General features: G+C 40.1%; 2 protein-coding genes across 6 annotated transcripts; both read right to left on the bottom strand.

Moving 5' to 3' along the window:
- Positions 1-2,143: 2,143 nt before the first annotated feature.
- On the bottom strand, positions 2,144-8,643 carry LOC103105104 (glutathione S-transferase kappa 1-like). Of its 5 annotated transcripts, none has more exons than XM_056799822.1 (8): positions 7,826-8,636; positions 7,461-7,601; positions 7,034-7,172; positions 6,181-6,281; positions 5,896-5,931; positions 3,333-3,449; positions 2,843-2,936; positions 2,144-2,439 (listed from the first exon to the last, which is right to left on the bottom strand). In XM_056799822.1, the coding sequence occupies exons 2-8, from the start codon at positions 7,527-7,529 to the stop codon at positions 2,390-2,392; spliced, it is 606 nt and encodes a 201-aa protein (XP_056655800.1). In that variant the 5' UTR covers positions 7,530-7,601; positions 7,826-8,636; the 3' UTR covers positions 2,144-2,389. The 5 variants fall into 5 exon arrangements, with proteins under 5 accessions (XP_056655800.1, XP_007504548.1, XP_007504546.1 ...); XM_007504486.3 differs by having other exon boundaries at positions 8,183-8,636; XM_007504484.3 differs by having other exon boundaries at positions 8,242-8,635.
- A 37,184-nt stretch (positions 8,644-45,827) lies between these two features.
- Positions 45,828-52,215, bottom strand: GSTK1 (glutathione S-transferase kappa 1). The gene is made up of 8 exons (XM_001365733.3): positions 52,046-52,215; positions 51,276-51,357; positions 50,818-50,946; positions 49,768-49,868; positions 48,684-48,719; positions 46,935-47,051; positions 46,519-46,612; positions 45,828-46,117 (listed from the first exon to the last, which is right to left on the bottom strand). Exons 1-8 carry the CDS (start codon positions 52,115-52,117, stop codon positions 46,068-46,070), a joined length of 681 nt encoding a protein of 226 aa, XP_001365770.2. The 5' UTR covers positions 52,118-52,215; the 3' UTR covers positions 45,828-46,067.
- Between the last annotated feature and the right edge of the window lie 10,386 nt (positions 52,216-62,601).

The raw sequence follows: 62,601 nt of genomic DNA, 5'->3' as shown, positions 1-62,601 counted from the left end.
GGAGGTGACATGGGAGAAAAACCCCTATATAAGAAAAAGCAGAATCTTTTGAGGAGATATATATCCTTTTGGAGAAATCCTTTTGGAGGATCTCTGATGACGATTGCTTGGGAAGAATCTCTTGAGAGAGGCCCTTTGGAACAGTCTCTGGCTGGAAGGCTCTCTGGTGAAGTCAGCTGAGATGGAGCTGGCCTGGTGTCACTAGAACCCTTGCTTAGGCAGACCTTGTGAGTGTTAAAAGACTGACTGACTGATCTCTCTCTCTTAAGACTCAGGTCTAGGCCATGTTGGCTTAAGGGCCTTCATACTTATTTCCTTTTTCTCTCTTTCTCTCTTTTCTTTAATTCCACATTTGTATTAATTAAAATCTCTATAAAAACCCAGTTGACTTGGGTATTTGAATAATTGGGAATATTTCCCTGGCGACCACCTTATATTTGATTTAAAAACCAAGACACTGTAGTGAAACATATTTTCTGTGGTCAAATTTACTCACCCTCTCTTATATCTATCACAATTTATATCTTCCACCATTTTAACTCACTACAGTTTATGGGTTTCACTATTTTAAATCTCACAGACTCCATCTTGTTGCCAGTTTTTAAGAAGACATGACAGGGAGGCTTGTGAGCTCCCCAAAGTAGCATTTCCAGATTGAGGTCCCTCATATCTCTCCTTATAGAGAAGACTTCCCCACTTCCCTTGAGGGCCTGCATGGCCACCAAGGGGCAAGCCTTCACCAAGGGGAGATCTCCATTTTTGTCTCCTTCAAGTAATTTGGGGACTCTGGGAGGGGTAGTGAGGGAAGCCATTTCATCAACTCTTTCCTCACTGCCTTCAACCCTTGTTTCTCCATCTAAGGAGTGGGAGTCCCCCAAATTACAAAGGGAGAGTCATTGCACTGCTTAGGGAAAATGTCCTAATATTGGAAAATAATCACTCTTCAAGGAGGATGATAAGGGAAGGCTGGATCAAAAAAGTAAATAGCACAATACAGCAACTGGATTCAAGGATACCCAAATATGCAGACCCAGTCAAAGAATAGTTTTATATGCCTTAGGGTCCCTAGATTATAGATATGATTGAGAAATTTTTAGGAAAGAAATTGCCAAGTTGGAGTATGTACAGAGAAGATGGTTAAAATGTTAAGGGGCCTATAGAGCATACCATATGGAGATAAAAAGGATATAGTGATGGTTAGCCTATACACAGGGAGCTTTAGTGGAAACATGTCAGCTGTCATCAAGTATTCTAACATGTGTTCTACAGAAAGGGAACTTGAACTTTTTTTTTTTTTAGTGCTGGATGGCAGAGCTAGAAGCAATGAGTGGATATTAGAGAGATAAAGACTTGAGGTAAAGAAAATGATCTTATGAATTACTGATATTAAAAAGCAAAATGGGAAGCTTTGGGAGGCAGTGGGTTTCCCACTGCCAAGTCTTCAGACCTGGCTGACAACTTATAATGTATGTTGTAGAGGAAGTTTCTGTTTAGGTATGAGTTGAAATAGTTGGTCTCTGAGGCTCCTCCTAGTCCTGTGATACTACAATTTTCCAACCCATTATTCATATTTCAGTCAGGAGTATAATTCAGTCCCTTTGGCTAAAGGCAAATCAATTTCCAGCTCATTATTTCTGAGTCCTGGTCACCCCAGAGTCTCCAGCTCATGGCAATGGTTCCCTAAGTACAATCAAATCTCAGGCATGGCCCAACTCTTGTCTGTACAGTTTTTACATTTTAGAGTTGTCCCAATCTCAGACCTTCTGGCTAACCTTAAGAAGTACCAAATGAGTTAGCCTTATGACTGATCAAAGCTAGGATTCTTTGGAAAATTTTTATTTTATAATTTTAATATTTAAACCCTTACCTTCCACCTTGGAATCAATACTGTGTGTTGTTTCCAAGGCAGAAGAGTGGTAAGGTCTAGGCAATGGGGGTTAAGTGACTTGCACAGAATCACATAGCTGGGAAGTGTCTGAGGTCAGATTTGAACCCAGGACTTCCCATCTCTTAAGTCTGGTTCTCAATCCATTGAGCTACCTAGATGTCCTGAGATAGCCTTTTTATGAACCTGAAGCAGAATAAATTTTGGTACTGAATCAAGAATACAGGAAAACCCCCAGAATAATGACAGACACATAAGAATCTTCCCCAGTGGGCCGTTTATTTTGTTGTAACAATGAAGATTGGGGCCCTATCTAAGGCACTTGTGAGCAGAAGGAATAGGACAACCCCAGGGCTATACGTTCAGGATGCCATACCACATTTCCTTCAAACATGAGAATATGGTAATGAAGAACCCCAGTATCCTGGATTCCATGATGGGGACAGTGTGGGGAGGAAGGACCTGGCTCCTAGGGTTGGGCAGCTCCTCCTTCTATTCAATTGTTTAGAGTTTGCCTTTCAAAGCCTGGGGCACTGGGCCCTGCCACTGTTCCCCTGGATGAAAAAAATCATGCATCTTCTACAGATGGTCCTAAAGGGAGGTATTCCCTGGGTCCTGAGCAAGCATGTTGACCATTATTCTCTTCCCTCTTCCCTTCTCTTGCTCCCAAGGACCCAGGGGAACAATTCTTAGTTTCAAGGAGCAGATGGTTTCTCTATATCTTCTATGATACATATAGTTGTCTTACAACAAAGATTGTTTGCACTTTTAAAGACAGAGTCCCATTACTGTCTGAAATGTCCAATATGAGGCTCTGCCTCTTGGAAACTTAATTAAAACTTGTCCAAGAATACCTGTTACCTCTAAACCCTTCCTTAATGGTAAATTTGGCTGGTAGGCAGAGTTGTAGGGCAAGGAATGTCTTAATGATGTTAAGGGAAAGTGACTCCAACTTACCTAGCAGGTGGGCCAGCAGCTCTATTCTGTCAGAGCTAAAGAAGACGCAGGGTTTGGTGTCCATGTGGGCCACTATGGTGGGCAGCCCAAAGGCCTGGAGAAAGAGAGATCAGAGTGCAATACAGAAAGAGCAAGGAAGAAGACCTTAAAGGGTGGGAGTCAATGATGACTTAGAATGATGAAGGGAAGTGGGTGTGAGGCTGGAAGGCCAGTATCAATGCAGATAATAAAGGATCATGCAGGGGATAGGCAAGAGATTCTCTCTTTCTGCCTCTTAACAGTGATTCCTCTCTATCTCATCTCTTCTATTCCTACCTATTTTCTTCCTTTCCTTTCTTTTCAGAGGTTGGTGTTTTTGAGGAATGGGAAAGTGTTATGCTAGGGAAGGTGGGTTTGTGGGAAGAAATCCTAAGCTTTATTATAGCTCCTTATCCAGTGTCATCAAGGATCATGGGCTGGTTTTGGGACATGGGAAACAAAGGCTCCTCACTCCATATTTGTAGGCTGTATTTGTGTTCTCTCTTAGCTTGTTCTTCACTTCTTCAGTTGAACTCTTTTTCAGTAGACTCATAGCCTGCTTTCTAGAAAATCCTGCTTCCTCTGCAGCCTGGTGGGTGGGGAAGGAAGATAGAACAGTTGAGAAAGAGTGGGAGGGATTTGCTTCTTTTTAAAAAAATCTTTACTTTCCTTTTTAAAATAAATGTTGGAGGGGATGTGGCAAAATTGGGACATTGATTCATTGCTGGTGGAATTGTGAATTAATCCAACCATTCTGGATGGCAACTTGGAACTATGCCCAAAGGGCACTAAAAGACTGTCTGCCCTTTGAGCCAGACATAGTGCTGCTGGGTTTGTAACCCAAAGAGATAATAAGGAAAAAGACATGTTCAAGAATATTTATAGCCACACTCTTTGTGGTGGTAAAAAATTGGAAAATGAGGGGATGCCCTTCAATTGGGGCATGGCTGAACAAATTGTGGTATATGTTGGTGATGGAATACTATTGTGCTCAAAGGAATAATAAAGTGGTGGAATTCCATGGAGACTGGAACAACCTCCAGGAAGTGATGCAGAGTGAAAGGAGCAGAACCAGGAGGACATTATATACAGAGACTGATACACTGTGATACAATTGAATGTAATGGATTTCTCAACTAGCAACAATACAATAATCCAGGACAATTCTGAGGGACTTGTGAGAAAGAACGCTATCCACATCCAGAGAAAGAACTGTGGGAAAATAAGCACAGAAGGAAAACAACTGCTTGATCACATGAGTTAAAGGAGATATGATTAGGGATTAAACTTTAAACAATCATCCTAATGCAAATATCAATAATATGGAAATAGGTCTTGATCAATGACATATGTAAAGCCCAGTGGAATTGCGTGTCAGCTATGGGAGGGAGGTGGGGGAAGGGGAGGGAAAGAACATGAATCTTGTAACCATGGAAAATATTCTAAATTAATTAAATCAAATTTACAAATAAAAAAAATTAAAACACTGAAAAAACCTTTTACTTTCCTTTTTAGAATCAATACTATGAATTGGTTCCCAGGCAGAAGAGTGGTAAGGACTAGGTGGTCCTTATCGACTAGGCGGTTGGGTTAAAGGACTAGCCCTGGGTCATACAGCTAGGGAATTTGTGATTACAGATTTTGAATCCGGGACCTTCTGTTCTTAGGCATAGCTCTCAAACCACTGAGCCATCTAGTTACCCCTGGAGGAATTCATTTCTAAGGCTGAATTCATCCTGTTCATGGACCTCAGAAAAAAAGAACATATATTTCTGTCTTTGTCCCTGAAAGCATCCTAAAAACATGCTTATTTCCTTCCACTGGACTTTGGAGCTACTCAAGACCTAAGAGATAATCTAGTCTAACTCCATATTTTGACAGATAAGAAAACTCAGAACCAGAGTGGAAAAATTACTTGCCCAAAGATTTTGACACAGTGTTACAAAGGTCTCCCAACTCCTAGCTCAGGACTATTCTTTCTAATATTATTTGCTGCCTCCTTTCAAAATGTTTCAGTCCAAGGCAGAAGAGTAGTAGGGACTAGGCAGTAGAAGTTATGTGACTTGTCCAGGGTCACATGGCTTGGTAGTGTCTAAGGTCACATTTGAACTCATGTCTTCCTGACTCCAGGCCTGGCTCTCTACCCATTGTGACACCTAGCTGCCCCGTGGAGGTATTTTTGAGAATAGTGCTGGTGAAAGCATAATATACTGTAATTGTTGTTTGGTCATTTCAGTTGCATCTGACTTTGCACCCCTATTTGGAGTTTTTTGGTAAAGGTACTGGAGTGGTTTGCCATTTTTTTCTTCAGCTCATTTTACAGATATGGAGATAGAGGCAAACATGATTAAATGACTTGTCCAGGGTCATGCTGGATTTGAACTCAGGAAGTGTTCTTGACTCCAAGCCCAGAGCTCTATCCATTGTGCCACTTAGCTGTCCCTAGATTTGACTTAATATGGTTAAAGACTGGCTTCTTATTTTAATTCCACGAATAGAGTCTGTTGTTTAGATCTGCCTTATGAAAATTTCCATCTTCTTCTTTATGGCTAAAAGAAAGATCACTGTTTTGAGTTATTCTTGTTTGTCTCTCAGACCAATAAATACTACTATTTTTAGCCTTTTAGGAAATTACCTCCAGACTTTCCATGTATATGGAAGGTTGGCTCTTAGATCTTAGAATTTTTAACACAATGAGTGTCCCCTCATCCAAGGAGCTCCTAAATGTCTTCCCTCTCATTGTCTGAGTGTTCCTACACATTTCACTGCCTTTCTCCTTTTTGTGCCACAGAGAACTCTTTTCAGATGAATTTCAACTATGATTTCCATTTCACTAGGTAAAAATTTTGCTGTTGATATCTTCTTTCTCCAAGTCTTCTTGGCCTCCACCCTTTAGTCATTTGTGCTGTACTTCTCAGATACCATATTACCCTAGAGCACAATGCTATCTTCCACTTTAAAAAATGACCCTCATTTATTCTCTAATAACTACAGACTTCATTTAGGGGAAATAAGGGCAGAGCTGGGATACTTACTGCTTGGATGCTCCAAGGTTCTGTGATATCTTCATCCTGGGAGTAACGGATAGAATGCAGAGTTGGGGAGACAAGAGAAGAATTGACCAGAGTGTCAGGGGATATATATATAGCTGTGGATATAGGTACAGGGAAAATATTGATGCTTTGTAAATCAATCTGATGGAGTACTATAAAGGTGTACAGTCACAAGAATTGGTCTCATCTACCATATAGAGAGGGTAATTTTAGGCAGTTGAAACCAGGAGTTGGGGAGGTGAGATGGGTGGAAAATGAGCTTTTCACCCGTGACCAGATGCGCATCCACAGCTCCCGAGACACTTTCTCCAGCATCTCAGGGTACTCTATATGGACAGAAGTGAGGAATCGCATAGCATTCAGGCTCCCTGAAGGAAAGAAGCCAGAGATGGGTGAGAAATAAATAATAATAATAATAACAAAAATGAGATTTATAAAACCCTTTAAGGTTTTCAAAGATCTTTACCACATTTAATCTCATAACAACACTATGAGGCAGAATTCTAGATACTATCACCCCCATTTTCCAGAAAAAGAGATGAGGCTGAGAGAGGTTATATGATTTTTTCATGGTTATAACCTGTATTTAGTGTTGAAAGATTTGAACCCAGGTTGCTATAGATTTCCAGTTTAGAAGCTGGTTTGCTATAGCATACTGACTCTTTTCCTAGACATTATTTCCTCTCTTTCACATATATATGATGTATATTCTATAATTTATATTCTATGATATAATTATCATATATTAAATAATATTATAATATCTATAACATGTAAAATTTACTTTCTTCTTTTTCTATTGATTACCATCTTTTCCTTCTGGGTTCACTGGAATCAAATGTTCTTATTGCCAGATATTTCTCATATACTCACATTTCTATTTTTCTACAATTCCCTAATTATCCAGACCTGTTGATTTAAGCAGCCCAAGTTCTTTCCATCCTCAGAACAATTTTTCTTTACCTCTCAGTACCCCAGAGCCCTTCTTGCCCCAGAGCCCTAGCCTCCTAAGGCTCTTCTTTGGCTCACATTTCTTCCTCCTAGGCCCTTACTCTGTCATGTCCCATCTTCACTGCTTTCTTTCCCGCCATTTACCCACACAAACACATAATGTGCCCACCTTTATCTATGAGTACCCCTCGAAGATCCCTGGGAATTTCAATAGGAACTTGACAAAATTTCCCCAAGTACTGGAGTTCATTCTTCATATATTCCTGTTTTCGAAGTTTTTCCAAGTACGAGTTGAACCCATATATTCCCTGTAGGTGAGTCATTAATTCAGTTCTACAAACATCTATTAAATACTTCCTTTGTGCAAGGTAACTTTCTAAGCTGTGGAGATACAAAAAGTAGTAGGTTTCTGTTCTCAAGGAGTTTTCATTCTAGTAGGCCACTGAAGCTTCTGGGGAGAGAAACCCTGCATCCAATATATTGGGGATTTAAGAGAAAAAAAGGTCTTTTTCTAGCTGATACCAGAAATGTAAGAACCCACAGGGCTAAGATCTTTTGGACTGACCCTTTAAAAAATATTATTTTATTAACAACACCTTGGTGGGCACTTGGATTCTCTGGTCACCACCCACTTTCTCTCGGTACTCCTCCATATCACTGTCCATTATTATGGCTGCCAGGAAACTTGGACGAAGTTGCAAGCTGATGTTCCATATGTTCTGATATCGACACAGGATCTGCCAGGGAAGACCAAAACGACGGTGAGCTGTGTGTAGACTTTTCAGGACTGTGGATAAGGGCTTGAAACAGGAGAATTCCTGGTCCTCAGAGCTTGGCATGGCCACCTGGGGCACGTGGAGAATCTGCTGGTTCAAGTTGGCATAGTCTCTCTTTTGTGGTCCCTGCAACCTTATCCAAGTTAGGTCATGTGCCCTGAGGGCTGGGGAACCAGTCTCCTTACATGGCCAGGGACTGCCTCTTCCCTCTCATCACTCTGCCGAGTTGTTCCCAAGACATCTAGGAAGGGTGGAATTGTCCTTCATACGCTAAAACCAGTCCACTGGAGTGGTGTGTAGGAAGAGGGAGGAGGAGGCTGCTATCTTTGTCTGTAAAGAAAGTGGGTCAACTTGGGGAAAAGACCCACAGAGGGAGTGGAAAACACGATTTCCTGTAGTATTTTTCTCCTTTTTTCTTTCCCTCTCCCTCTCTGCTATCTCCTCTTTGGTACCTTTCAGCCCTAATCTCCCTTTCTTCATCTCCCCAACACAAACCCAAGCTCCTCAGCAGCTGAGAGAGTCAGAATTGGTCAAAGACTAACCACTGGCCCAATGTGTTCCTCCTCGGCCCTAAGTCCTAAGCTCCCCTCCACGACGTCACCTCAAAGCCTAGCCAAGAATATGGGCACAGCAGATCGTAGAAGAGCTCCAGTTTCCTCGGCAGGCACGACATAGCTGTAGCTTTGGGGAGATACGGAGCCGCACTCCTGCTACGGGGCCACGCTGGTTTTCTTCCCCCATTCAATGGGCTCCTAGCAGGATCCGCCCAGGAGCTGGGCGACGGTGGTTGGGAGAAGAATCGCGCACGAGCCTAGCAACTAAAGCCCTGGAGGAGGAGCCAAGCCGGCGGGGTCCGGGGGCTCCTGCTGCCTCCGCGTGGCCCCCCCGCGGGCCGCCGCGGGGGAGTTACCAGCTGGCCAGATGTGCGAAGTGGCGCATAGAGCAGGGGCAGGGCCGGAACCAGGAGCGGGGGGAGCGCTGCTTCTGGCTTCCTCTTCTACAGCCTCTAGAAAAGATCTGAGGAAAAAAAAAAAAGATCTGAGAAAAGATGCGGTCTTTGTTTGACGCTATTTATTCTATCGAGTTTGGTGTTTGCTTTTGACAGTGATTCTTCTTGCGTATTATTGGAGCCAAAAGAAGGTCACGTCGATAAGTATTGGTGTGCTTATGCATTCAAAATCATTCACAGGCTAGGTTGGGATCCATTAATAATATGGTATAAATCTGATATAAAGTTACGTGTGTATATCATATAAATAAATGTAAATACTTAAAATTTTTTATTTAGAATATTTTCCCATGGTTACATGATTCATAACCCCCCCCCTCTCCTTCCCCCTCCCAAAGCCAATAAGCAGTTCCACTGGGTTATATACATGTATCACTGTTCAAAAAATATATATCTATGTTATTCGTATTTGCAGTAAAGTGACCCTTTAACATCAAAACCCTAATCACATCCCTACTGAGCATATATTTTTCTAATGCATTTCTGGTTCCACAGTTTTTTCTCTGGATGTGGATAGTTCTTTCTCCCAAGTTCCTCTGGATTGTCCTGGGCCATTGCATTGCTGCTGGTAGAAAAGTTTATTACATTCGGTTGTACCACATTATATCAGTCTCTGTGTACAATGTTCTCCTGGTTCTGCTCCTCACTGCATCAATTCCTGGAGGTCATTCCAGTTCCCATGGAATTCCTCCACTTTGTTATTGCTTTGAGCACAATAGTATTCCATCACCAACACATACCACAATTTATTCATCCATTCCCCAATCTATGGACACCCCCTCATTTTCCATTTTTTTTTTGGCCAACACAAAGAGTACAGCTATGAATATTTTTGTTCAAGTCTTTTTCCTTATGATCTCTTTGGGATATAAATCCAGCAGTGCTATGGCTGGATCAAAGGACAGTCTTTTAGCACCCTTTGCACATAGTTCCAAATTGCCCTCTAGAATGGTTGAATCAATTCACAACTCCACCAGCAATGCATTAGTGTTCCAATTTTGCCACATCCCCTCCAACATTATTACTTTCCTTTGCTGTCATATTGGCCAATCTGCTAGGTGTGAGGTGGTACCACCTCAGAGTTGTTTTAATTTGCCTTTCTCTAATCAGGAGGGATTTAGAACACTTTTCCCATGTGCCTATTGATAGTTTTGATTTAATGTAAATACTTTTAAAATATCATTTTCCCAATTGGATTGTAAGCTCCTTGAGGGGAAGGACTATCTTTTCTTTCCTTTTGTATTCCTAGCCTGTAGCACAGTGCCTGGCACATGGTAGATGCTTAATCAATGTTTACAGAATTTTACCAGAACAAGAACAAGATCCCTACTTCAATTTAATTTATTTTCAATTCAAATTTATCCACTGAAGAGATTGCCTGATGGTCTGGCCAAGAAGAGGGGTACAATAAATCACAGAAGTGCACCAGTTTCCCCAGGACCACCAGTAGTGGCTCTAGAGTCATGCTGGGGTGTTTGTGGCAGCAGAACTTCACTGGTTTTCTTTCTTTTTTTTGAAAAGCAGCCCTACCCTCTATCCCTCCTTACACCCAGTAGGTTGCTATGGACCAAACCAAAGTAAGTTGTTGCCAAAAGGGAAGACAAAAAGGGAAAATGGGATCTGCTTTGAAAAACTAGGGAATGTGGTATGAAAATAGTTTGAACATAATGATCAAGAAAGGTTTCTTTAAGTTAGTTGGACCTGGGTAGCCTGACAGTTCTTTTCAGAAATGGTCATTTTAATGTAATTCCTGTTCTCAAAGTTATACAAATGGAGGAAAGAGGAGCAAAGAGGGAGGTGGTATTTATGCAGGTAGCATGGCTAGCTAGTGACTTGGATCTCCATGCAGGTAAGATAAAGTAAATGCTCTCCAGACAGCCATCATTACAGGGATGAAAGCTTGAATTCCATGGAGAAGTGGAATCTGGATGAAAGTGGCCCTTTGAATCACAGGCATCAAAATCCCTAGGCTGTTGCTCAAAGTACATGATTTGATTTTTAAAAGGGTTTCAGAATAGAAAAATAAATTATGTTGCCTAGATAAATCAACATTTGTTTAGGAAGGCTAAAAATACAAATGAAAAAATCTCTTTTTTGTTCTGTTCTTGATTATGCATTGTGAGATATGACTAAAATATCTCCACTTAAACAGTAGTTAACCTTCCAAAGAATAAAGATTAAGCACCTTGGAAGTGCTCTGTCATAGACAGAATAAAAGATTAGGAGTCAAAAAATTGGTTTCTAGTACTACCATGATTCTGTTTTGTTTTGTTTAGAACCTTTATCTTCTGTCTTAGAATAAATACTTTGAATTGGTTCCAAGGCTGAAAAGCAGAAAGACTTAGGCAACTGGAATTAAGTAACTTGACCAGGATCACACAGTTAGGAAAGTATCTCAGGCCTGATTTGAAGCCAGGACCCCCTGTCTCTAAGCCTGGATCTCTCTCTGGGGAGCCAGCTAGTTACCCCATTGCCATGGTTTTGTGAAGCAAATTGCCTAACCTTGCTAGGTCTCAATTTCCTTAAGAAATGTGGTCTTTTTCTTTGTACTCTAAAACTTGTTAGTAGCTTTTGAATGTTAGTAGATTGCTTCACTTCTTGCATGAATTTAGGGTAAATATGTTTAAGAAGCCTTATGTTTCTTTTTTTTTTTAAACCCTTAGAAGAGTGGTAAGGGCCAGGAAATGGGGGTTAAGTGACTTGCCTAGGTTCACACAGCTAGGAAGTGTCTGAGGTCAGATTTGAACCCAGGACCTCCCATCTCTGGGCCTGACTCAATCCATTGAGCTACCTAACTGCCCCCAAAGCCTTAGGTTTCTAAAGGAAATATGGAAAGCCTGAATTCACTGCTTTGTGCTCATGGCAAAAATCTTCTCAATTTCAACTTTATTTCCCAGTGGGAGGGATTTGAAGGCCATAACAGTTGTTTCTTAGTTAAAACTCAAACAATAATAAAGCAGTATCATTATTTTGAAAGAGATTGCAGAGAGCTCTGCAGAATTGAAAAGAATTATGACAGGCAGATTCCTGCAGCTGAGATTCATAAAAGTTTGAGTGACAGCCTGAAGTAGCTGAGAGGAGACTAGCATAGGTATATGTCAGAGCCTCTGAAAGGATTTTATGAAATTATTTTTATTTCTATAAAAGAAAACCTACCCCCCTCCATATTTCTCAGTGTACCTAGGAGTAAGAGTGCTTTTTATAGAAAAATACAAAGGGATTATTTGAAATCTAATATAGCTATGGGGCCTATGTTGGAAAATAAAAACAAGGTTCCACCCCTTACTGGCTCTCTGACCTTGGACACGTCATTTAACCTGTCTGAGCTTTAGTTTCCTCACTTTTAAAATAAGAATACTATTACTTGAATTGTCTATCATACAGGGTTATTATAAGGATCAGATGAGTCCAGTTCTATAAAATGTAAAGTATTACATAGTTATAAAATGAAAATTATTTTTTATTCAAATATATTTTTATTTTCCCAATTATATGTGATAATAATTTTCAACATATGTTTTCCAAAATTATAAGATCCTATCTGTCTCTTTTCTTCTCTTCCCTCCCCTCACTTGGAGATGGTAAGCAATTTGATCTGGGCCATATATGGATTATCATGCAAAACATACTTCCATATTGATTGTTGTTGTAAGAGCACACTTGCAAAACCCAAATCTCAAAATAAAACCATAAATAAACTGATGTGGAAGATAACATGCTTTGATTCTCATCCATTCTACTCTAATAAGTCTTTCTCTGGAGGTAGAGAGCATTCTTTGTTATAAGTCCTTCAGTATTGTCCCAGATCATTGCATTGTTGAGAGTAGTCGACTTTCACAGTTAAACATCACACAATATTGCTGTTACTATGTACAATGTTCTTCTGGTTATGCTCATTTCATTCTGAATCAGTTCATGTAAGATCAGATCATGTAGATATTTCCACCTTCAAAACTATTTTTTTAATCTTAACAAAGATTTGTATCTATCTTTTAAAAAATGTTTAACCGATGACTTGATTTACATTACTGTCATTCAAAGCAGAATTTCCCATAAGCAGAACTTCCCATAAGAGTGTAAGCCATATTCTGCAACCTGAGTACCTCACCTCTCCACTGAAAGGCAGGAAACATGTACTCCCATCTACTCTCTAGGAGCAAAGTTGATCATTACACATATGCAAAATTCAGCCTTCTTTGAATTTAAAAAATTTAAATTATTGTATTCGTTGTGTATCTTATTATTCTGGTACTATGTACTTCACTCTCATCACTTCCTACAAATTTTCCCAAAGTTCCTCAGATTGGCTTATACTCACTTCTTTTGATGGTGGAATAATGTTACACTGTAGTTCTATAATACAATTTGTTCAGCCATTCCCCAAAATCATGAGGAAGATAGCTTTTCTATCACACATGGATAAATATTGCCAGCTAGAAAATGGTTAAAAGTAATAAGATCATGGATTCAGAACTAGAAAGGGCATGAGAGATCATCTAGTCTAACTTCTTTGTTATACAGATAAAGACACAGGTACAGAAAGGTTGTGATTTGCCAATAGTCACATTGCTAGTAAGTGGTTGAAGAAGGTTTTGAATTTAGATCTTCCATACTCCAAATCTAACACTTTTTAGGTGGGTGATTGTCCCTCCCTCAAGGAGGGCTAGCACCTCTGGTGTAAGGGCTTGCCAGCCCCCTTTCAGAGCTGCTCATTTACCTTTGGTGTCTACTTTCAACTCTCACCTGTGGCTCCAAGAAGCTACAGTATGCATAGCAGCTACATTCTGGTAAACCATTTAGGTGGACAGGCTAAACCAAGTTAGGGTAACTGATGGGCCACAAATTTATTGTTGACTTAGGGGAGTGCCTTCTCCAGACATGTGAAGACTTCCCCTGATAGAATAGGCAGATAAAAACAACTTGTTCCACTGGCCATGAAGGAGGCTGAAGCAGGAGCTGTGGAGAACTTCGAACTTTGTCAGACACTGAAAACACCAAGGGCATTCATTGTATCCTGGGTCATAGCTAGTCCTCTTGTCTTTTGTCTTGCCACTAGACTTGAATGATAGAAGAAGAGAGTAAGAGTGACTTTTTTTTTAAACTCCTACCTTCCATCTTGGAGTCAATACTGTGTATTGGCTCCAAGGCAGAAGAGTGGTAAGGGCTAGGCAATGGGGGTCAAGTGACTTGCCCAGGGTCACAATCTGGGAAGTGTCTGAGGTCAGATTGAGTGACTATTTTTTATACTTTTTGAAAAACATTTTAATTAAATAAACATAGAATGGAATCATACAATTCTAGCTTATTTCTGAGACAATATTAGGCATGTGCTAAGCATAACAGATACAAAAGATGGTAAAAGCATGGTCCTTGCTCTCAAGGAGACCACATTTTGATGGAGGAGACAACATGCAAATAACTCTGGCCATACAAAATACATTCAGTAAAAATTGTATGCAATACCAGACAAGAAGGTATTACAGTTGACAGTTGAGGAAATGGGGGACTCCTCTTTGAGAAGATTGGAAAATGATTTATTCTGAGTCTTGAAGGAAGTTGGGCACTCAGGGATGTAGATATAAACTTGGATGGACAGGATATGTTACAATAGGAGATCAGATCTGTGATCTTCTTGTTGATACTGGAGCCAGTAAATCAGTTTTGCAAAGTCTTCCTAAGAATTGTAGAGCTGTTGGTACAATGGAAATAATAGGAATTACTGGGAAATCAAAGAGAGTAGCAAAATGACAACCAAAAATGATTACTTTAGGTCTATTATCTGTGGAGCATGCATTTCTTTGTATGCCAGACTGTCCCATGAATCTTTTAGGCAGAGAATTATTATGTAAATTAAGAGCAACAATCCAATGTACTGATAACGGTGATATCTCATTACATCTACCAGAATAATCTCTGAAAGCTTTTCCATTGCTGTTCTTAGATTCAGTCAGTACAGAGGATGACTTGGATTCAATCTGGGTATAGTGAATTAACAAAGTGTTTAACAGACTTAACCAGGAATATAGAACCAGAACCTCTGAAACTAAAGCCTGAACATCTTCAAACCTTAAGTAAGCTTAAAGTAGCCATTTTATTTGCTTCGGCTTTGGGTATCCCGGACTATACAAAGCAATTTCAACTATTTGTAAATTAAACTAAAGGTATAGCTTTTGGTATACTGACACAGACTTTAGGACAAAGTTATTGTCCAATTGGATATTATAGTTGTCAGCTTGATCCAATAGCTGCTGGTATAGTTTCTTGTCTATATAGGGGTATAGCAGCTGCAGCTGTGTTAGTTCAGAAGTTAGCAGATTTAGTTTTGGGATGTCCATTGACAGTATATTGTTGACATCAAATAGAAGCACTAATGAGGAAATTTCATACTCATGCATAATCATAATCCTATCAATGAATATCTAAGTATGAAATTATACTTCTAGGTAGTGAAAACATCCAGTTAAGGATGTGTGGTATATTAAATCCAGTTACACTTCTTTCTGATTTACCCAAGAATGGAGAACTATTACATGAGTGTGTAGAAGTAGTAGATCTAGTGGGTATGCCTAGGATGGATTTAAAAGATACTCCTATTAAAAATATAGATTTGGTTTTATTCACTGATGGATCTTCATATTTGCATAATGGAATTCAATGTACTGGTGCTATAGTGGTCACAGAATTTGAGACACTGTGGTATGGCTCATTACCTAGTAACCTTAGTGCTCAAGGGGCAGAGTTGGTCGCTTTGAAGAAAGCATGTCTTCTAGCTGATGGTAAAAGTGCAAATACTTATATAGATTCTCATTATGCATTTTCTGTTTGTCATGCTACAGGAAAAATTTGGAAACAATAAGGTTTTATTACTGTATTGGGAAAACAAATTGTGCATGCAGAAATAATAACTGACTTGTTGGATGCTATCTAAAACCTAAACAGCTAGCAGTGATCCATTGTAGAAGTCATACTTATGACAGAGATTCAGTCTCTAAAGGAAATCATAGAGCTGATATAACTGCAAAATTTGCTGCCAGGAATGCTCCAGTGTATGTAATGAATTTGTCAACTATTGAATCTGATGATCTAGAAAAAGCTTATGTAGACTCAGAAATTCAGAAGTGGATGGAGAAATTTGGAGCAAGGAAAGAACATGGAATATGGGTTGCAGACACTGGAAAACTGCTTGTATACCTATTTGCATACTTGTATGCCTATTTGTGTCAAGCCATCCACAGAAAAGGTCATTTTGGTATTCAAGTTGTAGTAGACTCTGTAAAAAGGCAGTGGGTAGCTCCAGGAATAAATACTGTAGCAAATAAAATCTGTACAAGCTGTTCTGTTTGCCACAAATTCAACCAAGGGGCATTTAGACAGAAAGGTTTAGGTGGTAGACCTTTAGCATATTGGCCATTTGAGAGTCTACAAATTGATTACATCAGCATGCCAAAAGCTGGAAGATAAAAGTTTTGTCTTGTAATTGTGGATAGATTAACAAAATGGCCTGAAGCATTTCCATAAAATACAAATACAGCTAGCTTTGTGGTAAAAGTGTTGATTAAGGAAATTATTTCTAGGTTTGGAGTACCAGTTACCATAGATTCTAATAAAGGATCACATTTCACTCAAAATATCCTGAAAAGAGTCTATGAGAATCTAGGAATAACGCCCAAATATCATGTTTCTTATCACCCACAAAGTTCAGGTCAAGTGGAGTGTGTAAGTAGGGAACTCAAGACTATGGTGGGGAAAATCTGTGCTGAAATTCATCTAAAATGGCTAGATATTCTAAGACAGTTTTACATCTCTATTAGGAGTAGATTGTCAACTTGCTTCATACTTAAGTGCTTTATAACGTTTTAAAGAGCTACATGATATGGGAGTATTGATCCAATCTGGTCCATTGGATTTTTATCTCCATGATTTCCAACCAGGTGACATGGTATATGTGAAAAATTTTGCAAAAGCATCAGCAGCTCAAGAGAGTTGTGTAGGACCTTATACAATTGTGTTAGTTTCACCATCTTTTGTAAAAGTATTAGTTAGAGATTCATGGTATCATTATTCATACATATATATATATATATATATATATAGTTAATTTTCATTGTTCACATATAAAATTAGCTCATGGAATTAATAATGAAAATATACAAATTATTGAAGAAGAAAATGAAGAAGAAGAGATCATGGAAAATGAGAATCATCAGTCAAGTTGAGTCTACAGTCAGAAAGATCAATAAGGAGAGGACCATTCCAGTGGAAGAGGACAATTTAATGGAAGAGGAAAATGCAGATGAAGAAGAGAACTCAGGAAATCAATGGACATTGTTAAAATACTGATAAACTTATAAAGATAAGGCCTTTGAGGAAATTTGCAAAGAAGAGGATCGATTAAAATTTTGGGTAATATATTATAACACAAAACAACATAACATATATTCACACAAATATTCATAAATATATTTACTACCATGGATTTGGAGAAAAAGAATTCTTCCATCAAGATGAGATGAGAAGAGAAGGAAAGATCTGAAGATTGGGTAAGTATAGTACATGAAACAGTAACACAACACTAACACAATAGTAACATTGACATAATACTAGCAAAACAACATGACATAGCAAAAATAACAACATAAACAAAAAACATAAACATGGTTAGTTTACATTTATTCACTATTTGAATGAATGAAACATTGTATAGATAGGGTACTAACAATGTTATATTAAATTAATATTAAGTTAGTTACTAACAAAAATAGTTAGATACTTAGTTTATTATAGGAATATAGGCAATTGGGTTAAATGACAAGGTCACATACGTAGGAAGTGTCTGATGCTGGATTTGAACCCAGGACCTTTCATCTCCAGGCTTGGCTCTCAATCTACTGAGCTACCTAGATGCGTAGATGCCTAGATATAGGGGTGTATGGGGTGTTCAGGGAGGGGTAGTATCTCTGGTATCTCTGGTATGGAGGGCTTGTTGTGCCCTCCTAGGGCAGCTCTCCAGCCTCTGACCCCCCACCTGACACCCAGCTCTCACTTGTGGCTCCCAGTAGCTGCTAGCATGCGGCAGCGGCCACACCCCGGGCAATGGCTTCGACAGGCCGGCTAAACCTTGTGAGGGTAGCCATTGGGTCGTCAACCCCTGGTGAACCAGGGCTTTGCTAACCCAGCATGTGAAGACTGCTTTGGCGGAACAGGCGGAAGAAACCAATAAGAAGCTTCAAAGGCTGAGAGGGCAACGCAGCAAAGCACTGTGGAGTGCTTAGGACCTGTTGGAGCACAAAAGACAACATGGCCATCCAATGCAGCTAAGGAAGTCTCCAGGTGTAACGACTTTTTGTGCCACTGGACCCAGGCTTCCAACGCCGAGAGAGTGGGACTGTCTCTGTGCATCGACTTTTCCACTTAAATCTCCTTCACGCATAAGTATCTTTGTGCACACTCATCTATCCTAACCCTGTCCATCCTCTTCAAGATCTGCGGTGATGGGGGAGTGGCAATGCAACAGGTGGAGGTGACCACTGGCAGTTGTAGTCACTATCCTGCACGTAGGCGGCCCATGGACCAGTGGTCGCTTGGCTCTGTAGGGCAGCAGAGATGTTCGGCAGCATCCTGGGCGACTGAGCAGCCCTCTCTAGGACAGCACTGCTCACCCTAATCAAGGGAGGGGACTAGAAAAGGTGTCCCAAACATTGCTTGCCCTACAAACACCCGGTTAGCACACCACGGCTGGCGGGTCATCCCTTTAAGCAGTTGAAATCAAAGAAAAAATACAAAGAAACTCCTACTAGGAGCATGGAACATCAGGACATTACTTGATAGAGAGAATACCCCAAGACCTGAGAGAAGAACAGTTCTAATTGGTAAAGAACTGAAGCGATATAACATTGGCATTGCAGCCCTAAGCGAAACACGCTTACCAGAAGAGGTCTCACTCAGCGAACCCATCACTGGATACACCTTCTTCTGGAAAGGTAGAGCCTCAAATGAAGACAGAATCCATGGTGTTGGCCTGGCCATCAAGACCAGTTTGCTCAAACAGCTGCCAGACTTGCCTGTGGGCATCAGCGAGAGGCTCATGAAGATCCGTTTACCTCTCAGCAAAGACCTGTATGCCACAATCATCAGCGCATATGTCCCTACACTGACCAGCACAGAGGAGACCATCGAGCAGTTCTACTCTGACCTGAGTGCCGTCCTGCACTGAATGCCCACAAATGACAAGCTGATACTACTGGGAGACTTCAACGCCCGTGTTGGCCAGGACCATGAAAGATGGAAAGGAGTGCTCGGCAAACACGGCGTGGGCAAAATGAACAACAATGGCCTACTGCTACTCAGCAAATGCTCAGAGTTTGAACTCACCATCACGAACACTGTGTTCAGAATGGCGAACAAATATAAAACAACGTGGATGCACCCACGAACAAAACAGTGGCGTCTCATTGACTACATCATTGTACGCCAGCGAGACATCCAGGATATAAAGATCATCAGAGCCATGAGAGGAGCTGAATGCTGGACAGACCACCAATTGGTTAGAGAGACTCTACAAATGCGCATTGCGCCTTGCCATCCCAAACAAGCCCAGACAGTTCACGCATTTTACAACGGGAGTCGTCTTAGAGATCCATCTTATTTGCAAACATTCCAATTCTTCCTGGACGACAAGCTGTCTGCCAAGGGACCACTCACTGGAAGCTCAACCGAGAAATGGAACCAGTTCAGAGACGCAGTGAAGGAAACATCAAAGGCAGTCCTAGACCCCAAACAACGCAACCACCAGGACTGGTTCGACAAGAACAACACTGCTATTGAAGACCTATTGAGCAAAAAGAACAAAGCTTTTATGGAGTGGCAAAATAACCCAAATTCTGCTCCTAAAAAGGACAGATTCAAGTCTCTCCAAGCCATGGCACAGTATGAGATCAGGAAGATGCAAGACTGATGGTGGGAAAAAAAGGCAGAAGAAATCCAGTGCTTTGCTGATACGAAAAACTACAATTTTTCAGTGCCCTCAAGACTGTCTATGGGCCATTAAAACCCACCACCACTCCCTTGCTATCCTCTGATGGTGACACTCTCATAAAAGATAAAAAAGGCATCAGCAACAGGTGGAAAGAACACTTCAGTCAGTTTCTCAACAGACCCTCTTCAGTCGACCAAAGCGCCCTTGACCAGATCCCCCAAAATCGCACCATTGAACAACTTGACATCCCTTCTTCAATAGAGGAAGTCCAAAAAGCCATTAAACAAATGAGTGCAGGCAAGGCACCCGGTAAAGACGGAATCCCAACCGAGGTGTACAAGGCCTTAAATGGAAAGGCGCTTCAGGCATTCCACATAGTGCTGACCAGCATATGGGAAGAGGAAGATATGCCCCCAGAACTCAGAGATGCCTCCATCGTAGCCCTATACAAGAACAAAGGCTCAGGAGCAGCCTGTGACAACTACAGAGGCATCTCACTACTCTCCACTGCTGGAAAGATCCTCTGCCCGTGTTATACTCAACAGACTCCTGTCATCTGTTTCAGAGCAGAACCAGCCTGAATTACAATGTGGCTTCCAACCAGATTGCAGCACCATCGACATGGTCTTCACGGTGAGGCAAATGCAGGAAAAATGCCTTGAGTAGAACCTGAGTCTCTACATTGTCTTCATAGACCTGACAAAGGTGTTCGACACAGTGAACAGGGATGCATTGTGGTTTATCCTTAGCAAGTTTGGTTGCCTAGCAAAATTCATCAAACTGATCCAGCTCTTTCATATTGACATGACAGGGGAAGTCCTATCTGGTGGAGAGACTTCCGATCGCTTCAACATCTCCAATGGCGTGAAATAAGGCTGTGTCCTCGCTCCGGTAGTATTCAACCTATTTTTCACCCAAGTATTACGACATGCTGTGATGGATCTAGACCTGGGCGTCTACATCAAATACTGACTGGATGGCTCACTATTCGACCTTCGCCACCTGACTGCAAAAACAAAGACAACAGAGAGACTCATCCTGGAAGCTCTCTTCATAGATGACTGTGCTCTCATGGCCCACCAAGAAAATCATCTTCAAACCATTGTGGATAGGTTCTCTACCTCAGCAAAACTGTTTGGCCTGACTATCAGCCTCAACAAAACAGAGGTGCTGTTCCAACCTGCACCAGGGAGGCCAACGAACCAGCCGTGCATTACAATCGACGGCACGCAGCTTTCTAACGTCAACACTTTCAAGTACCTGGGCAGCATCATCGCCAACGACGGGTCCCTAGACCACGAGCTTAATGCCAGGATCCAAAAGGCCAGCCAGGCACTTGGGCGGCTGCGCTGCAAAGTCCTCCAACACAGTGGTGTAAGCACTGCGACGAAGCTCAAAGTGTATAACGCAGTGGTCCTCAGCTCGCTCCTGTATGGGTGTGAGACATGGACACTTTACCGGAAGCACATGAAAGAGCTGGAGTAATTCCACCAAAGCTCTCTCTGGTCAATCATGAGGATCCAATGGCAGAACCAAATCACCAACCAGGAAGTCCTCGACAGAGCCAACTCCACCAGCATCGAAGTCATGGTCCTCAAAACCCAGTTACGATGGTCTGGACACATCATCCGCATGGACCCACAGTGAATACCAAGACAGGTATTCTATGGTGAACTGTCAGCTGGATTCAGGAAACAAGGCTGACCAAAGCAAAGATTCAAGGATCAGCTAAAGTCCAACTTGAAGTGGGCTGGCATTAGACCAAAGCAACTAGAACTTGCTGCCTCTGACAGAAGCAGCTGGCGAACCCACATTAACCATGCCGCCACAACCTTTGAAGATGAACAACATTGACGTCTTGCCACTGCGCATGAATGCCGACACCAGGCCACAACCACACCTCCCGTAACAACTGGAGTCCCAGGCCCCATGTGCCACAAACTCTGCACCTCAGCCTTTGGACTTCACAGCCACATGAGGGTACATCAATAGATGATAATGCACAAAGACAATTGTCATTCTCGGTCACCGAGAGACTACCACTATAGGAATGTAGGGAGGTGAAATTATTTTTAGGAGATTTAGGAGATAGGGATAAAAGATAAGAGCTTTATTTATGATTGGAATTTAAGATTAATAAGATAAGGTTAGATACTGACTTACACTAAAAATATATTATATCATACTTTACATAACACAAAAGACATATAACACCACATATCACACAAAACTGTAAATACATGTGTAAATATATGTAAATAGTGTATATAATAGTTAAGATTGTAACTTTAATTGTATTATAGTATATGTATATATGTAACACATGTATATCATGTGTAAGCATGCAGTATATGTATGTGTATAGCATACACATGTATATTGCATGTATTATATGTATATGTATATATGTGTAAAATTTATGTAAATAGATCACTTATATTTAACTTTATCTATTCTTACATGTAGTTTGTGTAAGTGAGTTTAATGGTTTGGTTTAATTTTTTGTAAAAGTTATGCAATGTGTTTATTGTAATTTCAATAATTTTTCTCTAAGTTTGATGTTAATGCATTACAATAGTAACAGAATGTTCTTTATTAGTTGATAAGAGTAGTATTTTATGATTTTAATGTTTTGCATGAAAATTGTGCTTATCTTTTGCTTTTGATGCTATTTGTGTTATGCTTGTGCATATGTTTGATCTGTGTTTGAAATTTGTAATTGTTTAATTCCAATTTTTTCCTTTCCTTGATTAAATCCTAGAATAGGATAGTATTAGATAGGTTAAGATAGTTGAATGTAGGTTGTTTGTTATTTTGTTTAGATATTTAGTTTAAGTAATATGTAAGTAAGTTAGTGCACAGATGCCAAAATAGTGTTTTCAACATGATTTAGGCTTTGTGCAAAGGGAGGACTGTAGCGAGGGAAGTTACAAAGTGCAAAGTACTGATTGACAGCCCTCACACCTCAGAATTCTCCAAGAGCTGGCTGGGTCAGAGTTCTAGGCTGCTGAAGAGACAGGTTTCCATTTGCCTGTCTGGAGCTGAAGGTCAAGCCTGAAGGGTATGAATCTGGACTTTCCCTGGACAAACTCATCTGGTAAGCGGCTTGCCTTAGAATAAAATCAAAAGGATTGAGAAGAAGATCCCCATACATTTTGGTGGACAGAATGGTTTTGGAGGATCCTTCCTCTCTCTCTCTGTCTCTCTCTTTCTCTCTGTCTCTGCCTCTCTCTCTCTCTCTCTTCCCCCCTTCCTCCCTTCCCCCTCCCCCCAGAACATCTGAGGATTCAACAGCTAGATTCCTGCTACCTGACCAACAAAGGTCTCTGTGTGAGAGACTCTGGGCTTTCTGGGTGGATTTATTCTTAGTTAGCAGTTAAGTTTAGACAAGTGGGTTTAGTATCTGAGTTAATTATTAAGCTGGTCCCTTATCCTCCCTCCTTCCCCAACATTCCCTCATTGTTAATAAATATATTTTATTTATTTGTGTTATCCCTTTCCTACAAACCTTTCCCCTTCCCTCTCTTAAATTCCAAATAACACAGGACATATCAGTAAAGCCCCAAATTCTATATTTGTAAGCTATCCTACATAAGCTGATAGTCACATTTCAGGGGTTCATTGGTAGGTTCCCTTACTTCATCAAAGCTGATCACAACCCATCCCATTCCTTCTCCTGTTTCTAGTCTATTCTTCCACAAACCTTTATAAAAGATCCACCCAAAGTTTGGGAGGTCTCCTCTTGTTCTTTTAAGAGTCCCAGAGGACCCTCTCACTCTTGCTCTGTGGTTGATCACACCACATGATTAGCTTCAGGTCACTTCTCACACCACTATTGGGAAGGTTCTCCAAGCTGCTTTTACTGAAGAAAGTAGGATTAAGTGAAGATAATAATGATGATGATGATAATTGGTGAAAATGATTAAAGATGATAATTAATGATTACAATGAAATGAGGATGATTTTTTGAGAATGTCAACTGATGAGGATGATAATGGTTGATGGTGCTGATTGAATATGATGATTGAGGACAATAAGGACCGAGGACAATAAGGACTGAAGACAATGAAAATTATTGAAGTTGATGTCAACTGATAATGATTGCTGATAATCATATTGACGATGACAGAATTCTCCAGGTGAAGGACAATGACAACTAATGATTGATGATGATAACTGATCATGATGATTGCTGATAACACTGATAATTGATATATTTTTTTAAACCTTTATCTTTCATCTTAGAATCAGTACTGTGTCTTGGTTCTAAGGCAGAAGAGTGGTAAGGGCTAGGCAAAGGGGGTTAAATGATGGGTCTAGGGTCACACAGCTAGGAAGTGTCTCAGGTCACATTTGAACCCAAGACCTCCCGTTTCTGGGCCCAACTCTCAATCCACTGAGACTCCTGACTGTCCCTCAGTGATAATTAATGACCATGACAGAAGAGACTGCAGGGACCATGTGGCCCAAACTCTTCCAGCCTTTTCCCACCCTTGCCCAAGAGGCTCCTCCCAGTCCCTCCCTTATAAGAAGCATGATCTCCTCCATTGCCAAAGGACTCCAGCCATAGCAGAGGGAGAGATCCACCCCTCAAGACTCGTTCCTTCCTAAGTCCCTGATGTGTGGAAGCTGCCCCGGCTGCCTTCTGGATCTGCAGGTCCACACCGGAAGCCCCCTTCCCAGTTCTGGCCTGCTGCAGCAGCAAGGGGCAGCTCCTAGCCCCATAGCCACGCCCCTTTCTCTGATACCCTTTGTCTTCATCCTCACAGCGAGGGAGGAGGGGGGAACCCGGATGGGGGCCACAAATTTCTCTATGTATTCCTGGATAGGTTCCATTCCTGGGGAGGCAGCCCCATTGCCTGCGCCCCCTAGCGCATCAGCCAGATTCATGATCTCCACTTCAGGCCTCTTCCATGTCCTTCCAAGAGTGATGACTTAGTGTAAATCTGCCTCAATTAAATCCAATTCAGAAGCAAATCAAGATATTGTCCCATGATGTCATTGGTCCTCTTAAAAAAAAATGAAGGACAAAATGGGCGATCACTACTCTTTGTTTAGAAGCATCCAATTCTTCAGCTGGATCTATAAGCTAGACTGGCATTTATTCGGGTCACAGATGACTTCCATTTTTGTAGTTGCAGTCTCAAGGTAGGTTATTCGTTGTTCAAAAAGTCACTACTCACTTTGGTACATTGTCATCTGGGGGGAGGACTGTGTCCCACTTATGGAAACTAATCGTGAGATGCTTACTTTTTTTTTAGATTCAAAATCTTTTTGGGGGCAGCTGGGTAGCTCAGTGGATTGAGAGCCAAGCCTAGAGATGGGAGGTCCTAGGTTCAATTTGGCTTCAGATACTTCCTAACCGTGTGACCCTGGGCAAGTCGCTTGACCCCCATTGCATAGCCCTTACCACTCTTCTGCCTTAGAACCAATACACAGTATTGATTCTAAGATGGAAGGTAAGGGTTTAAAAAAACAAAACAAAACACCTTTTTGAGTTCATGACCTTCCATCCCTCCCCACACAAATTATTACTGTTAAAAAGCTCCGAGGCATAGTGAATCTACTTGTGTCAGCAGGATTGCAGAGTTCAAGTCCACCCTCCCCCCCTTTTCTTGGAAATAGACCTGAAGGAAAGGAATTAGGTATTTCTATACCCCTACTATGTGCCAGGCACCGTGCTAAGCACTTTATAATTATTATCTCGTTTAATCCTCACCACAACCTTTGGGAAATAAATAGGTGTTCATTATCATCACCAATTTATAGTTGAGAAAAGGGAGGCAAACAGAAGTCAAGCAGAGTGACCAAGGCCACACAACTAGTAAGTGTTTGAGGCCACATTTGAAGTCAGGTCTTCCTGGCTCCAGGCCCATTACTCTCTCTGCTACACCACCAACTTCCTCTCAGTGTCCCTGGCAACTTAAAGCATATGAATTACAAAACAGCTGCTGAGCTACCTTGTCGGACAAGAGTTTCTTAGATTTAGGCAGCACTTTAAACTGATGAAATCATAGGTCTAGACCAACAAAACTGAGAGCAAAACCTATCTTACTGAAACAACTAAATGTAAGCAAACACGCACACACACATATATTTAAAATCCTTATTTTCTGTTTTAGTAGTAATTCTAAGATAGAAGAGTAGCAAGGGCTAGGCAATCAGGGTTAAGTGGTTTGCCCAGGGTCACACAGCAACAAGTGTCTGAGGCCATATTTGAACCCAGATCCTCCCAACTCCTGATCTGTGGCTCTATCTACTGTGCTACTTTGGTGCCTCATGTAAGCAAATATTAAGCATCAAAAATTTTAAAGTAGAAGAAATTTGGGTTCTATTCACTGTGGGACCTTGGGCAAATCACTTCACCTCTGAATCTATTTTCTTGTTTGTAAAATGGGGATAATAATACATATTATAAGAGGAATTATGGGGTATAGAAAAGTGACTTCTGAGTTAGGAAGACCTGGGGTCAAGCCTAGCCCCTGCTCTATGATCCTGGACAAAAGTCACTTTACTACATAGTGACCCAGGAAACTCACTGAGTCTATAACAAGTAGAGTAGATGCTAATCTACATTGTAAAGGAATGTCCCCTTGGGGAGTTCCCTCAAGGTGTAGTTGTAAAGCTTATTATGTGTGTCTAGGCACATAGTAGGAGCTTAAACAATGCTTGTTGATGGATTAACTAATGATCAAAGCATGAAGCCATAAGAGATTGGTGATTTCATCAGTGTAGGGAACACTCTGTGATTTAACAGAAACACATTGTGGGAAGTTTTCTGTTCCATGATGACAGCAAATTTTACCTTCAATTCATTTCATTTGAATCTTAGCTATGCACCTCACTATGGTAGGGAGAGCAGGTAGTTGGTCCAGTGGACAGATTGCTGGGTCTGGACTGGAAAGATGTAAATCCAGATCTGGCCTCAGACCCTCACTAGCTGTGTGAGCCCAGGAAAGTCCCTTACCCTTATTTGCCTCCATTTTCTCATTTGTCAAATGAGCTGGAGAAGGAAATGGCAAACCACTCCAGTATCTTTACCAAGAAAACTCCAACTGGGGCCATAAAGGGTCAGACATGACTCAAAGAACTGAATAATAATAGTATGGAATTTCTGAGAGTTCTCTAAGGTTATGACATCACAATGTAAGAACTGGCATATCAACCATGTTGGAAAAACTCTGGATAAAGCCTAACTAAGTTCTAAAAACCAAGGATGACTTTGTTTTTGGCCACAACAGTTCAAGAAAACTTTCCTGAAGTATGTGGTTGGATTGTGAGATCCTTGAGGACACCTAAGGGTCTTCTGCCTTTCCTCATACCTTGATTATGAAGCATTGTTCCTGGCACACAATGGGAACTTAAATTTGACTGGCTGATTGTGCTGATGGGTGGAGTGATCATTTTAGTGAAATCACAGTTCTTTTGAAATATTCAAATATAGGGGCTGCTCAGTGGATAGAGTGCCAGGCCTAGATTCAAGAAGATCTGGGTTCCAGTCTGGCTTCAGATACCCCCTAGCTGTGTGACCCTGGGCAAGTCACTTAACCCAATTACCTAGCCCTTACCATGCTTTTGTCTTAGAATTGATACTTAAATTCTAAGGCAAAAAGTAAGTGTTAAAAAAAAAAAGAAATATTGAAATATATTTGGGGCAATATGCTAGCCTGGTATTATAAAATTGCTTGCACTTTGGGCTATTTTTTGTCAATCTCCTTGCCCTGATATAGAAGAATTGTATTGTCTTGAGGGCAAGAATACTTCAGACACTATCCCACATGGCCTACTTGCTATCAGAAATTACTGCCATCACTGGGTAATTTGAATTCTATGATCAACCTGGGGAGCAATTAGGGAGCTGTGTCAGTTCTTTAATAGTTTTCTTTGCAGTTGGGAACATCCATCCTGAGTGTCAAGAGAGAGGACATCAGAGTTTTTGGTTTTGAGTGCATGAAGCTAGACTTGACGCCAAGGTCTATCCAACCTGGAATTTCATACCTGACCCTTTTAGTGTTGTCTGTGAGCTCAGAAGCTGATTGAACAATGATTAAAAGGTAGTCTTAGTAAGACTGAGATTCCTTTAGGAAGAGTTGTAATTCATTTGGGACAAGGAAAACTCCAAGGGGACTTCCGGTTAAGAGGCGGCTTAGAGAAAGCTGAAGTTCAGATCTCCGGAAAACCCTTCCCGACCGATCTCAAACTAGAAGCTCCTAAGGCGCCGAAATTCAAAACGATCAACAGCACAGACCCTGGGAACCCTCCTCCTGGACCTGGACCCGGTTCAAAAGGTACGGCTCCCCTTAAAAGCCAGAACCCGAGATCCCTCGGACCTCAGGGGTAGGAGCGCAGAGTCCAAGGCTCCCGGAAGCGGCAGCCGCGCCGGGCTCAGAGAGCAGGGTCTGAGGAACAACAACCCTCAGGGTCTTCTACCCAAGTCCCACTCCCGGTGAAAGTTACTGCCTGGGGCCTCCGCTGCAGAGAGCTGGTCAAAACAACAGCAACCCTCAGGGCGGGCAAGACAGCCTCACGGGCTGGATCCTGCTATCCAAGTCTCAGTGAAAGTCTGTGCTCTCGGAGCTTGGGGAAGCGGCAGCCCATCCCCCCGCAGGCCAACGAAACAGCCTCACGGCCAGGGATTCTGAAGGCAACTTCCAGAAATCGAGCCAGGGGGAGAGTGTGGCCTCGTGGTCCGACCCTTCCATTCCAGTTCCAGTGAGGCATATTCAGTTTAACCCAGGGAACGCTCATAGAACCAACATCTGCCCAGGACTAAAGCCACTGATCACCAGACAAAGACAAGAAAAGCCAATCCTCCACGTTCAGAGATGACAAATTCCACAGAAGCACAGAAGCCCCAAAATACCAAGAAAAATAAGAAGAAAGGGGCGACTCTGGACACATTCTATGGAGCCAAAATACAAAATACAGAGCAGATAGAAGAAGATATACAAGAAAATTCTCCAAAATCTTCCAAAGGAAATAGAAACTCTCCACAAACCCATGAAGAATTTGAATCAGAAAGGACCAAAAAGATGGAAGCCTTCTGGGAGGAAAAGTGGGAAATGATGCAAAAGAAATTCACGCATCTACAAAACCAGTTTGACCAAACTGTAAAAGAAAACCAGGCTTTAAAGCAAGAACTAATAAAGCAAAGCCAAAACACCAAGAAATTAGAAGAGAACATAAAATATCTCACCGACAAGGTGATAGATCTGGAAAACAGGGGGAGAAGAGAAAATTTAAGAATAATTGGACTCCCAGAAAAGCCAGAAATAAACACCAAACTGGACATGGTGATACAAGATATAATCAAAGAAAATTGCCCAGAGATTCTAGAACAAGGGGGCAATACATCCACTGACAGAGCTCACAGAACACCTTCTACACTAAACCCCCAAAAGACAACTCCCAGGAATGTAATTGCCAAATTCCAAAGCTATCAAACAAAAGAAAAAATCCTACAGGAAGCCAGAAAAAGACAATTTAGATATAAAGGAATGCCAATCAGGATCACACAAGACCTTGCAAGTTCTACGCTGAATGATCGTAAGGCATGGAACATGATCTTCAGAAAGGCAAGAGAGCTGGGTCTCCAACCAAGAATCAGCTACCCAGCAAAACTGACTATATACTTCCAAGGGAGAGTATGGGCATTCAACAAAATAGAAGACTTCCAACTTTTTGCAAAGAAAAGTCCAGAGCTCTGTGGAAAGTTTGATACCGAAAATCAAAGAGCAAGGAATACCTGAAAAGGTAAATATTAAGGAAAGGGGAAAAATGTTATCTTCTTTTACTCAAACTCTCTTCTATAAGGACTACATTTATATCAACCTATGTATACTAATATGTGGGGAAAATGTAATGTATAAATAGGGGGTAAAGAAAGACCAAATAGAATAATGGTTCTCACACAAAGATTCACAGGGGAAGGGGAGGGGAAGAAAACTCCTATAAGAAGGAGAGGAAGAGAGGGGGGGGGGTTACTTAAACCTCAGTCTCAGGGAAATCAACTCTGAGAGGGAAAAACATCCAGATCCATTGGGATCTTGAATTCTATCTTACCCAACAAGGGTAAGGAGAAGGGAAAACCAAGGGGGGGAGGGGGAGAGGGAGAACAAAAAGGGAGGGAAAGAGAGGGGGGAGGGGGAGGGAACAAAAAGGGAGGGACTAAAAAGGGAAACATCAAGGGAGGGGACAAGGGGGACTGATTCAAAGTAAATCACTGGACTAAAAGGTAGAGCCGAAGAAGAAAAGGTTAGAATTAGGGAAGGCAATCAAAATGCCAGGGAGTCCACAAATGACAATCATAACTTTGAACGTGAATGGGATGAACTCACCCATAAAACGTAGACGAATAGCTGAATGGATTAGAATCCAAAACCCTACCATATGTTGTCTTCAAGAAACACACATGAGGCGGGTTGACACCCACAAGGTCAGAATTAAAGGATGGAGTAAGACCTTCTGGGCCTCAACTGATAGAAAGAAGGCAGGAGTGGTAATCATGATATCTGATAAAGCCAATGCAAAAATAGACCTGATCAAAAGGGATCGGGAAGGTAATTATATTTTGTTAAAAGGGACTCTAGACAATGAGGAAATATCATTAATCAACATGTATGCACCAAATAATATAGCACCCAAATTTCTAATGGAGAAACTAGGAGAATTGAAGGAAGAAATAGACAATAAAACCATACTAGTGGGAGACTTAAACCAACCATTATCAAATTTAGATAAATCAAATCAAAAAATAAATAAGAAAGAGGTAAAAGAAGTGAATGAAATCTTAGAAAAATTAGAATTAATAGACATATGGAGAAAAATAAATAGGGATAAAAAGGAATACACCTTCTTCTCAGCACCACATGGCACATTCACAAAAATTGACCATACATTAGGTCACAGAAACATAGCACACAAATGCAAAAAAGCAGAAATAATGAATGCAGCCTTCTCAGATCACAAGGCAATAAAAATAATGATTAGTAATGGTACATGGAAAACCAAATCTAAAACCAATTGGAAATTAAACAATATGATACTCCAAAACCGTTTAGCTAAAGAAGAAATCATAGAAACAATTAATAATTTCATCAAGGAAAATGACAATGGCGAAACATCCTTTCAAACCTTTTGGGATGCAGCCAAAGCGGTAATCAGAGGCAAATTCATATCCCTGAAAGCTCATATTAACAAACAAGGGAGAGCAGAGATCAATCAATTGGAAATGCAATTGAAAAAACTCGAAAGCGATCAAATTAAAAACCCCCAGCAGAAAACCAAATTAGAAATCCTAAAAATTAAGGGAGAAATTAATAAAATCGAAAGTGATAGAACTATTGATTTAATAAATAAGACAAGAAGCTGGTACTTTGAAAAAACAAACAAAATAGACAAAGTACTGGTCAATCTAATTAAAAAAAGGAAGGAAGGAAAACTCCAAGGATGGAGAACTCTAAAATTACCTCCACCTTGGCAAATGACATTTGTGCTGAGGAGAAAAGAGTAGTCCCAGCATTCACTAGCTAGAGCAGCAGAGAGCTATAAATGGAATGAATCACAAGAAGCAGAGAGAGACATTCCAGAGAGCCCCTGGCAAAGAGTACAAGGCATGCTGGTATGAGACTCATGGAAAGCTTTAGAGGGAGAAATCCTATAATTCAGAATGACAAATGATTCTGGGTAGTTACATCAGGTGAAACATTGGGACAAAAGATTACTCCCTCAAAGATTTCTATTCCTATTGTTTAAATAAATTTTTATTAATGCCCTTTTTTGCATCATAACATTTTTTCCCAAGTTCCCTCCCTTACTTATCCCAGAAGACCATCCCATATAACAAGTTTGTTTTGATTTTAAGGTTATATTGATTTTTTCTTTTTAACATAATAGTAATTTCTGGGAATTAGATAGCCCCTGCTTAGTGAAACAAATATATGCACTCAGTCAGGGTCTTCCTTTATGATAATGAAAAATAGTTAAGCAAAACCAATTAGGTTCACTGACCATGTTTGAAAGTGGCCAAGATTAGTTATGTACAACTGGGTAACATTTGATTTAATTTTATGGTTCTTTTCATTTTTCATTATTGTAGCCATCATGGATATTTTTTCCTCGCTCACAGAATTTCATGGAATCACAGGATTTTTGGAGTTGAAAGGTTACTTAGTAATCATCTAGTACAACCTATATCCAAAAGGAATCCTTACTAGACTATATCCAACAAATGATCACCTAATCACTACTTCAAATCCTCCATTAAAGGGTACCCACTACCTCCTGAGGCAGCCTATTCCATTTTGGACACATCTAGTTGTTAGAAGGTTTTGCTTCTTCCCCCCCCCCCCCCACTGACAATCAAATTTAAATTTGCCTCCTTTAAGCCTCCATCTGTTGTCCCTACTAGGACCAAACAGTAAAATTCTTACTCATCTTCCATATGATAATGCTGCAAATACTTTAAAATAGTCAGAATGTCTTCCCTGATTCTATTCTTTAGGATAAGCATCCTGAATTTCTTCAACAGGTCCTTATGTGGCATGATCTCAAGACCCTTAATCATCTTGATTGTCTTCCAGTAGACACTTTCTAGTATTTCATTATCTTTCTTAAATTGAATATTATAACACTCCAGGTGTAATCCCACCAGAACAGAACACAGAGGGAGGGAGTATCCTTATTTCTGGACATTATGTTTCTCTCTTTTTTTTAAATTAAATTTTATGTCAGACCTGTGGGAAGGGAAAGACTTTAAAACCAAGCAAGACATAGAAAGAGTCACAAAATGTAAAATAAACAATTTTGATTACATAAAATTAAAAAGGTTTTGTACAAACAAAACCAATGCAACCAAAATGAGAAGGGAAACAACAAATTGGGAAATAATCTTCATAACAAAAACCTCTGACAAAGGTCTAATTACTCAAATTTACAAAGAGCTAAATCAATTGTACAAAAAAATCAAGCCATTCTCCAATTGATAAATGGGCAAGGGACATGAACAGGCAGTTTTCAGCCAAAGAAATCAAAACTATTAATAAGCACATGAAAAAGTGCTCTAAATCTCTTATAATCAGAGAGATGCAAATCAGAACAACTCTGGAGGTATCACCTCACATGATTCGTTAACATGACAGCAAAGGAAAGTAATGAATGCTGGAGGGGATTGTGGCAAAGTCAGGACATCAATTCATTGCTGGTGGAGTTGTGAATTGATCCAACCATTCTGGAGGGCAATTTGGAACTATGCCCAATGGGCGCTAAAAGACTGCTTGCCATTTGATCCAACCATAGCACTTCTGGGTTTGTACCCCAAAGAGATAATAAGGAAAAAGACTTGTACAAGAATATTCATAGCTGGGCTCTTTGTGGTGGCCAAAAATTGGAAAATGAGGGGATGCACTTCAATTGGGGAATGGCTGAACAAATTGTGGTATATATTGGTGATGGAATACTATTGTGCTAAAAGGAGTAATAAAGTTGAGGAATTCCACGGGAACTGGAACAACCTCCAGGAAGTGATGCAGAGAGAAAGGAGCAGAACCAGGAGAACATTGTATACAGAGACTGAAACATTGTGGTACAATCAGACGTAATGGACTTCTCCATTAGTGTCAATGCAATGTCCCTGAACATTCTGCAGGGATCTAGAAGAAAAAACACTAGCCACAAGCAGAGGACAAATTGTGGGAGTAAAAACACTGAGGAAAAGCAACTACTTGACTACAGGGGTTGAGGGGACATGACTGAGGAGAGACTCTAAATGAACACCCTAATGCAAATACCAACAACATGGAAATGGGTTTGGATCAAGGACACGTGTGATATCCAGTGGAATCGGATATGGGAGAGGTGGTGGGAGGGGGGGAGGAAAAGAAAATGACCTTTGTTTCCAATGAATAATGTGTGAAAATGACCAAATAAAATAATGTTAAAAAATAAAAAAAAATAAAATTTATTTTTATTGTCATGCAAAATATATTTCTATACTGGTCATTGTTGCAAGAGCAAACTTCTACATAATCAAAACCCCCAAAGAAAACCATAAACATACTGATGTGAAAGATAACTCCAACAGTTCTTTCTTTGGAAGTGGACAGCATTTGCCATCATAAGTCTTTCAGATTGTCCCAGATCATTTATGCTTCTCTTAATGAAGCCCAAGACCACATTATATCTTTTGGCTGCCATGTAACACTTTGCATGTTAGATTCTGGCTAATTTCAACTGTATAAGTTCATACAACTTCTGTGGTTCTCTGAATTTCTCATATCTGTTGTTTCTTGTGGCATGATAATTTTCCACATATTCCTATGAGTTATTCAGTCATCTCCCAATTGAAGGGTAGCTATTTTCTATCCATTTTCTGTGCTAATAAAAAAGAAGTGCTGCTATTAATCAATCAATAAGAAGTATTAGGCTCTGATAATATGTGAAACACTGTGTTATGTACTGGGGACCGGTATAAGACCAAAGTGAAACCATCCCTGCCCTCAAGGAGTTTACCTTCTAGTGAAGGAGACCATATTTCTACATAAAGGAATATATGAAAAGTAAATACACTGCAATTTTGGGAGGGGGAAGCAGTTAGAGGGCACAGCGGAGGGTTCATGTAGAAGGCAGGACTTGATATGAAGCCTGGGATCAGAGATTCTAAGAGGTAGAGGCCAGGGCACTGCATTCCAGGCATGAGGCCAGGGGATAGAGCATTATTATGTTGGCAGAATAGGGAGTGGGCCAAGGTCACTGGAATGAAGAATGTGGGGAATACTGTGGAGCATTTAGGGCTTTCTTTCTGCCTCTGAGTTCCTTAAGGTCATATGCCCAGCACTGGGATGGCCTGGACAAAGGGTATAAAGAGTTTAATGAAAGGACTAATGCTTTTTTCCTCCTTAAGCAAAATTTTCTCTGGCTGTGATTTTGAACAGCTTGCGGGGAGTTGGTGGTACCATGGAGAGATTTCCCCACATTTCTGGATTGGATGCAAATAAGCTTAGAAAAAGGAGCAAAATTTTCAAAATATGTTTAGGCTATTTGCCTCAGAATCTTTGACATAATGATTACATAAATAAGAAATGGCAGCTACCTAGAAGATGCTTTCATGCCCTTTGCCTTACTAGCTGCATGGTTGCCAGGTACACAGGGGATAGAGCATGGGCCTTAGGGGAGGATGATCTGAGGTCAGATTTGGCCTTAAAAACTTAATTTCTGCCTCAGTTTCTTGAACAGGGAAATGGGGATAATCATAGCATCTGCCTCCTAGGAGTGTTGTGGCAAAAAATGAGATAGTACTTGTAAAGTGCTTAGCACAGTACTACTAGCATATAGTACATGCTTATTAAATACTCTTTTTCTTTTTTCCTGTGAGCATGAAGTCACTGAGCCTTACTTTCTTTAGTTGCAAAAACCTGAAAAATAACAGACTATTTGCCTAATAGAATTTTTTAAAAAGCACTAACTTCTATTTTAGAATCAATACTGTGTATTGGTTCCAAGGCAGAAGAACAGCAGCAAGGGCTAGGCAATGGGGGTTAAGTGACTTGTTTGGGGTTCCACAGCGAGGAAGTGTCTGAGGTCAAATTTGAACCCAGGACCTCCCATCTCTAGCCTGAATCTCAATACACTGAACCACCTAGCTGTCCCCCCACCTCCTTATTATCAGTCCTAAGATAGAAGAGAGTTAGGGGCAAGCAATTAAGGTTAAGTGACTTGCCCAGGGTCACACAGCTAGTCAATGTGTCTCATAAGATTCCTAAGGAAAAAAAGGCTTTGTAAACCTTGAAGGGCTTTGCATATATGAACTATTATTATGAACAAATCAGTGGGGAAATGATAGGCATAGAAATGTGCTGTACATCCTTTATTTTTTTTTACCTTTTTTTTTAAATTTGGTCAATTTCAAACATTATTCCTTGAGTACAAAAATCATATTCTATTCCTCCCTCCTCTCCATCCACCCTTCCAGCAGCTGAAGCACAATTCCACATGTGACCTTGATCAGAACCCATTTCCATGTTGTTGATGTTTGCACTAGGATGTTCATTTAGGGTCTATATCCCCAATCATATCCCCCTTGACCCATGTAATCAAGCAATTGTTTTTTTTCAGTGTTTTTACTAACACAGTTTTTCCTCTGAAGGTGGATAGAACACATTCCAGTTCCCATGGAATTCCTCCACTTTATTATTCCTTTGAGCAAAATAGTATTCCAGCACCAATATATACCACAATTTGTTCAGCCATTCCCCAGTTGAAGGGCATCTCCTCATTTTCCAATTTTTTGCCACCACAAAGAGCGCAGCTATGAATATTCTTGTACAGGTCTTTTTCCTTATTATCTCTTTGGGATACAAACCTAGCAGAGCTATGGCTGGATCAAAGGGCAGACAGTCTTTTATCACCCTTTGGGTATAGTTCCAAATTGCTCTCCAGAATGGTTGGATCAATTCACAACTCTACCAGCAATGTATTAATATCCCAACTTTGACATATCCCTTCCAGCATTCATTACCTTCCTTTGCTGTCATGTTAGCCAATCTGCTAGGTATGAAGTGATACCGCAGAGTTGTTTTGATTTGCATCTCTGATTATAAGAGATTTAGAACACTTTTTCATGTGCTTATTAATAGTTTTGATTTCTTTGACTGAAAACTGCCTATTCATGTCCCTTGCCCATTTATCAATTGGAGAATGCCTTGATTTTTTTTGTACAATTGATTTAGCTCGTTGTAAATTTGAGTAATTAGACCTTTGTCAGAGGTTTTTGTTATGAAGATTGTTTCCCAATTTGTTACTTTCCTTATAATTTTGTTTACATTGGTTTTGTTTGTACAAAACCTTTTTAATTTGATATAATCAAAATGATTTATTTTACATTTTGTGATTTTTTTTTAAGTCTTGCTTGGTTTTAAAATCTTTCCTTTCCCAAATTTCTGACATGTATTCTATTCTGTGTTCAGCTAATTTACTTATAGTTTTCTTCTTTATGTTCAAGCCATTCACCCATTCTGAGTTTATCTTGGTATAGTTTGTGAGATGTTAATCCAAACCTAATCTCTCCCATACTGTCTTTCAATTTTCCCAGCAGTTTTTTTTTTTTATCAAATAGTGGGTTTTGGTCCCCAAAGCTGAGATTTTTGAGTTTATCAAAGACTGTCTTGCTGAGGTCACTTACCCCAAGTCTATTCCACTGATCCTCCTTTCTGTCTCTTCTTCATTGTTTTTAAACCCTTAACTTCCACCTTAGAGTTAATATTATGTATTGGTTCCAAGGTAGAAGAGTGGTAAGGTCTAGGCAATGGGGGGTCAAGAGACTTGTAAAGGGTCACATAGCTAGGAAGTGACTAAGGCCAGATTTGAACCTAGGACCTCCCATCTCTAGGCCTGGCTGTAAGTCCATTGAGCTACCCAGCTGCCACCTTTATCTTTCATTTCTTAAGAGGATCAATGATATCACCAGGGTCATGTCTTGACTTGCATTTGACTTGGATTTAAGTGAGACAGAGTTGAGCAAAGTCATTAGCCTCACTCTTTCAGAGTCATCAAACTCCAGTGGTAATACAAAAGTCAGAATGACTATTGATGATGTGGGATACAATAGATGATTTTGGCATCTTTGACATTTGACCAAGGGCTAAGTATTCCACAGCCCCTGCTTTAGTTAGCTTCCTTCATGGCCATTGGAACAAATTTTTCTCATCCATCCATTGTGGGGGGGTGGGGTCTTCACATGCTTGGGGTAGACACTTCCCTAACTCACCAACAGGTTAGAGATCTGTCAATTATCTCAACCTGCGTTAGCACATCTGCCAAGATGGTTTTATTGGAGTGTGGCTGATGTGCACACTATATATAGCTTCTTGGAGCCTCAAGTGAGAGTTAGGTGAAAGGTGGAAACCAAAGTTGGATAAACATCCCTGAAAAGGGTTCAACAAGCCCTCACACCAGAGGTGCTAGTCCTCCTTGAACACCTCATACAGCATAGCCATATCGATAATTACAATGTAAATCAGCATAGGATAATTGCTTTGGAATAGCATTAAAACACTTTCATAGTACCAGAGTTGGGTCTTGAAGGATCAGCAGGCAGAAAAGCAGAACCAATATCACTCAAATGTAAGAGACGATGATAGCAAAGGTTTTGAGGCAGAAAGGACAGGATGAGCTGGGGTAAGGATGACTAAAGTCTTGTTTGTCAAAGCATGGACAATAGGAAGAGAAATTTCCTGGTTCTAAATTTCTTACTTTGTCCATTTAGGAAGTCACATGCACATTGTTCTGTAAATCATCAGTCAGTTCTCTACAAGGAAAAAGTACCTGGGACAAATAGTTACTGTGAAATAATATCAGAAAGCTGAGTTGTAGTCATATTTTATGGAAGTCCTTGAATGCTAGGATTAGGGGTTGCGATTTTATTCAGTAGGCAACAGAGACCCATTGAAGATCTTTGTAGAGGGAAATAATTATGGTTAGAGGTCACATTTGGAAGATTACTCTGACAAAGATTGGAGACTAGGAACTGAGAGAGAAGTTAGAAAATTGTTATATAGGGCTTAAAGGTTTGCTAAGTATTTTATGAGTGTTATCTCATTTTACCCTCATAACAACCCTGTGAGGCAGGTGCTATTATCATTCTTTTTTTTAGATGACGAAATTGAGGCAGGTTAAGATTAAATGACTTGCCCACAGTCATAGTTAATAAGTGTCTAATGACAGACTTGAACTTAGATCTTCCTGACTCCCTATCTAGGGCTCAATCCAATGGAAACTTTAGGGATAAAGGCTTGAATTAAGTCAGGAGAATGAAAAAGAAAGAATTCAGAGAATATTAAATGAATAGGCCATGGCCACTTACTGGATACTAAGGATGAAGGGCAGGGACAAATCAAATATAGCAAAAATTTTGAGTCTAAGATATCTGGGGGGGGGGGGAGGACCTAATAGAAAGAGGACCAGGTTTTGGTGAAACCAAAAAAAAATTTGTGGAAAGGAGAAGGAAGGAGAAAGAGTAGTAGGGTTCCTTTTGACTCCTTCCCCATAGAGAGAGAGAGAGAGAGAGAGAGAGAGAGAGAGAGAGAGAGAGAGAGAGAGAGAGAGAGAGAGAGAGAGAGAGAGAGAGAAAGAGAGAGAGAGAAAGAGAGAGAGAGAGAGAGAGAGAGAGAGAGAGAGAGAGAGAGAGAGAGAGAGAGAGAGAGAGAGAGAGAGAGAGAGAAGGAAGCAAAGAAGGAATCAAAGACAATTAAGAGAGCTTTGAAAGTTTTGCGGTTGTTCAGTCATTTTTCATTTGTATCCAACTCTCTTGGACCACATTTAGGCTTTTCTTGGCAAAGATATTATAGTAGTTTGCTATTTCCTTCTTGGAGGTTTTGGGTGCAGAAATATTAACTTTGCTGTCTTCTGAGTTTGAGTCTACCCTGTCACCACAATAACTTTCTATATTTCCTTTTTTTGTTATTTGCTCATTTCCCTGCCTTTTTCTTTTCTTTTAGTTTAAAAAATTGTTAAACAGGGTGGTCCTAGGTTCAAATCTGGCCTCAGATACTTCCCAGCTGTGTGACCCTGGGCAAGTCCCTTAACCCCCATTGCCTAGCCCTTACCACTCTTCTGCCTTGGAGCCAATACACATTATTGACTCAAAGACGGAAGGTAAGGGTTTAAAAAAATTGTTAAACATGGGCTCTGTAACTATGATAAAGGAAGCACTGTTCCAAGCTTCTTTGGACAGATGATTCCAGAGCTGGCACTGAGGATCTATCTGCTTTCAGACGTTCCAAGGTGGTATGATATATGGAGAGGAATGTTTACTCTCTTGACCTGTGCTCTGATCTGTGAGAAACCCCAAGCACTCTTTTCCCTTTTGGAACTGTGACCAGGGTCCTCTGTTTTCCTATGGTTGCAAATGCTTTAAGTGTTCCTCCTCACCCGGAACCGGGTTCTGTTTTGGGGCAATGAAACAAGAGTCTTGTACCCAGAGCCAGCAAAGAGACTCCTATAATCTCCTGAGCAGTAGTCTGACTCCGACCCCCTCTCCCTCCATTACCATCTGTGACTGAGAGTTCTGGAACCCTTAGCTACTGGTTCAGTTGTGCCTAAGGCCTGTTACCTCAGTGAGGGCTGCCCTGAGGTGCTGCTCTGCATTGTCACCTCCACTTAGGTGGACTAGATTCCTAATGCCAGCCTTCTAAGTTGTTTTGGGCTCATTGTTATGTCATTGGGCTCAGTGTTATGTCATTGCTTTTTGGAGAGTATTTTGATAGAAATCAGATGGGTCCCTGTACCTTCTATGCCATCTTGCCACCCCTCCCCCCCCCCCACATTAGTAAGGTTTTACTGTTTCCTCCTGAAGCCCATTTAATTTCTACTTAAAAAATTTGGAGGCTATATCTTTTGGTGTTTATATGTTTAGCATTGCTATTACCTCATTGCCTATAGTATCATTTATTAAAATGTAATTTATTTTCTTATCTCTTTTAATTAAATTCATTTTTGCTTTAGCTTTATCTGAGATCGTGATTGCTACTCCTGCTTTTTTTACTTTAGCTGAAGCATAGTAAATTCTGCTCCAGTTTTCACTTACCTTTATTCTCCCTGCCTCAAATTTGTTTCTTGTAAACAGCATATCATAGGATTCTGGTTTTTAATCAATTTTGCTAACTGCTTATTTTTTGGATTTGTTCATTCCATTCACAGTTATGATTGCCGTCTTCTTATTCCCCTTTATCTTATTTTCCTTCTTGGCCCTCCTCTTTCTCTCTACTTTCACTCTGTCCCTTTTCACAAGTGTTTTGCTTTTAATCATCATCCCTCATTCCCCCCTCCCTTTTATTACGCCTCCCCCCAACTGTGTCTTATTCCCCTCCTACTTCTCTATAGGGTAAGATAGGATTCTATACCCACATGAGTAAGGTTGTTATTCCCTCTCTGATCCAATTACAATGAGAGTAAGGTTTAAGCAATGCCTGCCACTTCCAATTTTGGGGGGCCTCTTTAGGTTAGATAATTTACCTCATTTCACCACTCCCTTCCCTTTTTTCTCACTGCAATCTTCTCCCCCCTTTTTCTGCATATCATATCATTCTAATCAACTTACTCCTGCACTCTCTGACTATGTATATACTCCTTCTAACTGTTCTAATACTGTTAATAATTTTAAGAGTTACAGTTATCTTTCCATGGAGGAAATAAACAGTTTGACCTTATTAATTCCCTTAAATTTCGTCTTTCTTGTTTACATTTTTATGCTATTCTTTTTTTTTTTAATATATTTTATTTGATCATTTCCAAGCATTATTCGTTAAAGACATAGATCATTTTCTTTTCCTCCCCCCCACCCCCCATAGCCGACGCGTAAGTCCACTGGGCATTAGATGTTTTCTTGATTTGAACCCATTGCTTTGTTGATAGTATTTGCATTAGAGTGTTCATTTAAAGTCTATCCTCTGTCATGTCCCCTCAACCTCTGTATTCAGGCAGTTGCTTTTTCTCGGTGTTTCCACTCCCATAGTTTATCCTTTGCTTATGAATGGTGTTTTTTTTCTCCTGGATCCCTGAAAGTTGTTCAGGGACATTACACCGCCCCTAATGGAGGAGTCCATTACGTTCGATTATACCACAGTGTATTAGTCTCTGTGTACAATGTTCTCCTGGTTCTGCTCCTCTCGCTCTGCATCACTTCCTGGAGGTTGTTCCAGTCTCCATGGAACTTCTCCACTTTATTATTCCTTTGAGCACAATAGTATTCCATCACCAACATATACCACAGTTTGTTCAGCCATTCCCCAATTGATGGGCATCCCCTCGTTTTCCAGTTTTGGGCCACCACAAAGAGCGCAGCTATGAATATTTTTGTACAAGTCTTTGTGTCCATTATCTCTTTGGGGTACAGACCCAGCAGTGCTATGGCTGGGTCAAAGGGTAGATATTCTTTTGTCGCCCTTTGGGCATAGTTCCAAATTGCCCTCCAGAATGGTTGGATCAGTTCACAACTCCACCAGCAATGAATTAATGTCCCTACTTTGCCACATCCCCTCCAGCATTCATTACTTTCCTTTGCTGTTATGTTAGCCAATCTGCTAGGTGTGAGGTGATACCTCAGAGTTGTTTTGATTTGCATCTCTCTGATTATAAGAGATGTAGAACACTTCTTCATGTGCTTGTTAATAGTTTTGATTTCTTTATCTGAGAACTGCCTATCCATTTCCCTTGCCCATTTATCAATTGGAGAATGGCTTGATTTTTTGTACAATTGATTTAGCTCATTATAAATATGAGTAATTAAACCTTTGTCAGAGGTTTCTATGAAGATTTTTTCCCAATTTGTTGTTTCCCTTCTGATTTTAGTTATATTGGTTTTGTTTGTACAAAAGCTTTTTAGTTTGATGTAGTCAAAATTATTTATTTTACATTTTGTGATTCTTTCTATATCTTGCTTGGTTTTAAAGCCTTTCCCCTCCCAAAGGTCTGACATGTATACTATTCTGTGTTTACCCAATTTACTTATGGTTTCCTTCTTTATGTTTAAGTCACTCACCCATTTTGAATTTATCTTGGTGTAGGGTGTGAGGTGTTGATCTATTCCTAGTCTCTCCCACACTGTCTTCCAATTTTCCCAGCAGTTTTTATCGAATAGTGGATTTTTGTCCCAAAAGCTGGGATCTTTGGGTTTATCGTATACTGTCTTGCTGAGGTCGTTTTCCCCCAGTCTATTCCACTGATCTTCCTTTCTGTTTCTTAGCCAGTACCAAATTGTTTTGATGACTGCTGCTTTGTAATATAGTTTGAGGTCTGGGACTGCAAGGCCCCCATCATATGTGTTTTTTTTTCATTATTTCCCTGGATATCCTTGATCTTTTGTTCTTCCAAATGAACTTTGTTATGGTTTTTTCTAAATCAGTGAAGAAGTATTTTGGTAGTTCAATGGGTATGGCACTAAATAGATAAATAAGTTTGGGTAGGATGGTCATTTTTATTATATTGGCTCGTCCTATCCATGAGCAGTTAATGTTTTTCCAATTGTTCAAGTCTAGTTTTAGTTGTGTGGCGAGTGTTTTGTAGTTGTGTTCATATAGTTCCTGTGTTTGTCTTGGGAGATAGATTCCTAGGTATTTTATTTTGTCTAAGGTGATTTTGAATGGGATTTCTCTTTCTATATGCTATTCTTGAGTCTTGTATTTGAACATCAATTTTTTTTTTGTTTTGTTAAATCTGGTCTTTTGATCAGGAATGCTTGGAAATCTATTTTATTAAATTACCATTCCCCTGGCTTGTTGCATTTGGGAATTTTAGATTTTCTCCACTCCTACTTAAGGATTATGTGTTGAGAAGGATGGCCTAGGACAGATGTGCTAGCAAGTGACAAATAAGAAACAACTGACAGACCCCCATGAGCTGTCCTAAGTCAAGCTTAAGCTACCATTGGTACATGTGAGAAAAAGGAAGTGATGTAAAGAATGGTCTATATATTTCACGTGACTTCCTCTTGCCGGGCTTTTGCTCTCACTCAGAGGTTGGGAACCCCTGGCAACCGTTTGGTGTGTGCGGCTTGCTGGTGAGGTAACTGGGAGCTCTGTAGCATGGGTTAGGTGAGGCATCTTCCCTCAGCGACCTTGGTGAGTGGTTTAGGCTGATTCCTCTTTTCCTTTATCTGCTAAAGTGCTATCCTCCTAGGAGGCCCTTCATCTCAGAGGAGGCCTCATGGCTGGGAGCTGAGCTAGATTGAGAAGGCCCCTTGGCCTAGGCCTCTGAACTATCTTACTAGCCAGAGCAGTCTTATACCCTTTCCTCTCTCTCCTTCTTCTTAATTTCTTCCTTCTATTGTAATTAAACCACCATAAAAATCCCAAACTGACGTGAGTTTTTTATTGGGATTGAACTTTAATCCCTGGTGACCACTAGTATAATATATTCAGTCAACAGCCCTAAGTTTTACCTTAATACATTGCTGCTAGTAGCAAAGTCCATTACATCGGACCGTTCCACAATGTTTTACTTTCTGTGAACAATGTTCTAGTTCTGCTCATTTCACTCTGCATCAGTTCATTGAGGTTCTCCTAGTTCATATAGAAATCCTCCAGATCATCATTCCTTACAGTACAGTAGTATTCCATCACTATCGTATACCACAATTTGTTCAGCCATTTCCTAATCAAGAGACAACCCTTCATTTTCCAAATTTTTTGCCATTACGAAGAGTGAGGTTATGAATATTTTTGTACTAGTATTTTTCCTTATTGTCTCTTTGATGTATAAAGATAATTTCTTGTAATATGATATGTAGGATTCCCCCTCCCCCCCTTAATTGTCTCTCCTGGATCTGTTTTCCAGATCAGTTTTTTTTCAATGAGGTATTTCATGTTTTCTTCTATTTTTTCATTATTTTGATTTTGTTTTTTTGTTTCCTGATGTCTCATGAAGTCATTAGCTTCTACTTGCCCAATTCTAATTTTTTTAGGAATTATTTTATTCTGTGAGATTTTGGATCTCCTTCTCCATTTGGTCAATTCTATTTATTTAAGAAACCCCTTTTCTTGGTTCCTCTTTTTTCATTTGGCAAATTCTTTTCATTGCTTTCATTTCTCTCTCTTATTCTCTTATATCTCCCTCAGCTCTAGTTCTGGGTTTCCACAACTTTCAATTTTTCCAAGGAGGTGCAATATATTTCTTGACTGGGAGTTCTGAAAGACACCTCCCATTGCTAATTCAGTCTCCTTTAGGGACTTCTGGTGACTTGAAGGGCTCAGAGCACTGTAAGCAACCCTGTGCTGAGTCGAAGGACCTTACCTAGGGCTTGGGCAAGGGCTCTGAGTCTCACTCTAGGATTACAGCAGCTAGGTGCACTGCAGAGTGCCCTGTGCTAGGGTATGGGGTCTCAGTGCAGGCTTAGGCAAGGCCTTGGAGCCTCACTCTGAGCTTACACCAGCCAGGTGCATTTTGAACTGCTTAGTGCTAGGGTTTAGGGCTTTACTGCAGGTTTGCGCTATGGCTTAGAACTTCAAGAGATGGTAATGATAACTCTGCTGTTGGCTTAGGCAGGACTTTAGGGTTTTGAAGTTGGCTTGGGGTCAGTATCAGAGTCTGGAACAGTAGATGTGGGGTGGTGGGGCTTATTGTGTCAGTACTCCTTGGTATACTCTTGCTTCAGGATGCTCTGTAACCCCCCTCTTATCACAGTGAATCAAACCCTCTCTGCCTACCTTACTTCACTATCCCCTTGTTAGTTCTGTCATTCCAGGATTTGTTGTGAAGCATTATTTTAAGGTTGGGTGGAGAGGCACCTCATAGAGGTTCAAGCTTTGCTTGCCTCTATTCTGCCATCTTGGCTCTGCCCCCAGCTTTTTTCATTAGCCCTAGAATATCACATTCCAAGCTTTTTCTCTGCTTTATTGTGGCAGTTTCTAAGTATTGTGTGATTCTGCATGTGACTTTTCGTGCTTTGACTGACCTCATGTAAAAAATGATATATAGGGACTTCATGTTTGGGTATGGATTGAACTAGTCAGTTTTTGAAGTTCTTTTTATCTCTACACTATCTTTGATCTTATAACTATTCTTCATTTGCCAGTCAATAACATAATCTAATCTCTAGCTAGAGACCAGTAAATTCCTAGCACATCACCTTTAAGTCACTCCAGGGGATTCTCAGTTTACACTAGTCAGTTTCTACAGTCCCGTCCCTGACATAGACTCACTTTGGCCTTGAGAAAAGGACTGTGGCAAGGACTCCTATCACCAGGGTCTATGGTGGGCTTCCAGATCATTTCATCTTTCATTACAGTTGGCACAGTCTTTAAACCAATGGTTGAGAAAGCCTAGTCTACTCTTGCAGATTAATCAAAAGATGAATTGTAGAAGGAAGTTATATTCCCCATGATCAATTATTTCCAGCTGTTTCCATAACTCACACCAATGTCAAAGGGCAAAGATTTACCCCCACTAAAGATATTCAAAAGAAAGGTTTTCTGAGATAAAAGTACTAGCTTTGCAGATTACTAGTTCTGTGATTTTAGACAAGTCCCTACTTCCAGTATTAGTTTCTTCATGTGTATAATCAGTGATTTTTCTAATTGCCATTTTTCTCTTTTCCTTAGCACACATGCTAGGAAATTGTTGGGGACCTTCTTTTCATTACGTCCAGAGAAGAATAGGTGTTGATGCAGAGTGAAGAATCATGAAACACACCAGAATGGTGACAGGCACCCAAATATCTTCTCCAGTGGGGAGTTTATTTTGTTGAAACAATAAAGGTTGTGAGCAGAAGGCACTTGTGAGTAGAAGGAATAGGACAACCTTAGGGCTATAAATTCAGGATAACATATCACATTTCCCCCAGATGTGAGAATGTAAGAATGTAGAACCTCAGCATCCTGGATTCCATGATGAGGACACTTTGGGGAGAAAGGGCCTGGCTCCTAAGGATGCGTAGCTCCTCCTTTTCTATAATTGCTCAGAGTTTGCCTTTAACAGCGCTGGGCACTGGGCCCTGCCACTGTTCCCCTGGAAGGAGAAAACCATGTACCTTCTAGAGAGGGTCCTAAAAAAAAGGAAGTACCTGGGACCTGGGCAAAGCATGCTGCCCATTATTCTCTTCCTTCTTCCCTTCTCTAGCTCACAAGGACTCAGGAAATTCTTGGAAGGGATCAATCTTGGTTTCAAGGAGCAGATGGTTTCTCTATATCTTCTATAATGCATATGGTTTGCTTACAACAAAGGTTGTTTCCACTTTTAAAGATAGAACCCCATTCCTATTTGAAGAGTCCAGTACAAGGCTCTGCCTTTTGTTATCCAAGAATACCTGCTAACTCTAAGCTCTTCTTCAGTGGTAAGTTTGGCAGGTGGGCAGGACTGTAGGGCAAGGAATGTCTTAATGATACTAAGGGAAAGTGACTCTAACTCACCTAGCAGGTAGGCCAGCATCTCCATCCTGTCAGATCCAAAGATGACGCAGGGTTTGTTATCCATGTGGACCACTATGGTGGGTAGCCCAAACGCCTGAAGAAAGAGAGATCAGAGTGCAATACAGAAAGAGCAAGGAAGAAGACTTTGAAGGATAGGAGTCAATGATGACTTAGTTGATGAAGGGGAGTGGAAGTGGGGGACCACTATCAATGCAGATAATGAAAAATCATGCAGGGGATAGGCTGGAGACTCTGGTTTTTTGTCTCTTAACATTAGCCCCTCTCTATTTTATCCTTTATATTATTACCTATTTTTCTCCTTTCCTTTCTTTCCATAGACTCATGGGAAGAAATTTGAAGACATAATAGAGCTCCTTAAAAAATCATGGGTTGATTTTGGGGCAAAGGCTCCTTACCCCATAATTGCAGGCTGCACTTGTGGTCTCCTTTAGTTTGTTCTTCACCTTGTCGGTTGAAGAATTTTCCAGTAGACTCTTAGCCTGTTCTTTAGAAAGTCCTGCTTTTTCTGCAGCCTATAGAAATGAGATTACCAAATGAGAGTACCAAAGTTAAGTAGAGGTGGCAAGGTTAACTTTTAGATCTGATCTCTTCCTGGTTAGTGACCTCAGAAGTAAACAGTATATATTCCTGGCTTTGTCCATGAAGATTCCTAATATCATGACTATTCCCTTGACCTTGACTTTGGATTTTCACAGGACTTGAGAGAATATCTAGTCCAATTCCATATTTTCACAGATAACAAAACTAAGATTCAGAGAGGGAAAATAATTTGCCCAATACCAGAGACTTTGAAACAAATGCCTTGTAACTTCTAGTTCTGGACTATTCTTTCAAATATTATTTGCTGATTCCTTTCAAATGCTTTAGTCCAAGGATCCCCAAACTTTAGAGAAATGACTTTTCATTTTCCCGAAGCCTTGAGATAATAGAGGGGCTGAATGGTACATGGAGCAATAGATGTGTATATGTGTGGGTTCTCTTCCCTGCTGGGAATTTTGAAAATCTTATGGGAGCATTTGCTACAATCCCATATCCATTCTGCTCTAAGCCCAGAACTCTCAAGAAATTATCAAGACATTTAATTATTAGTGAATGCTCATAATGGCAAAATGAAAAGAATGGTCTTCTAGGAATAAGGGAGCTGGGATACAAATCCTGGTTCTACCACTTATTAGCTCTATAACTCAGGCCAAAGCATCTGACTACTTGAAGCCACAGTTACCTTATTGGAAACTGAGGGTAACATTTGTGGAATTTTTTTGAGGAAACTGCTTATAAACCTCACAGCCCAATATACCTGAGTTGAACTCAAAATGGTTAAATATTGGCTTCTTATTTTACTTCAGTGAATAGTCTGTTGTTTAGGTCTGCCACATGAAAGTTTTCATTCTCCTCTTTAAAGTCAAAAGAAAAATTGCATTTGGATTAATTTTTATTTGTCTTTCAGAACAACAAATAATACCACTTCAAGCTCTTTTGGTTTCTCATGGAATTGCCTCTAGACTTTCCATATGCAAGGAAGATCAGTTCTTAGATCTTTGAGCTTTGAAGATGCTAATGTCCCTCCTCCAAGGAGTTCCTGGAAATCATCTCTCTTCTTGTCTGAGTGTTCCTACACATTCCACTGCCTTTCTCTTCTTAGTGTCACAGAGGTTTCTTTTCAGATATATTTTGATTGTGATTCCTTCCTGTTTCACCAGAGATTTTTCTGTCCAAGCCCTCCTGGCCTCTACTTTACCATCATTTTGCCTTGCTTCCCAGATACCTTACCACCTAGAGCCTATATGTTTCACTTAAGAAAGATTCTCATTTCTAACAATTATAATGATGATGATGATGGTGATAATCAGCATTTAGATAGTGCTCAGGTGTCAAGTGCTTTATAATTACTATCTCATTTGATCCTCACAATAGCCTTTGGAGATAGATGCTATTATTATCCTCACAGATCAAAAAATTGAGGCAAATATAGATTAAGTGATTTGCCCAAGATCATTCATCTACTAAGTGTCAGAGGACACATTTCAACTCATGTCTTCCTAATTTTAGTCCTGACACTCTATGCAGTGTGCCACCTAGCTGTTCTTCCTCCAACAACCTTAGACTTCTAGTTAGGGAAATAGGGGCAGAGCTAGGATACTCACAGCCAGGATGCTCTGGGGTTCTGTGATATCTTCATCCTAAAAGTGAAGGATAGGATATAGTTGGGCAAAAAAAAGAAAGCTTGGACAGGGGGTACAGAGATGAGATATGGTCATGGACATTGGTACCTGGAAAATATTGGTGCTACAAAAATCAATTGATTGGAGTACTATAAAGGCAAATAGTAAGAGGAATCAGACCTCTCTTTTGATAGAGGAGGGAAGCCCAAGTAGATGAGGCATTTTAGAGAGTCTAATCCAGGAGTTAGATTTCTGAATAAACTATGAACTGATGCAGAGTGAAGTGAGCAGAACCATAAGAATAACATTTTAACATCAATATTTAAAAAATGAAAAATTCTGAGACTAAGTCCTCTCTAACTAGGGACTAAAAAAATACCATATACTTTCTGAAAAAAAAATTACCAACTACTATTTAGAATATGAATCATACTCTTTTCCGCATGACCAACATGTGAATTTATTTTGCCTGTGCTTATGTCATGAGAGTTTTATAATTTTTATTTTTTTCTTTTTCAGTGGGTGGAGGTAGATACTAAAGAAGAAAAAAGTATGCTTGATAACCGTTTGCTTGTCTTTAAAAAAACAAAACCAAACGTTTCCTTCTGTCTTAAAATTGATACTGTGTCGATGCCAAGGCAGAAGATCAGTAAGGGTTAGGCAACTGGGGTTAAGTGACTTGCCCATGGTCACATAGCCAGGAGGTGTGTGGAGTCAAATTTGAACCCAGGATTTCCTGTCTCTAGGCCTCACTCTTTATCCACTGAACCACCTAGCTGCCCTAATAATTGTTTTTTAAAATGAACTCTGAACAATGCAATGACCAACCATAATTCCAGAGTACTGATGGTACAGCATGCCTACACTACAGCTAGAGATCTCTCACAGGTACAGAAAGAAACAAGTATTTTTTGGATATAGCCCTTCCAGGAATTCATTTTGTTTGTTTAAGCTTGTTTGTTTATGAGAGTTTTTTGGTCTACTTGGTGGGGTAGTGGGGTAGGAGGGAATAGGTAGGAAAAAAATAGATTTCTGATAATCAAAAGACATTTAAAAAGGAACTTACTCGTGACCAGATACGCATCCACAACTCTCGAGATACGTTCTCCAACATCTCAGGTTTCTCCATGTTGACAGCTGTGAGGAATCGCATGGCATTCAAGCTCCCTGAGGAAAATAAAAGTGATGGATGGGAAGTGAATAATAACAATAATGATAATTACAATAATCTAGATTTATATAGCACTCTAAGATTTGCAAAGGGCATTAGTTCACTAGAACCTCATGAGAACACTATGAGGTAGGTATTTTGGACATTATCATCCCCATTTTACAGATGAAAAAACTGAGGATTAGAATAATAGAATAATTTGCCCATTGTCACATGCCTACCATAAGTTAAAAGGAAGGATTTGAACCTAGTTTTTGCTGGATTCTCTAGAACTATTCCTGATATTCTACAGTTGCATTTCTTGCATATAGATGGATTTCTCTTGCTTTTCCACTGACTTGCACACCTCCTTCCTTTGGGTTCCTCCTCCCTCCAAACCTACTTTTCCTATTGTCTCCCATCTCTTATATGCCAACACTTCTATTTCCTCCATAACCTCTATATTTTCCTACAATCCTGTGCTTATATAGTCTTGATCAACTCAAGACTCTGAGCAACGTAAGTTTTCTCCTACAACCTAGAATGTTATTCTCTAGATATTTCTGTGGATCCTAGAGTCCTTTTGCTCAACTTTAGTAACTGTTGACTTAGCTCAGTCAACATTTCTTTCTTTCTTTAAAAAAAATCCTTAGATTCCATCTTGGAATCAACTAAGTATTGACTCCAAGGCAGAAGAGTGGTAAGGGCTAGGCGATTGGGGTTGTTACTTGCCCAGGGTCACATAGCTAGGAAGTGTTTGAGGTCAAATTTGAACCCAGGACCTCCTGCTTTTAGGCCTCACTCACTATTCACTGAACTACTTAGCTGCCTTCTCACCCAATATTTCTTCATCCTAGATTTCCTGCCTTGGTATGCCTGATCTTCATATCCTTTCTCTCCTTTTCTTCACACAACCACATCCACCATCACATCTACCTCCCCACTTCCACCCCACTACACACAGACCTTTCTCTAATATCACAGTGAGGAAATCCTTGGGAATCCGAATGGGAACTTGGTAAAAGTTCTTTAGGTGCTGGAGGTCCATCATCATATATTTGCCTTTACGTGGTACCAGGGCAGGTGGTTTGTTCCCTGTGGAAGAGTCATTGAGTTCATTTCTATAAATATTTATTAAATATCTACTAAATACATGTCCTTGAATGTGGAAATACAAAGACAAAACATAAAATTCCTTATCTCAAGAAACTTACATACTAGTGAGTCACTGAGAACTTTGGTGAAAAAACTCCCTGTATCTAATAGATTGGGCATTTGGAAGGAAATAAACTAGAAATTTGATGACAGCAATGTGCAAAATTGACTGGAGCCATCTCCTGCGGACTGAGCCTTCTTTCATAGAACCTCTCTCTGGGTACTCTGATTCTAGCTACCACATTCCCTAGCATGAGGTTCTTTCCTACCGCTGTCCTTCATGATCCCTGCGATGAAGCTTGGGCGAAGTTGAAGGTTGATATTCCAGATGTTTTGATATCGACACAGGAGCTGCAAAGGAGACAATGATGACTGTGGACCAACTGTGTGTGTGCTTTCAAGATTGTGGGTAGTGGTGGAGCCCATTAAGATGTGACTTTTCAGGGTCACTGGTAGCTGGCAAATGAATCTTTTGGTTCAAATTGGGACAATTTCTCTAGCTGTGGCTTTGAGAGCTTATCTGGGCTCCCCAGGACCTGGGCAACAATCTCCCCACACTGGCCCGGGGCTGATTTACATCTAACCACACAACCTGGGTGAAGTGCCCAAGAGATTATTTAAATTGAGATCAGAGTCCTATTATCCTCATAATTCTTCCCTCCTATTGGTGGAAAGAAGGCAATAGCTGCGTTTCTGGGTGTCAAAACTGAGACAAAGAATTGCAGAGAGTGATCATAATTTCTACTTTTTGAATTTTCTTCTATCATTTTTTTTCCTTTCTGTAGGGCAGGAGCCATAAATAAATGCCATTTGATTCCAAGGGGCAGAGCTTATCTAGTAATCTTAAACACCGACTCACCTTTCCCAGTTTCCTAATGACAAACAATTTCCCTGGTGGCCGGGAAAGTTTACCCTCTGCCCAGGTGCCCTCATCCAACGTCCTAAGCCCCAGCACCCTTTTACCAATCCCCTAGAGGACCTCGCTGTATCAGTTCCCAGCAGCGGGAGGCCTCTCCCGACTTCCCCGCGCCACAATCACCTCAAAGCCCAGCCAGGAGTAGGGGGACAGCACATCGTAGAACAGCTCCAGCTTCCTAGGTAGGTTTGCCATGCTTTGGGGAGCGGAAGGACACCGTATCTGGTCAGCGAGTCCTCTCTCTCTCTGCTCCTCCTTAAACTTGATAGGTTCTGAGCAGGATCCGCCCCTTGAAACTGATTGGCGAGGCGTAGGGGTGGGGTGCCCAAGCTTGGTGGCTGAGACCTTGGAGGAGGAGAAATGTCGGACTATTTTTGGGCTCTTGCTGCCCTCAAGTGGCCACCTGGGGTGATGCTATGAGAAATTTACCAGAAAACTTGATGGAATTGCTTCTGTTCAATGGTGACTGGAGGGAGCTGCCTTTGAGCTCTTGCTGAGGATGGAGCCCAGGAAGAGCATTTCCTGTGAACCTGACAGTTCACTTCATGTCCACAAAGGTTTGTTAAAGGCTTACAATGGGCAAGATACATTGGGAGATCCACAGAGAGATTTTGTTATGATCACTTGCCCACTGAGCTACTTGGCTGCCCCTTTTCATCTTATTCTACCTACAGCAGGCTGATAATTTCTGGGGTAGCAATAAACACGCACACAAGAAGATATTGGAGGGGAGTGACTATTGACTCAGTGGATAGAGAGCCAGGCCTAGAGATAAGAGGTTCATATCCTGGGTTCATATCTTTCCTCAGACACTTCCTAGGTGTGTGACCCTGGGCAAGTCACTAAATCCCAATTGCTTAGTCCTTACCACTCTTCTGCCTTGGAACCAATACTTAGTACTGATTCTAAGACAAGGTAAGAGTTTACAAAAGAAAGATTGGTCAGTAGAGTAGATTATGTACATAACATATCAGTGGAAGAGGACACCTAGAAATTAATAAAACTAGAAATGGGTTACTGGGGTAAGAACTCACTATTAAAAACTATTGGGAAAACTGGGACAGCTGTCTGGCAGAACACAGGTATAGGCCAACATCCTCAATACCATGTGCCAAAATAAGCCCCAAATAGGTCGGATGACTTAGACATAAAGGCTAGCATTATAAATAAATTAGAAAAACAAAGAAGGAATTACTTATCAGAGCTATGAATAGAGAAATTCATGATCAGATGAAGAGAAGAGAAGATCACAGAAGATAAAATAGATAATTTTGACTATGTAAAAGTAAAGGTTTTTGACAAACAAAACTAATGTCATTAAAATTAGGAGAGCAGGTAGGGGTAGAAGCACTTGCAACAACTTTCTCTGATAACATTCCTATTTCCAAATATATATAAATGAACTGACTCAAATTACTTGAATATTAGCCATTCCTCAACTGATAAGTGGTCAGACGATATGAACAGTCAATTTTCTAAGAAAAATCAAGGGGGCAGCTGGGTGGTTCAGTGAATTGAGAGCCAGGCTTACATACAGGAGGTCCTAGGTTCAAATCTGGCCTTAGACACTTCCCAGCTGTGTGACCCTGGGCAAGTCACTTAATCGCCATTGTCTAGCTCTTACCAATCTTCTGCCTTCGAAACAATACACAGTATTGATTCCAAGACAGAAGGTAAGGGTTTAAAAAAATCAATAAAAAAAGTCAAATGAAAGTTGCTTCAAATGGTTACTTATTTAGAAATGCAAATTAAAGTAATTCTGAGGTTCTACAGCTTCTGGGCAAATATGACACACAAAAAAGACAAATGTATGGGCTTTTGAAAAATGGGTGCATTGCTACATTTTTTTTTTTGATGGAGCTGTGAATTAGTCCAGCCATTCTGAAAAGCAATTTGGAATTCTGTCCTTAATGTTCTTAAACTATATATACCCTATGATCTGGAAATATTACTACTAGACCTAAACTCCAAAGAAATCAGAGGAAGTGGAAAAGGACCCACACATACAAAAATATTTATACCATCCCTTTTTGTATTGGCTAAGAATTAGAAACTAAAAAGGTGTTCACCAACATGGGGAATAGCTGATGCAATGGGACAGACACTATTGTACCCTAAGGAATGATGCAATTGATCATTTCAGAAAAGAATCTGGAGAAACTTAATTCAGAGTAAGATGAACAAAACCAGAACAATTTCAATAACAGCATCAAAAGAGAGACAACTTTGAAAGACTTGAGAACTCTGATCAGTACAATGATCAGTACTGAATCCAAAGGAAACATGAAGTATACCACCTACCCATGAGTGGGACATGATAGAATAAGTGTAAAATGGGTCATATTCTTTTGGACTTGGCCAATTAATTTGGTTTGGAGAATTTCTTTGTTCCTTCTTCCCTTTCCCCTTTTCTCTCTCTTTCTCCCCCCCTTTTCCTCTTCCTCTCTCTCTTCTCCCTTTCCCTCACTCTTTTCTCATCTCTTTCTCCTTCCCCCACCCTCTCTCTTTCTCTTCCTCTCTCTCCCTTCCTCCTTTTTCTCTTTTCCTAATGGAGATAGAGGTGAGAGGGAAGAGAAAATAGATTTTTTAACTGAAAATTTTTAAAATAATTCCATTGTGAAATGAAGTAGTATGGAATAGTAAGTTGGAGTCTCTTTGTCTGTCAAAGAAACCCAGCACAATGCATTGCACATGGTGTTTATATATTGTAGGAAGTAAGTAAGGGATTGAGTAAATTTCATGGATTAGCTTAAAGAGGCAAAGAAGAGAATTTGGATACAAGCCCTGAGGGGAGAGAATTTTGGAAGGAAAGAAGGATCTTTGGAGTTTGACTGTTTTTAACTGTCACTCCTATTTTGACTGAGCTGGAAGGAGGATCTTTGCTCCGGCAATTTTCCCTTGGAAATCCAAATCTTGTGGAAAGATTAGTGATTCCTTGGTTTGAGAATTTGCCTCGGAGTATACTGCTTTTCCCCTGAAGTTCAGAGACCATCTGCCTGAGATTCATCTGTCAGAAATCGACTTGGTGATGGTAAACACCAGGGTTGGTTATCTAGGACTCTGAATATACCTAGGAATAACCCCAGGCTTTAGATAAGGGCTCAAATACATCTGTGAGTCCTTCCTCATTATCTTTTTGATAATCCATACTTACTAATATAGTAGGATAGTCAGATAGCTGGGTTTTCTGGGTCTTAGTTAGAGATAAGGAGTTTAGAGTAGTTTGAGTGAGTTACCAAGAAGAAGAAATAATTCACCGTGAGGTGAAAGAGGTTGGGTGGAGATTAGATCTATAGTTTTAGGAACCTACTTATTATTTCCCCTTTACTCCTATTATAAAAAATAAGCTTTATTTCTAGAGCCCAAGGGGTTTTGTGCTTTACTGGCCCTGAAGAGGTGGTTATCATCTCCAATCCATCTAGGAAGGATTTTTATTTCAATATCATATATGTATACACATGTATTATATACATATGTGGGTGTGCATGTTACATATAGAATTCTCTCTATGTATACATATATATTTGATCTACATATATGTATATATTTGTTGAATAACTAATTGAGATTACATGGGACCAGGAGGAGAGAAAGGATGACAAATTCTATCTTTTGGGTCCTGAATGTTAGGAGCAGGGTTTGGAATACAAAATTGCTGCAGTGACTCTTCACTTCTGAGATCACAATCACAACCAATTTCACAATACTTTTTTTTTTATCAAATTCTGGGTAATGAATCAAGAAAGTCTCTTTGCAACAATTTAAAAAAAATAAAATTAAAACAGTATCCTCAAGAAATAAGCCCTTTCTAGTTTCTTTTTATATTTTCTTGCTTCTCTCCAACCATGACAGGAAAATAGTGTCTTTCACACAAAATTCACACTTAATAAGTGCTTTTCCATTCCATTTCACTTCTCTCAAATAAGAACTCTTAAAAGTCTCCCCAAACTGACAATTAAAACTTCTATTTCTACAACATTTCATTTGGCTCTTAAAGTTATAGTAACCATAATTATAGCCTCTATAGGTGAGACTTTTGAAACAGGTGTTATAATTCCATAAAAACCAAAAATCATTCAACCAACTCCATTTTTTCTACCACAAAAAGGAAAGGGCAAATGTTCAAGTTTTTGAATGTTAGTAAACTTCATTGCTTTCTAGGATGATAGGTATTTATTCCAAAGAATTCCAAAGAAACCTCTAGGTCAGGGGTCCTTAACCTTGCTTATGCCAGGGGCTGCTTTGGCAGTCTTGGTAAGCCTATGAACTTCTTGTCATAATAATAATAATGATCACACACACACACACACACACACACACACTTTATCTTGTGTCTTAGAATCGATACTAAATATCAGGGCAGAGCCTACGGTTACACAGCTAGAAAGTACAGTCAACTGCTGCCCCATAATATTTTTTAATGAATAAAATGAACCATATTAGGATTACAGGGTCAATTATAATGAAATACATATATCAAAATATAAAAAAAGTTTATAGATTCCAGATTTTAAAATGAATTTACTAAAGTCCCCTGATTTATTCATATGCACATAATACACCCTGAGAATCAGCGTTGAGTTCAAATTACTTTCAGTAATGTTCTAAGCTCTTATTTCCACTTAGAATTCCTCCCCCAAAGACCAATTTTTTACTATTATTTACATGATATAATATTATAGAAGAAAAACTTTACTTAAAATAGCATTGCTGGTATGCAGAAAAAAATTGAGGTTATGTTTGTAAAATGCTTTGTAAACTTAAAATGCTACATAAACACTGACTTTTAGATGGCACATTGGATTAGGGGCTGGGCCTGGAGTCAGGAAGACTCATCTTTCTGAGTTCAAATCTGGCCTCAGACAGTTACTAACTATGTTGTAACCCTAGGTTTTCTTCATCTGTCAAATGAGATGGAGAAGGAAATGGCAAACTATCTTTGCCAAGAAAATCCCAAATAGTGCCACAGAGTCATTCATGACTGAACAACAACAAATATAAAACAGCTAGGACAAGAAAGAGAAAATGGGGACTGCCCAGAAAAAAAAAGAAAAAAAAGACACACACACACACACACACACACACACACACACACACACACACACGGACTCACAGAACATAGGCAACTTGTTGTGGTGAAACCTTTATTAATACTTATCTGCCCAGGAAATGTCACTATGTTTATATCTGTACTAGTCATAAGAAATGGGGGGTCAACAGGATGTGGTTCTTGAGGCTATTCCTCTAGTCGAAAGAGGAAAGTAAAATCGGTCTTTGGGTGGTTCTGTTCATATCAAATGAGGAAGAAAGGTTCCCCCTGGTGATGAGACTCCAGATTCCACAGATCAGACAAATGATTAGTTTGAACCTATTTGAAATGAGTTTAGTGATGTGGGATGTGTTTCTAGAGACAAGGGGGCCTGAGATTTTTTCATGGTTCATCTCATTTGCCACTTCCTTTAGTAAACCTTCTCCAATCCACTCAGTTATTCCTGCTCACTCTCCTCTTCCTCAAATTATCTTTATTTCCTTCTCTGTTTCTTGTGTTCCCCAGTCAAATGTAAGTTTCTGGAATACTAGACCTGTTTTTATTTATTTATTTATTTTGGTGAAGTACCAGGATCCAGTACAGTGCCTTGCACAGAGTATGCACTTACTAATTTTCAGTTGAGTAATTTAATTGTATTTAATTAATTTAATTATTTCCTGGAGTTCTTTAACATATTCAGGAAACATTCTTCTTATAAGACAGCCTGATTTTTAAGAAGCTTTGTTAAAATGATGAAAAATCCTCATTTAGCTTTCTAACAAGAAGAGATCAAATCACAGATTTGGACATGTATGTTGCAAGTACCCATTAGCTTTCTTTTCTCTGACGTAATAGACTTCAGGTCTATAATAAATTGTCTTCTCCATTGGGAAATTTGATGCATTGCCTCAAAGGAGTATACTAGACAGTCTTAAAATTATGAGCAATCAGCATCAGCTGAGGGCCTTGGGAGGTTGCTGTGAAAGTAGTGGTTGTTCAGTGGAAGCTGCTGGGGCAGCATCCTCAGTAGCAGCAGCAACTTTGGGAGTTCTCATGACCCGAGGATGGAGGGGTTATTGGTCTAGTCAGAAGGAGATTATAGGGTACCCCAGCATTGGCACTGGACTAAGGATCTGGTGATGCTTGGCAACTCCATTGCTCATTATTCTGTTACAGGCTACAGTGTCAGGAGGGAGAGGAGTGTTTGTGTTTGCAAGGGAGCAGGGGGCCTAGTTCCAGTTCCAGGGAAGAGACAGAGCAAGGTTCTTCATTCTAAGTCTCAGTTCCAGCGGAAAGGAGTGCTAGTGTTTGCAGTTGCAAGGGAGCAGGGTTCTACCTCAGTAAGGACCAGAACACAGATCAGGGAAATTGTGACCACGCCTCTCCCAGTATCAGACCACTTTGGAAGCAATGAAAACTTATAGACCCCCAGCACTAGTGGTGAAAACAGCCCAAAGTGCCTTTCTACCCCTAGGGGAAGAGAGCCCTTTCGAAACCTAAATTTCAAAGTCAAGAAATAGACTGGAAAAATGAACAGATAACAAAAATAAAGAACCTCACCATGAAAATATGCTATGGTGATAAAGAAGCTCTAGACATAAATCCAAAGAAGGCAACTATGTAAAAACATGGAAAGATAAAACTTCAAAGAAAAAGGCAGATTGGCTACAAGCCCTAGCAAGAATTCCTGGAAGAGCTAATGTAAGAGATTGAAAAAAGGAGTAAAAATATTTTGAAAAATCAATAAATTGAGTTAAAGTCATATAGAGAAAGTATGGAGGTTGTGGGAGAGAGGTGGCTGTAAGGTTGAATCCTTAAGGAAGAGAGCTTTTTAATAAGATGCCTTGGTTTGTCAAAGAAGGAAAATTTTGCACATTGCATATGAGTGACTTGCTGTTTGTACCTTGGTTCTGTATTTATTATGTGATCATGAGTAAGTCCCATTACCCTTCTGAGTGTCAGTTTCATTGTCTCTAAAATGGGGAGAATAATGGTTCCAATATCTCCCTTTCAGGGTTGCTCCATGTTATAAATAATAAATAATTGCACTCCTACACTATTCCTATCATTATGGATTCTGGAACTAACAGAGATTTGGGAACCCAAAATGATTTTCCTAAAAAGGCTTAAACTAAAGCCACCAGAATTAGCTTACTATTTACCTAGTATAGATGATTTGGTGATTTTTAAGAACAGAATACAATAGTTCCTGAAATTCTGGGACTGAGGGAGGCAGTACAATAGAATAGGACAAATATTAGTTCTAGTGTCAGAGGGACAAAATTAATCTCTATCGGCCTCACTTTCCTTATTTGTATAATAAAAGGTAGATAGCTTTCAATGTCCCTTTTGGTTCTAGGTCTGTGAAAGCTGGGGCAAAAGAGCAGGTGAAAGGTAATTGTACATTTTGTGAAGTATATGAGAGATTGAGGAGTAGGCACTTTCACAGAATCCTACAACAAAGTTTATTTAGTTAAATGGAAATAAGTACAATATGTTCTGTTCCCAAGTTTGCTCATCAAAAAAGGGGGTGGGGGATGCTCTGGAGTATGTGTGTGTGTGTGTGTGTGTGTGTGTGTGTTGGAGTGACATGGAGGATAGTGATGATTGTGTGGTTTATTACAACAGGATCTGTTGAGGAATAGAGGAAATGGAAAAGGAAGTAACTGCCAGAAACATACAGATAACTTTGGATGAGGAAAGCAAGCCAAACATTGCATTTGTACAACTTTACTAGTGGCAGTGTGTAAGATAATATCTTAATGGGTCAATGATCATTTATTATTTATACATGCTTGCTGAGGAGCTTAGATATTTTGTTCAGATACTTATCTTTCTTTGGACCTTAGTTCCCTTTCCCTCATCTCATTGTGAAGCAGTCCTGGATATGAACTGCTCAGTGGCCAAGATGCTGCTACAGGATTTGCTTGTTCCTTCGACCACCTCTGATGAACTCAGATTTACAAAGGTAGAAAATGCAAACACTTCAAAGCTATCAAAAGGAAAAGTATAACTTGGTGAAGAAAATACTCCTTTTGTTCTTAGAGGAACCGTGGTAGATCTGAGATTACTTCACATATGTTAGGACATCAAGGCTGTACCTAACAAGAAGAGAGAGCAATTTCATAGCCATTGTTCCCAGAAATAACTGAGGCTTTAGGGAGACTGAAGAAACTAATAATAGTGGCTGAAATATATGAAAATACTGACTAAACCCTTCTTCCTCTGTTTATGGCCTTTGAGGGTTCTTGTGCAGAGCTGTTAGTTACAAAGTACCTTTCAAAAAGAAATCATAGGGGCACCTAGGTGACTTAGTGGATAGAGAGCCAGGTCTGGAGAGGGGAAGTCCTAGGTACATATCTGGCCACGGGAACTTCCTAGTTGTGTGATCCTGGTAAGTCATTTTATTACAAATGCCTAGCCCTTACCACTTTTCAGCCTGGGAACCCATGCTTAGTACTGATTCTAAGACAGAAGGTAAGGGTTTAAAAAAAATCACAGAATATGAGACTTGGAGGGGACCTCAGAGGTCATAGGATCAGATGACTCAGGTTATAATTTATTCAACCCATAACTGAAGAGTAATTCCCTTTATAGTACCTCTGGCAACACCTAGCCTATGCTTGAATGCTTTCAGTGAGGGAAACCTGTCATTTCCACCCTTTCTCATGGTAGCTCTTTAAATACTAGAAGATAACCATCATGTCTCCACTAAATTTTCTCTGCTCCTAGCTAAATATAATAATTTCTTTCAACTTGTACCCATATGCCATGACCCTCAGTTCTTTCACTAACCTCCTTTCTTTGGGGAGAAATGTTTTTATATTTCCCCCCATAAGTTGTTTATAGATACTAGAAGAAGGGACCTGTAAAGATAGAATCAAGGAAATGGCATCCAGTTTGGTGTAGACTCCTAGGGCACATATCAAACTGAGGTTAGACAGAGAAAAGTAGAAGGTCATAATATCCTAGAGGAAATGGCATTAATTTAGGAATTATGCAACTTGGGCTCACATTCTGGTTAGGAAAGATGTATCCTAGCAATATGACCTTGGACAGGTCACTTGAACATCTTAAATGTTAATTTCTCATCTGTGAAATTTGGAGGAGGAGAGGATTATATTTGACCTTGAGTATCTCTCCCAGCTCTAACATTTTAATGGAATGCACAGACTGACTTTTGGTAAAAATGAAAATGTATTTTTCCATTTTGTAATCTTGTAATATGACAGAGTTTGGTTGCAAATTACATGTTTTGTAGATGTTTCTGAAATGTTCTCATCTCTGCTTAGAGTAGGGAGACTCCAAGAAATTTCTATGAGGGAAAACGTTTATAAGACTAGAAAGTGAAGGGATCTGTGCATGCATACACAGTTCTCAAGGTTCTCCATTTTCTCATACTTTGCACTTGAGAATGATCTCTTGCCAATTACCCAGGGGTGCTTGGTAGCTTCCCTGATAAAGAGTATGCTGGCTGATTTGGAGGATTGATACTTCAGGAGCTCCAGACTGTCAAAGTCCAACATTTTATTTGCCACAGTCTATATTCTGGCTGCCAGGGGTCAGGACTTTAGAAGGACACAAACATACAGCTCAGAACTCAATAAATATGCCATGCATAGAGATCTAGTTAGCATGGATCAGGGAAAAGGAAGCAGATCTGGGGCCTCAAGGATGGGAAACTATTGAAAATGTCAACAGTTCGGTGAGATGGACAGGAATGTGGTTCTCTTTTTTACCTGACCTTCCCTACTTTCCATTTGATATAGTTTCAGGATGCAGAGCTGGTGGTTCTGAACACATACCCCCTTCCTCCTTATTCCTTTTCTATAATCTATCTACAGGCAAGTACAGTTTGGAAATTCCCTGACCACATTCAGAGAAGAGAAGGAATTTTCAGAGATGGCTGGAAAAGAAGAATCTTTCACAATCATCATAATATTGTGTGACTAGCTATTATTATTATAAGAGATGAGTCACCAAAGAAAACCTGGGGAAGTGCACAGAGCTGCTCACCAGAATGGAAGAGCTTTGTTCTTAGAATTAAGAGAACTAAATTCTACACTTAGTATAAGCACTTTACTATTTGTGTGACCCTGGACAACTTATTTAAACTAGCTAAGCCTCAGCCTCATCATCTATAGAATGGATATAATATTATGTATTACCTACAATACAGAGTTGTTGTAAGGAAAGGTAGTTTGTAAACATCAGAGTGCTCTAAAAACACAAATGGTTATTAGCATTAATAACTTGATCTTTCAACTAATTTGATTATTTTCATAGCTCAGAATTTGGGGCTCAGTAATCTGTTCTTTAATTGAAGTGGTCACTGGGGGGCTCCCTAAGACAAAAAATAGAACATAACAGGAAATGGGGACTTATCAGTGGGAAGAACCAGGATGTCCAACTATCTGAGGGAGGAGCTATTGAGACATGGATCAGTGGGAATGGTGTCTGTCTGCCCTCAAGACTACAGAGGAACAGCTAGGCAGCTTAGAGAATAGAGCACAAGGGCTGGAGTTGGCAGGACCTGGATTCAGATCTGCTCTAATACACTTCTTAGATGTGTGACCCTGGGCAAGTCACTTAACCCCAATTGCCTCTCTCTAAACACTCCTCTGCTTTAGAATTAATGCTAAGAAATAAG

Source organism: Monodelphis domestica, chromosome 5 (assembly GCF_027887165.1).
Source record: "Monodelphis domestica isolate mMonDom1 chromosome 5, mMonDom1.pri, whole genome shotgun sequence".
NCBI classification, from domain to species: domain Eukaryota; kingdom Metazoa; phylum Chordata; class Mammalia; order Didelphimorphia; family Didelphidae; genus Monodelphis; species Monodelphis domestica.
Note: the sequence above shows the minus strand (reverse complement) of the source record. Positions and strands in the feature narration are given on the sequence as shown.

Excerpts from the sequence above, each read along its gene's own strand:
- LOC103105104 (XM_007504482.2), bottom strand. The coding sequence starts at position 7,703 with ATGCCAAGCTCTGAGGACCAGGAATTCTCCTGTTTCAAGCCCTTATCC. Across the intron at positions 7,173-7,460 it reads GAATCCAAGTGCCCACCAAG|GGAATATATGGGTTCAACTC; the intron begins GTGTTGTTAATA and ends ACTCACCTACAG. Across the intron at positions 2,937-3,332 it reads ATACAGCCTACAAATATGGA|GCCTTTGGGCTGCCCACCAT; the intron begins GTGAGGAGCCTT and ends CTCTTTCTCCAG.
- GSTK1 (XM_001365733.3), bottom strand. The coding sequence starts at position 52,117 with ATGGCAAACCTACCTAGGAAGCTGGAGCTGTTCTACGATGTGCTGTCC. Across the intron at positions 49,869-50,817 it reads CACTGTGATATTAGAGAAAG|GGAGCTTGAATGCCATGCGA; the intron begins GTCTGTGTGTAG and ends TATTTTCCTCAG. Across the intron at positions 46,613-46,934 it reads GTGCAGCCTGCAATTATGGG|GCGTTTGGGCTACCCACCAT; the intron begins GTAAGGAGCCTT and ends CTCTTTCTTCAG.